Source organism: Oncorhynchus clarkii, chromosome 28, assembly GCF_045791955.1.
Source record: "Oncorhynchus clarkii lewisi isolate Uvic-CL-2024 chromosome 28, UVic_Ocla_1.0, whole genome shotgun sequence".
Classification (NCBI taxonomy): domain Eukaryota; kingdom Metazoa; phylum Chordata; class Actinopteri; order Salmoniformes; family Salmonidae; genus Oncorhynchus; species Oncorhynchus clarkii.
The window spans coordinates 17,130,667-17,202,755 of record NC_092174.1 but is presented as its reverse complement, the minus strand read 5'-3'; the positions used below and the strand labels follow the sequence as shown (position 1 = coordinate 17,202,755).

The window sequence follows — 72,089 nt, the reverse complement described above, 5'->3', positions numbered from 1 at the left end:
AGGTTCAGAATAATGCCTGTAGTAAAAAGAGTAATGGTGGACATGAGAAAGAGAAATCTAATGAAAAGGTTCTAAAAAATTAATTGGCACTCCCAGGTCTATTAAATACGTGGCAATAGCCGGGTGTAATTTCTCTCGATCGCAGCACTCAATGCATTGAGTTCAAAGTGATTGCAGAAGTTAATTATGTTCAAAAGAGCTGCGTTGTTTCATCACACTAGATTGCAGGCAGCCAGGATTAATGGCAGCAGGCGTGGAGGGAAAATCCAATAGAAGCATCATTAACATTCTCCTTTGAGATACTCGCATTCAGGTTCAGTGTATTGCTCAATAATCACAGCATATTACTCCTCCTCATCTCAATACAGAACATGTGATTCCCTCCTGAAGGATGACTATTTTGTGTCAGTGATATGAAGGACAAAATAATTTTGATGAAATCTTGTGAAACGGATCAACATTCTTCTTTTCCACCAAGGGGTTTATGTGACTTTATATGGCTCTCTCTCCACATGTAGTGTAACAAAAATTACACATCAATGTACAGCTATACATTTTGCAGCACCTGTTATTGTACATTGTAACAGTTAGGCGAGAGAGATTATGCGGCTGTGTTCCAGATCTTCATTTTCTGGGTGAACAGGCTTTGCAGCAAAGTCCATGCAGCCCCCATGCCTAGACTCATGTGACCACCACAGTGTCTGTGGATCTCTGGAGCCCTGTATCTTTCAGAGCAGCACCAGGCATTACTAAAGGTGTTCAGGCATTCACCCCACTCCTCACATGTGTTGTTTAAGCATTGACGCTCCTCCACCCATGTTCAGCTCTGGGCAAATTTTGTTTCTATTAATTAGCATAAATATATGTATGTGATTCCTCCTTCCCGTCTCCTCAACCAAACCCCAGTAATCCAATATGTAAATGTTATTGGAAATGTATGTATTTCAAAAAAGCTCTACTGTAATGACATTGCTGGGGTGCCTAATGATAATAAACCTGTAGACTAGTCTAGTAATCCTACTGAAGCTTCACTGCTGAAGAATATCTACTGGAATATCACTACTGGATCATCTCTACTGAAGAATCACTACTGGAGCATCTCTACTGGAGCACCACTACTGGAGCATCTCTACTGAAGCATCACTACTGGAGAATCACTACTGGAGCATCTCTACTGGAGCATCACTACCGGAGCATCACTACCGGAGCATCACTACAGGAGCATCTCTACTGGAGCATCTCTACTGGAGCATCACTACTGGAGCATCACTACAGGAGCATCTCTACTGAAGCATCACTACAGGAGCATCACTACTGGAGCATCACTACTGGAGCATCTCTGCTGGAGCATCTCTACTGGAGCATCACTACTGAAGCATCACTACAGGAGCATCACTACTGGAGCATCACTACTGGAGCATCACTACTGGAGCATCACTGCTGGAGCATCACTACAGGAGCATCTCTACTGAAGCATCACTACAGGAGCATAACTACTGGAGCATCACTACTGAAGCATCACTACTGGAGCATCTCTACTGAAGCATCACTACTGGAGCATCACTACTGGAGCAGCTCTACTGAAGCATCACTACTGGAGCATCACTACTGGAGCATCTCTACTGGAGCATCACTACTGGAGCATCACTACTGGAGCATCACTACGGGAGCATCTCTACTGAGGCATCACTACAGGTGCATCACTACTGGAGCATCTCTATTGAAGCATCACTACTGGAGCATCACTACTGGAGCATCACTACTGAAGCATCACTACTGGAGCATCACTACTGGAGTATCACTACTGGTGCATCTCTACTAGAGCATCACTACTGGAGCATCACTGCTGGAGCATCACTACAGGAGCATCTCTACTGAAGCATCACTACAGGAGCATAACTACTGGAGCATCACTACTGAAGCATCACTACTGGAGCATCTCTACTGAAGCATCACTACTGGAGCATCACTACTGGAGCAGCTCTACTGAAGCATCACTACTGGAGCATCACTACTGGAGCATCTCTACTGGAGCATCACTACTGGAGCATCACTACTGGAGCATCACTACGGGAGCATCTCTACTGAGGCATCACTACAGGTGCATCACTACTGGAGCATCTCTATTGAAGCATCACTACTGGAGCATCGCTACTGGAGCATCTCTACTGAAGCATCACTACTGGAGCATCTCTACTGGAGCATCTCTACTGGAGCATCACTACTGGTGCATCACTACTGGAGCATCTCTACTGGAGCATCACTACAGGAGCATCTCTAATAAGCATCTCTACTGAAGCATCACTACAGGAGCATCACTAATAAGCATCTCTACTGAATCATCACTACAGGAGCATCACTACTGGAGCATCTCCACTGAAGCATCACTACAGAAGCATCTCTAATAAGCATCTCCACTGAAGCATCTCTACTGAAGCCTCACTACTGAAGCACCACTACTGGAACATCACTGCTGGAGCATCTCTACTGAAGCATCTCTACTGGAGCATCACTACTGGAGCATCTCTACTGAAGCATCACTACAGGAGCATCACTACTGGAGCATCTCCACTGAAGCATCTCTTGAAGCATCACTACTGAAGCATCACTACTGGACATCTCTACTGGAGCATCACTACTGGAGCATCACTACTGGAGCATCACTGCTGAAGCATCTCTACTGGAGCATCACTGCTGAAGCATCACTGCTGAAGCATCTCTTGAAGCATCACTACTGAAGCATCACTACTGGACATCTCTACTGGAGCATCACCACTGGAGCATCACTGCTGAAGCATCACTGCTGAAGCATCACTGTAGGGCCTCTTGAACAATAATCCTAGGCAAGCACCCCTTGAAAGGAATGGATTTGGCCACACTCGTTGCTGACTGGTGTATAAAATCAAGCACACAGCCATGCAATCTCCATAGACAAACATTGGCAGTAGAATGGCCTTGCTGAAGTGCTCAGTGGCTTTCAATGTGGCACTGTCATAGGATGCCACCTTTCCAACAAGTCAGTTGGTCAAATTTCTGCCCTGCTAGAGCTGCCCCGGTCAACTGTAAGTGCTGTTATTGTGAAGTGGAAACGTCTTTGAGCAGCAACAGCTCAGCCGCGAAGTGGTAAGCCACACAAGCTCACAGAATGGAACTGCCGAGTGCTGCAGTGCGTAGCGCTTAAAAATTGTCTGTCCTCAGTTGCAACACTCACTACCGAGTTCCAAACTGCCTCTGGAAGTAATGTCAGCACAGGAACTGTTCGTTGCACCATGTGCAATGCCAAGCGTCGGCTGGAGTGGTGTTAAAAAGCTCGCCGCCATTGGACACTGGAGCAGTGGAAACGCGTTCTCTGCAGTGTTCAATCACGCTTCACAATCTGGCAGTCCGACGGACTGGTGGAATAATGTTCTGCGGCTGTTTTTCATGGCTCGGTCTAGGCCTCTTAGTTTTAGTGAAGGGAAATCTAGATGCTACAGAATACAATGACATTCTAGACGATTCTTTGCTTCCAACTTTGTGGCAACAGTTTGGGGAAGGCCCTTTCCTGTTTCAGCATGACAATGCCCCCGTGCACAAAGCGAGGTCCATACAGAAATGGTTTGTCGAGATCGGTGTGGAAGAACGACTGGTTTGCACAGGGCCCTGACAACTCCATCGAATGCTCTTGTGGCTGAATGGAAGCAATGTTCTAGTATCTAGTGCAAAGACTTCCCAGAAGAATGGAGTCTGTTATTGCAGCAAAGGGGGGACCAACTCCATTTTAATGCCCATGATTTTAGAATGAGATATTCGACGAGCAGGTGTCCACATACTTTTGGTCATGTGGTGTATATGGTGATTTACATTTTCGAGAACGGTTGTATTACTGTTGCAAGTTACATTGGGCAACGTTTTGACCAGAAGGTGTTCCTCAGGCTTTAATGATAAAGACATTAGTCATGTTTTCTTTTAATATAGACCTTGTGGTCAAAATGCTGCCTAGTAAATTCACATGGGAGCATAATTCAAGCTGCCATATTGACGCATTCATTAACAGTCTGTTGTGACAATGAAACGTCTGCTGTGAATGAGAACGTACACTGTTATGTGTCAAAAAAAGAGTGATTCTTGTTTACATTTTTGCATACTGGGTGTTGTGACGGCTTTCACCATCAAACTAATGCTTTGAATGTCACATGACAAATTTAATCTCTTGACAACGTTGTCCACTAAATGGAGTCTCTGGCCTCTGTAGCTGAAATAAATTAAATGATAGACATGGGGTGAAATCCTTTTGTATGTACAGCACTACCTGGTCAAGATAGGTTGACCTGACAGTAACAAGAACTAACAGGCTACATGCTTGACATCAACCTTCATTTTGTATGCATCCCAAATGGCACCCTTTTGAGCAGGACCCGTAGGCTATAGGGTGCCATTTGGGACACAACCATACTGTTCTTTTTTAAAACTTTCACCCAAATCCAGCCAATGAGGGAACTGTAGCCTAGCACTGTATCTAATCTACCCACAGAAAGACACCCATCTGGTAAACATTTCAACTGGAACCATGCAAATGAACTCTGGGTAATTATCAGTTTGATGGATGGGAAGGGGAGGTGAGGTGACAAAATTACAACTCACCTGTTGACGTAGTTGGGCTAAGTGATAAATATCAATATCGCCATGGAAACTGCGAGTTGCGTGCTTACTGATCTGGAACGTAAATGTTCGGGGCGGGGTGGACGTTTCAGAGAGAGGTGGCATAGCATCACAGAGGGTGTCAAGAATTTGTGTGTCCCAAATGGCACCCTATTCCCGACATAGTGCACTGCCCTTGTCAAAAGTAGTGCACTGCATAGGGAATAGGGTGCGATTTGGGAAGCAGTAGGGTGTCAAGGATTAGTGCTCCAACCTGCGGGTGATAAATAACATAGGCATGCTGATATTCCTCTGCTGGAAACCCCTCATACTTCTGAGTGGTTACCAAGGAAACCAGATAGAGAGAAAAGGCCCCCTAATTTAATGTTGGACTAGATGACCTCTTGAGTGCACAGGGTGGGTGGATAGGGGGGAGGGGTTTCTCTTGTGGACATTTCTAGTGTAGTTACAGTAAAATGTATACAAAAGCACTTCATATACAGACAATCAATATACACAGGGCACAGAATAGCAACATAAACATACTCTAACACTCCTGTATCATAGCTTCAACTACGGTAAATGGCGTACCTCCTAAAACTCTGCATGGTGGTCAAATTGAGTCTTTGAGATTGAGAATCAATCCATTTTTCACATTCAATTATTCATTTGCCATTAATGTTCATCAAGAAAAGACCTTGGGAAGTTTAGTTGTCCATTATTTAATTCTCAAAATATTGAACAACAGCTTACAGCTTTTGAAAATCACTCAGGGCTTGGATGCATTCCATAATGAGAAATAATCCCCCTGCTTCAGGTTCTCTGTATCTGTCATACAGCAGGCTATAAATCAATACTGTATCAGTGGGAGCGACATCTGTGGGAAAGCTGGGAAATCAGAACCTTTGGGCAGAGAGAGGGAGACGAGTTATCAAATGATCAAATAATGAGCAGCTCCAAGAAAATATTAGTGTGTGACAGAGGATTAAACTCAGTCAAAAGTGTTTGTGGTGTATTTTAGTGTGTGTGCAGGGCCGGCTCCAGGCATAAGCAATATAAGAGGTCGCTTAGGGCCCCAGGAACTCAGTCGGGGTCACAACTTACTGGTGAGAGTTAGAATAGTAGGTACAAGTTTGACATTTGGTTGTGCATCAGTAATGTTTCTCTTGTTATGTCATTCAATGACAATCACTCAATTAGCCATGTCAGCTAAAAAATGTATATTGGTAAGTTAGTCTATCTAAAATGCCCAGGGGCCCTGACCTACAGGTGGCCCCCATTGATTTTGTTAGTCACTCTCACTCAGATATCACTAACATTGCGTTAGTCATGAGCAATTGTATTATTACAGTATAAAATAACATAATTTAAAAATATATATATATGTATAGCTCAGTGTTTCTATTATTTATTTTATTTCGTCATTTTTGATAATCTTTATCAAGGGTACCGATAATTATGGACTTGACTGTAGGTCGAATTAAGATCCTACACCTGTATGTCTTGCAACATGTGAGTACGTGCACTTATGCAAGTGTGTTTGTCTTCGAATGTGTTTAAGTTTTGGCTGGATTTCCGAGTTCATTCATAATGTATCAAGGAGAGTGCTCATAAAGCATTACCACGCTGATCATCTCTCAGACAGTCGTCTGGCATTGATCCCAGTGCTGCCGTGGGCAACACAGGGCAGGACACACTGGGGAGGAAACGAAAGCCCTTCTGTTCAAATATTGATCCAACGCCAACGGCTCCCTCCCATTCACACTCACTCACACTTCTGAAATCCACATTCACATCTTACAGCACATCAAAGAGAAAAATAATGGCCATGAACTGAGCTGTTACAATGGCAAGGGCTAATGTCTATATCAACAGAGAATTAAAATGACAACAACATTCTACAGCCCTGAAGGTATAGGCTGCTATGTGTGGATTTGTTGTTGTGTTTTTCTACCCTGAACAAAATTCTGGATAATCAATGTTATGAACACTGACAATTCTCCAGCTCAAGGTTTTCTCCCTGCAGACATGCCCAGGGAGACAGTGACCAAAAATTTGCTCAGGCATTTCAAACATGGCTCATTGTTCTCATTGAGGCCCCCATTATTAGTCAAATAATGATAATTCTTCACACAAAAAAACGAACAATTTACACCAGCCCACTGCGCTAAAGCTGGACCAGCCCATCTGGCATTTCCCCGAACTGCCCAATGGCCAGTTCGTTCTGGACCTGCCCCCAGTGAGTCAAATAGTAACTAAATAAGGATCTGAACCTCCACCCGTTTAACCCTTCGTAGGTTGAAGAGAAGAAGACAGACGAGTGGCCTGAAAGAGTCTGGTCCTAATGGATTGTGTGGATACAGCGTAATGAGGTAATGTGTCTTGTATAGAGGAAGGAGTCTATGGCTGTTGTCTTCATTAACCTCCAACAATGGGCTTGTGTTACATCACTCAGTTACAAAGCAGTAGGGAGAAAGTAGTATTCCTAAAGGACAGGTGTTTACTGGTACATGTAATAAACCACAAGGGATTTTAACACTAAACTCCTGATGGACTACTATGGTCTGTAGTTTAAAAGAAAAGAACAGAATGGCAAAGCTGAGTAGTGTTTAATGCTTGAAAGTGGATGTTAAGGATAGGATATGACCTAGACTTCATACTGCTTTCAGGGCCTTAACTGAAGAGATGCATACATGTACAGTAGAGGTTTTTACAATACATTCTGCTCTCCCTGAAATTCACTCTCCCAGTATTACTGATTGAGGTGTAGACCCGGGCTGCATCCCAAGTAGCACTCTATTCCCTACATACTATAGTGCACTACTTTTGACCAAAGCCCATAGGACTCTGGTCAACAGTAGTGTACTACAGTATATAGGGAATAGGGTTCCATTTGGGCTGCAGTCAAGGTGAGCGAGCTCGCCATCTCATCACCCCCATAACATACCCTCGAGAACTGAGCTGAGCAGGGAACAAATGTGCTCCTTCCTAGCCCAGTAAACCACCAACTCAGTAACCACTGGAGCCAGTGGAGTAGGAAAGATGTATGGTCCTGTAAACCATTCCAGCCCTCCTTCCATGTGTTGAGGCAGTAACTTGACACCTTGACACTACACATCACATTCAGAATAAAAAATGAGGTGAGGCGGAGCAAAAATGTGAAATGTTGTCAGCTGGGAATGTCTGCTCTGGGTGATTTAGTAACTGGGCTGGAGTCAATTAATGCCATGTATTAGGCTAATGTAAATACTATGACAAGGTCGGTCAGGTGGTTGGCTAGAGCTACTTTTAGAACTATTGAGGGTACTCCAAAGAAGTGAATGGCAGATGTTACGGAAAATAAAGTGTTACTCCCATTTTCTGTTTTCTGAAACGTAGTACTAGATGTATAGTTTCAAGTTTTATTAGTCTTATGTACAGGATACACATAGTATCCACCATCCAACGAAATGCTTACTTGCAGGTTCCTTCTCAACAGTACAACAACAATAAGAAACAATAAAAGATAAGAACACGAACATGAAGTAAATGGCTCAATAGAATACTTTACTTATTGAGTTTATTTTTCCAGAGACAGTGCACATGAATCAACGTTTCAGTTAAAGTGACGGCTTTAGCCAGTCGGCTAAATATCAACCGCAGTCCCTGGACAAGTTATTAAAAAAGTAACAACACAGATGAACAATGAGCTTTGAGCACATGCAGAGCAACCAAGGACAAGCAACACACAGCACGCAGACAGAGCCACAAAGGACAAGCAACACACAGCACACAGACAGACAGAGCAATATACATAAAAGCAACTAACAGTGTTTACACACCTCAAAAGCTACAGGCAACAGATAACATGGAAAGTGGCAATACACAGCTAGGGATTATGTTCACAAGTGTGATTGAATAAACATTTTAGCATAAGTATAATACAGGAAGGCACAATTTCTAGTCCAATATTTGCAGAGTCTGGTAGCAGCAGTTGTGATGTGTGTGTAGCATTAATGTACAGGCGTAGGATCTTCATTTGATCACTATTTTTGGGCTGAGAATTTTCCTGCACGGCAGGAAATGCAAACTTGTATTGGACTTGAGTTTTAAATTGACTTTCCACTTTTAAATGTCAAACTTGGTTTGCCCTAATGAAAAATGTTTCAACCCCTACAAAAATGTCCCATAATTATTAGCTACATAATAATTCACATTTCCTGTTGCTGCAAGATTATTCCCTTCTATAGCAAACTGGCTCAAATTCAGATGCTACATCTGTATATGTGTGAGCGTATGTCTGTGTGGAAGCGTGCATGAGCGAGTGCATGTGTGCTAAGGTGCAGAGAATCAGGTGCTCAGTCGTCCAAGTGTTCAGCAGTCTGATGGCTTGTCTCTGAGCCTGTCAGTATCAGACCTCCTACTCTGATACCGTCTTCCCGATGGTAAGTGAGTGGACAGCTCGTGGCTGTGGTGTGTGGCGTCCTTGATGATGCTGCTGGGCTTCTTCAGGCACCGTTTCGAGTAGATGTCCTGGATGGCTGAGAGCATGGTCCCAGTGATATACTGGGCCGTCTTCACCATGCTGGAGGGCCTTGCGGTCGTTGACAAAGCAATGCTCATACCAGGCCGCTCTGAATGGTGCATGACACATTTATTCAGCCGCCTTAGGAAGTAAAGACGCTATTGTGCCCTCTTGACAAGAGTGGTGGTGTTGTTGGTCCATGATAAGTCCTCGGTGATGTGGACGCAGAGGAACATAAAACGGCTCACTTGCTCTACTGCAGTCCCATTGAAGTGGATTGGGGCATATTCGCTCCTCTGCTTCTTAAAGTCAACAATCAACTCCTTCGTTTTGCTGACATTGAGGGAGAGGTTGTTGTCCTGTCACCACAATGACAGTTCACTTCCCTCCTCCTTATAGGCTGACTCGTCGTTGTTGTTAATCAGTCCTACAACCGTGGTGTCATAAGCAAAATTGATGATAGAGTTGGTGTCATGCAAAGCCACACAGTCATGGGTGAACAGGGAGTACAGCAGAGGGCTGAGGACACACCTATGGGGGGCCCCTGTGTTAAGAGTCCGTGTGGAGAAGGTGTTACCAATCCTCACAGCATGTGGTCTGCCTGTCAGGAAGTCCAGGATCCAGTAGCAGAGGGTAGCGTCCAGACAAAGGGCTCTGAGCTTGTTGACGAGCTTGGAGGGAACAATAGTGTTGAATGCTGAACTGTAGTCAATGAACATCATTCTCACACACAGAAAATTCTCCAGTGTTAAATCAACGCTGAAATAGTGAGACAATATACACACTGGAACCAGTGTTAAATTAACACACTGCTTAGTGTAAAACCTTATTCAAATATTTCCCAGTGTGCCTTTCGAGTGAATTGTAAAGTTACCACCTATGACTGTATTTGTTTGTGACAAAGACATGGTTGTTGCATTCATCCGTTTTCGGTCCTATGGACTTCACCAAGGGAGATCCTAAGTGAATATGTTATCATAAACATATATTTGACACAATACCATACATATTTCATAATGTCTTATTTAGATGTCCTAATTTTACCCTACAGGGGCCTGAAACTCACTGTGAACCAAAACCACGCCCATCGTTATCATATTTTGCAGCGTGCTCTGTCGCAGGTAGATTTTTTGAATTGTTTGTTGCAATATCTATGATTGACTACACAACTATAAATTACATACATTTTCTAAACGATTTGGACATACTGCACCAATTACTGAAATGGTTGTTCCAGTTTAGATGCTTTAGGTCAGGGATGGGCAACTCCAGTCCTTGGGGGGCCGGAGAGGTGTCACACTCCCCCCCATCCCTAGCAATACAGCTGATTAAACTAATTGCATTCTAAACTGAAGATCATGATTAGTTAACTGTTGTAGTCAGGTGTGTTAGTTGGGGCTGGGGCGAAAATGTGACACCATTTCATGCCCCCGAGGACTGGAGTTGCCCATCCCTGCTTTACTGTAGGTAGTCTCATATAATAGTCTTCCCAACCCTGACAGAGGTTGTGGGTGCAAAAAAATCCAAATGTCAGATATCCTCACTCTGGCTTGATTCCAACAGGAATTACGCATCACGTTGGAAGTCAATACAATGTGACTTGCAAGCCTAATGTGGCCTGTAAACTGTGAGTTTCAAGCCAATATATTACACTATAACAAAATAAGGTTTAGATTTGTTCCTAAATGGGTACAAAAACAACTTAAACTGGTATACTCACGGGTGGCCAAAAATAACTAACTGAAAGCCATGCCACCATTAGGCCATGCCATCAATATAATTTCCCAGAGTGCCTTGCCTTTTCGAGTGAATTGTAGAGTTACCACCCATGACTGCATTTGTTAGTGACAGAAACATTGTTGTTGAATTCATTCACTTTCAATCCTGTGGTCTTCACCAAGTGAGTTGATAGGTAAATGTTATCATTAAAGTTGCACTTAAGGCACTAAATGACATATCTCACAAGGCATTATTTTAAGGCCTAGTATAACCCTAGTACAGTGGCCTGGCACTTGTGTTTTACAGGAAACATCAAGCCTGCAAGTATTTCCAGGAACATTTGCTAACCTTGGGAAAGGCAACGTGATGTATAATTCCTATTGGAATCCACCCAGAGTCAAAATATCCAGCAGATGGAATTTTGATTCACCTGGAACCTGAATTCAGAAGTACTGGCAAGGTCAGGAACATTGTGAGGAGACTACATAAGCCATTCAAGCTGGAACAACCATTCCATTAACAGGTGCAACAAATCAAACTAACTTGATTGGATTAGTTTAGAAAAATCTATGTTATTTATCTTTGTGTAGCATAAGATTAATCAATCAATGTACACCCAAAAACACACGTATAAAAATGTAAATCAACCTCACAAAATAAGGCCTTATAAAATACATACGTTATTGTGTTAAATATTTTCTTCATTTTTTATGATAACATATTCACTTAGGATCTCACTTGCTGAAGTCCATAGGACAAAAACTGGATGAATGCAACAACTATGTCTCTGTCACTAACAAGTACAGTCATGCGGTGGCATGTAGCCTAGTGGTTAGAGCGTTGGGCCAGTAACCAAAAGGTTGCTAGATCAAATCCCGACCTGTAGAGGTAAAAATGTGTTGTTCTGCCCCTGAACAACGCAGTTAACCCACTGTTCCTAGGCTGTTGTTGTAAATAAGAATTTGTTCTTAACTGACTTGCCTAGTTAAATAAAATGGGTGCTAACTTGGCAAGGCACTCTGGGAAATATTAAAAAATGTTTTTACACTAAGCAGTGTGTTAATATAAGACTCTTTCAGTGTTGATTTGACGCTGTGTCCTCTTGTCTAGAAGTTTTGGGGACGTGTGAATAACGATGGAAATGGCATCTTCTGTGGATCTGATGGAGCAGTAGGCAAATTGGAGTGGGTCCAGTGTTCCTGGCATGTTGACCTTGATGTGGGCCATGATGACCGGGGTGAGTTCGAAGGGGATGCCAAGTTCTTAGGCACTGGAGTTACGGTAGTCTCCCTGAAGCAAGTGGGGACCACAGCCATGGACAGGGACATTTTGAAGATGTCAGAGAAGTCGCCCGCCAGCTGATCAACACACGTACAGGGCCAGGGATGTCTTAGGGGCAAGAGTTAGTGGTGGCTGTTTAACAGTCTGATGGCTTTGAGATAGAGGCTGTTTTTCAGTCTCTCGGTCCCCGCTTTGATGCACCTGTACTGACCTCGCCTTCTGGATGATAGCGGGGTGAACAGGCAGTGGCTCGGGTGGTTGTTGTCCTTGATGATCTTTTTGGCCTTCCTGTGACATCGGGTGGTGGTGGTGTCCTGGAGGGCAGGTAGTTTGCCCCCGGTGATGCGTTGTGCAGACCTCACTACCCTCTGGAGAGCCTTGCGGTTGTGGGCAGAGCAGTTTCCATACCAAGCGGTGATACAGCCCGACAGGATGCTCTCGATTGTGCATCTGTAAAAGTTTGTGAGTGTTTTTGGTGACAAGCCAAATTTCTTCAGCCTCCTGAGGTTGAAGAGGCGCTGCTATGCCTTCTTCACCACGCTGTCTGTGTGGGTGGACCATTTCAGTTTGTCCAGTGATGTGTATGCCGAGGAACTTAAAACTTCCCTCCTTCTCCACTACTGTCCCGTCGATGTGGATAGGGGGCTGCTCCCTCTGCTGTTTCCTGAAGTCCACGATCATCTCCTTTGTTTTGTTGACATTGAGTGTGAGGTTAATTTCCTGACACCACACTCCAAGGGCCCTCACCTCCTCCCTGTTGGCCGTCTCGTCGTTTTTGGTAATCAAGCCTACCACTGTAGCGTCGTCTGCAAACTTGATGATTGAGTTGGAGGCGTGCATGGCCACGCAGTCATGGGTGAACAGGGAGTACGGGAGAGGGCTGAGAACGCACCCTTGTGAGGCCCCAGGGTTGAGGATCAGTGGGGTGGAGATGTTGTTACCTACCCTCGCCACCTGGGGGTGGCCCGTCAGGAAGTCCAGGACCCAGTTGCACAGAGCGGGGTCTAGATCCAGGGTCTCGAGCTTAATGACGAGTTTGGAGGGTACTATGGTGTTAAATGCTGAGCTGTAGTTGAGGAACAGCATTCTTATATAGGTATTCCTCTTGTCCAGATGGGTTAGGGCGGTGTGCAGTGTGATTGTGATTGCGTCGTCTGTGGACCTATTGGGGCGGTAAGCAAATAGGAGTGAGTCTAGTGTGTCAGGTAGGGTGGAGGTGATATGGTCCTTGACTAGTCTCTCAAAGCACTTCATGATGACGGAAGTGAGTGCAACGGGGCGGTAGTCATTTAGCTCAGTTACCTTAGCTTTTTTGGGAACAGGAACAATGGTGGCCCTCTTGAAGCATGTGGGAACAGCAGAGTGGGATAAGGTTTGATTTAATAAGTCCATTAACATACCAGCCAGCTGGTCTGCGCATGCTCTGAGGACGTGGCTGGGAATGCCGTCTGGGCCTGCAGCCTTGCGAGGGTTAACACGTTTAAATGTTTTACTCATGTTGGCTGCAGTGAAGGAGAGCCCGCAGGTTTTGGTAGCGGGCCGTGTCAGTGGCACTGTATTGTCCTCAAAGCGAGCAAAGAAGTTGTTTAGTTTGTCTGGGAGCAAGACATCGGCGTCCACAACGGGGATGGTATTCTTTTTGTAGTCCGTGATTGACTGTAGACCCTGCCACATACCTCTCGGGGAAATTATCTGAATGGTAGTGGATTGAAATCAAGCAGTGTAGAGTCTATCTCTATGTCAGTAGGCTTTGCAATGTAAAACATTTTTAAAAAAAGGTCAGTTTCCACATTGAATTTCGTGTTTGGTTTGGAGTCTTCCTACAACATGATCTGAGTTGCTTGGTGATAATGAACGCTCAAATATGGTAATTTGAGTGGGTGTATTTAGACAAAAGGTAATGTTGGCTATACACTGTTATACACAGACTAGCGTCCTGTCCAGGGGGTGTGCTTGTACATCAAGCTGCCTCACACTACAGAAACAGGAGGTTTCTGCCCCTATGGACCGTTCTGGCTCGGACAATGATTCCTTTTCTAAGGCTTACTTTACTTATGTACTTTGCAAATTTAACACGATTCTGCATTGCTCTACAGGACACCAAGAATTCATCAAGATCAGAGTGATATCCGTTGCGTATAATGAGTTGTACATATTTGCTCATAACTTAGGATCAGTACATACAGTGTCTACTCAGTCACTCAACGTGAGAGCATCCACAAGCTCCAATCAAGAGTGCCTGACCCCTTTGATAATAACTATTTCATCTGTATTGTTTGTCACATTTGATATCATCAGTTGTGTATCAATAACAACCACGAACTCAATGGACTCGACATTAAATCATGTTTCCTCATCCTATCTTGCTATATCATGCTGTAGAAAACAGAATTTAAAAAAAACTGGGTTACCTCCTGATGACAAACGGAACATTACAATCTCCTCCACCTCCACTTCTCTGTGTTCAGACTTGACACAAATGAAAACACATTTCTGTAGATGATCTTATCACTCTTCTGCAGATGAGCCAAATAAGAGCAGCTGCCAGATAGTCTTGATCTTTTTATATCACGCTGCTGTCTGGGTTTGATATGGAAAATAGATGAGAATCCACGGCTGTGATACTATGGGATTGGTGACTAATAACACTAATGGAACGACTTTTGATATATTCTGTGTATATTTTCAAATGCCTCCTAGTAAACTGAAGGCATTTGGTCTTTAGTAACTTCTGGATCGTTGGACGTTGACAATGGTGGCCTGCCGTTTTATCTCTGAGCTCTTTCGCCATAACACAGTAATTGGTGTGTTGAACCCTTGGTGCTTGTCGGAACATGTTTTGAGAGGACAGACAGAGATAGTGTGTCTGTGTCTTCACTGCCCTCCTGGCCTCCTGGCCCTTTCCCACAGACTCTTTGTCCCAAATGGCACCCAATTCCCTACATAGTAAGGCCACAGTATCTGACCAGCGTAAACACACTCAATCAGTGGCTCAGGCTGTCAGACGCCCAGGATGTCTCAGACCGCTGAGCTCTGCCTGACTGATTACACTGTCACTTACAAACTTTAACCTTTGAGCTAGAAGCTTCTGGTTGGTCTGGAGCCTTTCTCCCCGTATACCTGACAAGAGACTTTTCTATTAAAAACATTGTCGACACAACACAAAAAAAGTTTTGTCCCTAAATTCAGGCATGTCATATGCCAAGTTATTGTAGGCTTTGTCTTATCCTCCCTGATGTTTTCAAGCTAGTTAGTTGGAGGTAACATGATCAAGATGGATTGTATGTTTTGTACAGGCAGAGAATATATGCCCATACTGCCGTTATTTCCTCCAATACAGAGTTCCATTTTGGATAAGTAATATAGAACTTGTGAGAAACTTCACTTCGGGCCATAATATACGCTGAACTTTCAGAGACTTCAGACAGGAACCCCGAGGAACTCTAACTTTCTCAAAGCTTCAGCCCTCTTAAAAACACAGAGGTAATTGCAGACAGTTGATTTGCCAGCAACCCCTTTGGAACATGCACTAACACACACACGCCTACACACACACACACACACACACACACACACACACACACACACACACACACACACACACACACACACACACACACACACACACACACACACACACACACACACACACACACACACACACACACACACACACACTTAAGAAGTCCTGCCTCTGGAGATCCCCAGCACTGTTTAGGTTTGAACCAAACAAGACAGCTGGACTCAGTTCCCAACGTCACGATGTGTCCTCCCCATGTGGTTCAATGTAATCCACTACTTTGGTCTCTGGTCAAAAGACATCATCTCTTCTCTGAGCCTGTCCGTCTGTGGGTCTAGGACAGCAGGGCTATGTTCAGTAACCGCTCACCTTATTACCAGGGATCTGGGAAGGGAGACCAGCCCATCAGTTGAAACAACCAGGCTGCATCCCAAATTGCACCTATTTCCTATATAGTGCACTACTTTTGACCAGGGCCTATGGGACTCTAGTCAAAATCAATGCACTATATAGGAAATAGCGTGCCATGTGGGACTCAGGACCTGTGGTGGTGTGGTATAGCAGGCTACTGACAACATGCAAATGACTCAGATATAATTGGGCATGCTGTGTCAACCCTGATAGTTTTCTATGAAAACACATACTGTAGTTCTGGCGAGTGGGGGAATCAGAATCATGATGGTGTAATAAAACACCATCTAAAAGAACAATCAATATTTCCATAGCAATTTGAATGTGTTACACACATGTCTTGTCTGGAACAAGTTAATCGAAACCATCTAACATGAGTCATTGATCATGTCATAGTCACGGCTGTTAGAATGGACGGACCAAGGCGCAGCGTGATTAGAGTTCCACATCTTTTATTTAGTGAAACTAAATACAACGACCGTGAAGTAACGTAGTGCTACAAAACACTAACACAAAACAATATTCCACAAATGCAGGTTGGAACAGGGACACCTTAAGTATGATCCCCAATTAGAGACAACGATAATCAGCTGCCTCTAATTGGGAACCATACTCAATTCCAAACATAGAAATAAATCGACTAGAACACCCCCTAGTCACGCCCTGACCTACAACATCATAGAGAACCAAGGGCTCTCTATGGTCAGGGCATGACAGTCATATGGTTTAGGGGTGTTGGTGGGCAAGTACTGTAGTAGGAAATAGATATAGCTAGAGCACTTAAACATCTTCAAATACAAAAGCCATGTCATATAAGACCTTATGATAAATACACCATACCAATGTTGATAACAAAGGCTATGCGAATGAAAAGGAGAATTTATAACAGCTTTTGCTAAAAATTCATGAGATGACTTGAATCTCGCACAGGAATGTGTCACAGACATGAGAAGCATTAATATATCACCCTGTTAGACCTGTCATGTAAATGATGTGACGAGGTAAGAAATACATCTCAGTAGTGGTGATAGCTGAAATGACTGTATTTACAGGATATTTGGCACCGATTCACTCAGTGGTATTAAACTTTTGAAAAAGAGCTGAGGCCTGATGGTACTATTGTTCTCGACACAGCAGAGGAGACAAGAGACTCATACACCCACCTCACATTCAAATCAAACTGATGAGACAGCAAAAAGACAGCAGCCAAGAAAAGGCTGTCCCAAATGAACAGTAAAAGGGACCCTGCATGGGTCAACGATGACAACGTAATAGTGAGCTAAATCTGGATCCTGTGGCAAAAAGATATTTAGCCTTAACAGATGATTTCTCCACTATCTGATCCCCTCATTAGTCCCCGAGGACCTGGAGTGTGTCCCAAATGGAACCCTATTCCCTGTGTGGTGCACTTATTTTCAACAGAGCCCTCGTCAAAAGTAGTGCACTACACAGGGAATAGAGTGCCATTTGGGACGTAAGCACTCGTCTTGGCTGGGCGGTTCACGGAAAAACAGCACCACTGGCAGCTTGGCCTTTGTTTGAGCTGGGTGGGAAACGATGACAGTTCCATGGGTGCGATTCATCTCCAGCACCATGTTCTTATCATGGCTATATGACCTCATGATGTGTCCAACCATAGAAATATAATTAGTTATATTTCAATATGTCCAAATGTCTTCCACTGCTAGAAATTGTGTGATTTAACTAGGTTATGTATCTGAGATCAAACAAGAGGTCATTCTTGGCAGTGGCAAAAATGGCTTCTTCCAAGGTGGAATTTATGCGATTTGCTCCATGTGTGAAGGCTTGCGTGTGGATGTGTGTGTTTACAATACTATACACCAGTATGCACTGTACCTTCAAAATGGCGTTCCACCTCAAGTCTCACCATAACTGTGTGATGCATCACTGTCACTCAGTCTGTAATTACAGTGATATTACTGTGCAATTACAGAAACTGCTCCTCTCCTCCATCATTCCTGGCTTATTACCTGTCAGAGGAAAATGCACACATGCACGCACACGTAATAAGCCATTACATTTTTTTGGTAACCAGATTTGACACTCTCTCATTGACCTCCTACAAAAACTCCTTGTTTGGTGAGCAAAAATGTTTTTGTTTTTTTAAACGCCACCTGCTGGAGAAGACAGATTTTGGGCCAAGTTATCCGTCTCGCTTTACCTCTTAGATCTACTCTCCCCACAGAGAGGACCCTCTCTCTCACTCTCCTGTTATCTCTTCTCTCTCTCATCTCTCTCTCAGTGCTCTGATGCTGGCTGGGTGGTGGGGGGGGGGGGGGGGGGGGGGGGTAGCCATTTTAGAGCTACTCTAGCTACTGTAGCTAGCTACAATAGTGAGCTTCTTCTCACACATACACACCCCTTGTTATCTCTGTCTCTCTCTGTAAATATATCTCTCTCACTTGCTGTCTCTCTGTGTAACTCTCTTTCTCTCCCTCTGTGTTACTACTCTCAATCACACTCACATAAACACTCACACATGGTTATCTACAGCTACCATAAGTCTTGTGTGAAACAACAGCGGGTTCAAATTACAGCATAACCATATAATCCCCTCATGACTGCTGCTATTTTGGTTGTGTTTGGGATTATTTTGAGTAGTGTGTGATCCACTATGATGAATGTTACACGGTTGAAATCCCAACGTAAAATAATTTATTACCGTACACACACAAGCATGCACACACACACAAACACACTTATTGTTTTCCCTTGACTTGCGCATGATCCCCCATGATGCATAGGAATGGCATACAGTTGAAATCCCAACTTCAATGAGAAAAATATACTGTGACAAGTTCATCGAACACATGATAACATTTTACAGGAATTCAAGCCCTGTTCCTGTGAAGTGCCTCAATAGATACTAAGCAAATGTCTCAAACACCGACATCCTCCTCCCTCCTCTGACAGTAAGATCATTTATCACTGTACACAAACACTCACACCCACACATACACACCCATACCCACACACACCCACACATACACACCCACACATACCCACACATACACACCCGCACATACACACCCATACCCACACACACCCACACATACACACCCACACATACCCACACACACCCACATATACACACCCACACACCCATACCCACCCCCACCCACACCCACACCCACACCCACACATACACACCCATACCAACACGCACACATACACACCCATACCCATACATACATACCCATACCCACACCCACACATACACCCCCACACCCACACATACACACCCATACCCACACATACCCACACATACACACCCACACCCACACCCACACATACACATACACATACACACCCACACATACACACCCATACCCAAACATACACACCCACACCCATACATACACACCCATACCCTCACCCACTCATACACACACACACCCACACATACACACTCATACCCACACCCACACATACATACCCATACCCACATCCGCACATACACACTCATACCCACACCCACACACTCATACCCACACCCACACACTCATACCCACACCCACACACTCATACCCACACCCACACACTCATACCCACACCCACACACTCATACCCACACCCACACACTCATACCCACACCCACACACTCATACCCACACATACACACTCATACCCACACCCACACACTTATACCCACACCCACACACTCATACCCACACACTCATACGCACATCCACACACTCATACCCACACCCACACACTCATACCCACACATACACACTCATACCCACACACTCATACCCACACACTCATACCCCCACATACACACTCATACCCACACATACACACTCATACCCACACACTCATACCCACACATACACACTCCTACCCACACACTCATACCCACACCCACAAGGTCTCACAGTCTCACGTCAGAATTAGATGTTCATCCATGTTTCTCAAACGTCAAATTTTGAAATTGTTCCAAATTTCAAATTGCGAAGTGTTAAGTTTAGGCATTAACTCTGAATTGTTAAGGTAAGGGTTAATGTTTGGGGTAGGCTTAAAACCAAATAACTTTCTATCATTGTATTTGAACCTCCAACCTTTGGAATCAGAAGCAGATGCTGACATCCGTCCACTATTTACTACGCCTTAACAAAACCAAAACCTACTTGAAGGTAACAGCGCTCATTGTTGCCCCTAGTGGCCAGTTTCCACGGCATATCCCAACGTCCTCAGACATGGATGGAAGTCGAATACTGACTTGTATCACGGGTGACCTGGCTGCCCACACACACACACACACACACACACACACACACACACACACACACACACACACACACACACACACACACACACACACACACACACACACCACAGTGTAGTTCTGTCACATAAGACCTGTTACTATGACACAACTTAACTCAACACACTCAGTCCGGTGTGACTGGCAGTCAGTGGTAGAGCCCTTGACATCCTCTTCAGAAACTTACCAACCTCAACCCAGATGCACAGAGTCAATCGTTCCTACTTCCAAATGAGAGATTTGGGCTCCTATTCATAATGCATCTCAGAGTAGGAGTACTGATCTAGGATCCGTTTTCCCTTTTACATCATAATGAACAAGATTGTATGGACAGGTGGGACTTGAGCTTGAACAGTTGCACCAGGTGGTGATAGGGTTTAAGATGTATTCTTACAAAATGTGGATGTTACTTATCATACGGGAGCTAGCTATGGCGAGAGATTTTATGAAATGTGCTGCCTTTAGTCAAATCTTTTGTCATTGCAGAATATTTTTATTTTGTGTGTGTGTTTGTGGGGGGGGGGGGGGGTTTAAAAAAAACAGTGTGCTGATGATTGAGTTACTTTCTTTCTCACTCCCTTCAGCGATAGCAAGCCTGATCTTTTAACAGACTGTTAGAATGTTGTGTGATCATTAGATAAGAGTTGGCCGACACACTCTGCTTTAATAAGCAATAGGCTACAGAAAACTGTTAGGGACATGGCAGCATTCTTAATGCGTTCTTAATTGGAACAGAAGACAGCTTTCCATATATCAAAATATTCCTCTTAGAATTGAAGTGCCAGTAAAACAATATATAATACTGTAATTGCACAAGAATATAGTAGCCTACTGCAGAAGCAAGGATCTATCAGAAGCAAGGCATCAAGTGTAGTGCTTAAAGTGATTATTCCGCAAAACCCCTTATGCCATTGTTATAAGGGCCTATTGTTATACGTTCAACGCATGTTGTTTTTTGAATTTGCGACAGGTAGCGTAAGATTAGTATATTAAAATGAATGGTTCAACTTTGTTTGTGTATTATCTTCATTCCTTCCAATCCAGAACATCTCCCTCTGCTGTGCGCCAGCGGGAGGAGGGCGCACAGTGTCTTTCGCTCCTGCCCACTCTTCTCGTAGTCATCTGTCTGTGCGTGTTTGCGTCTTGGAGCTGGAATTTTGTGAGTGGAAATGCCACTGTTACTTTCACAGTTGGCGTCAAGTCGAATGAGAGTGACCCTCTGACATTCTACTGTGTCGGTCAGACAGCGCGCATCGGAAAAGGGCCGAACCGTTACCGAACGAATGCAGTCAAAAGGAATAGGAATTGGGGATTTTAGACGGGGTAGTAGTGAGTGGATGAGATATTATTGAATCTTTTAAGTTTATTATTCCACTTTTGATATACAATTATCAGTTATCGATTGATAGGCTAACTGTTGGGGCACTTTAGGCGTCTGGATTTTCAGAATCAACAATTGTTTTCTGCGTTTGGATTATTATTATTTTTATTTTCCTGGGAAATGGCAAGTTCTTATTCTGCGAGAGAAACACGACTTTCCGAGGAAAGAGGAAACAGCAGCTGAATAGGCTACTAAAGGATGCTGGCAACCTGAAGCTGTCAGACAAATTTCTCCTACATTTCTGAGACATTTGTTGTTTTGCTTTGAGGACTATAAAACCGTGGAAATATCAAAGTTAATTTTTTATCTTTTTTTTTTTTTTTTTTTACAGATTTGTGTATTTTACAGTCCAATGATGTATTGTGGATTTATACTGTTATTTTCAACCCAACTCATTGTTGTGGCTCCATTGATTCAAAGCGGTAAGTGTAGACTGTTGAAATCTCATATTTTCTAACATTGGCCTTATAAAAGCCTTAATTTGGACGATTTGAAATCACGACTCACCTGTTTTCGTCACGTCTACGGAGGTGCATCTAGGCTACAGTACAGGGGTTTGCAAGACGCATCTGAAGCCTAAGCTCTCTCGTCTAAATCAGTTGAAAGTCAACCTTTCCAAAGCGGTAGAGTTGCTTGGTTATGTATTTATCTAAAGGTATCGTTCCCTCAACAGTAGGGAGAGGGAATACATGATTTTTGTTCCAAGGTGTTCGTTCTCATGTATGGTGTCGGTAAATGGGCACTTGTGAGAGCATGTCTTTATATTTGCTATGTTATTTACTATTCATGTAGTAAATAACAACAAAAAAAGATACAAAAATGACACAAAGTTGCTTATTTCTGACTCATATCTCATGCTTCACTAGTTTTGAAAAAAGTACACTGGTAAAATGTGTGTTTTTACATCTTCTGTTAATAATTTCCACTGACGATTGGCAGAGCGTTATTACTCTTTTTTCTGAATTATAAAATATATATATTTTAAAGGGTCGCCTACAACATCATCTTGTTTTTTCCTGTTCATTCAAAAATCAGATGTAATTTCTCGCTCACGGAATTCGTTCTTAAATAATTATCTCTGTCTGTTTTAGTTGCAGATAAATGTGGAGATAACATTGAGATAACCAATGCAGATTATCTCACCTCGACTGGCTATCCGAACTCATACCCTCCATCACAGCAATGTATGTGGGTGATATCAGCCCCAGAACCGGGCCAGAAGATACTCATCAACTTTAACCCACATTTTGATCTGGAGGACCGAGAATGCAAGTACGTAAAGCGCTCTTTTTCTGGACGTAGTGTGTGACTCTGCCACCTATTGGTCAATATAAGAACTTTATATTCCAAGGACTCCTTCTGGGGCCGTAGGTATCAGAGTAAGAGTGCTGATCCCCCCTCCCCCCCCCCCCATGTTTTCTATTAATTTAGGTCTACATGGCAAAACTGATCATAAATAAACACTCCTACTGTGAGATGCTTGATGTGAACATGGAAGAGGACTAGACTGGAGCATCAACCATTACCTACTTAAGGGTGTTGTCATTTGAGAGGAAATATAATTGGATCAATGTGTTTTGGTTTTATTATTTGATTTGCTCTGTAGTGCTGTTTACAATATTGTTGGGTCAAAGATCACTTATTTTTTGCCTAGTCCCTGTCTTTAGCTGTGCTACCTAGTGCCGATCATTGATTATGATTTGGGTCACACATACAGTATCTGACAGACACACACACACACAACAACACACATGCATTCTGCACCTTAGGATAAGTGTGCATTCTCACTAACGCCCACATGTTCACAATCTACCATAAATAACCCCATTTGTACAATGATCCCTTTGTCTGTGTAAATCACAGGCTCACTGACTGTCTTGCACATGGGGTCCTTGACTACTATTAGATCACATTTCACCACCAAGGGACCTATAAAATGTGAGCACTCTTTAGGATTCTGGCAGATACTGGATAGTGTATAGCTTTCTATAAGGAGAGATGTTCTTTGGAACCATGCTTGGAATGCCTTCAGTTCCTTGCTACTGCATCCCTAGGTTTTTAGAGAGCAATCAAGTCTGTGTTTTTGAATCTGATGATAGATTTACTGTAATATTCATTCTGACATACATTACAATACGGTGCCTTTGGAAAGTATTCAGACCCCTTGACTTGTTCCACATTTTGTTGGGTTACAGCCTCATTCTAAAATTGATTGAATTGTTGTTACACCTCATCAACCTACACACAATACCCAATAATAACAAAGAAATAAAGTTATTTAGACATTTTTGCTAATTTATTAAAGAGAAAGAAATGTAAATGTCACATTTACATAAGTATTCATACCCTTTACTCAGTACTTTGTTAAAGCACCTTTGGCAGCAATTACAGCCTCAAATCTTCTTGGGTATGATGCTACAAGCTTGGCACACCTGTATTTGGGGAGTTTCTCCCATTCTTCTCTGCAGATCCTCTCAAGCTCTCTCAAGTTGGATGGGGAGCATTGCTGCACAGCTATTTTCAGGTCTCTCCAGAGATGTGCGATCGGGTTCAAGTCCGGGCTCTGGCTGGGCCACTCAATGACATTCAAAGAATTGTCCTGAAGCTAATCCTGCGCTGTCTTGGCTGTCTGCTTGGGGTTGTTGTCCTGTTGGAGGGTGAACCTTCAACCCAGTCTGAGGTCCTGAGCGCTCTTGAGCAGGTTTTCATCAAGGATCTCTGTACTTTGCTCCGTTCATCTTTGCCTCGATCCTGACTAGCGGAAAAACACCCTCACAGCATGATGCTGCCACAACCATGCTTCACCGTAGGGATGGTGCCAGGTTTCCTCCAGACGTGACGCCTGCCATTCAGGCCATAGAGTTCAATTTTGGTTTCATCACACCAGAGAATCTTGTTTTTCATGGTCTGAGAATCTTTAGGTGAGTTTTGGCAAACTCCAAGCAGGCTGTCATGTGCATTTTACTGAGGAGTGGCTTCCATCTACCAAAAGGGCCTGATTGGTAAAGTACTGCAGAGATGGTTGTCTTTCTGGAAGGTTCTCCCATCTCCACAGAGGAACTCAGAGCTCTGTCAGAGTGACCATCGGGTTCTTGGTCACCTCCCTGACCAAGGCCCTTCTCCCCCTTTTTCTCAGTTTGGCCAGGTGGCCAGCTCTAGGAAGAGTCTTGGTGGTTCCAAACTTCTTCCATTCAAGAATGATGGAGGCCACTGTGTTCTGGAGGACCTTCAATGCTGCAGAATGTTTTTTGGTACCCTTTCCCAGATCTGTGCCTCAACACAATCCTGTCTCAGAGCTCTACGGACAATACCTTCGACCTCATGGCTTGGTTTTTCCTCTGACATGCACTGTCAACTGTGGGACCTTATATAGACAGGTGTGTGCCTTTCCAAAGCATGACCAATCAATTGAATTCACCACAGGTGCTTTCCAATCAAGTTGTAGAAACATCTCAAGGATGATCAATAGAAACCGGATGAACCTGAGCTAAATTTTTCGCGTCTCAAAGCAAAGGGTATGAATACTTATTTAAATAAGATATTTCAGTTTTAATTTTTGCATAAATTTGCTCACATTTCTAAATACCTGTTTTCGCTTTGTCATTATGGGGTATTGTGTGTAGATTGATGAGGATTTTTATTTTATTTAATCCATTTTAGAATAAGCCTGTAACGTAACAAAATGTGGAAAAAGTCAAGGGTTCTGAATACTTTCCGAAGGCTCTGTATATAGTGTACAGGATCTATAAGGAGAGATGTAGTTCTTTGGAACCATTGGAACACCGCCAGATTCTCCAGTAAATTAATCACTGTTGACATTGCGTCTCCGAGTTGTAACGCCAACCGAGCCTGTGTTTTTTACTTTGATGATAGGTTTACTGTAATATTTGTTGTGAGGATTTATTTTATAGCTCATAGTCACGGTTTGGTAAATGTGAATGTTGTTTTTGGTTATTAAACAAAAAAAATATCAAATGAGGGGCCGTGGCAAAACCACAGATTCCTACGAGAAAACTTACCCCTTTTCCTTTCATCAACAACATCTGCAAACCAAACTCCAAAACGTGATATTTCAATGTCACCTATAAAACATATGACTGAAACGGTTAGGGTCGTTGTCTTACAGTGGTGGCACTGACCCCGGCACACATGTCGGCATGGGTTCAAATCCGGCCCACTGTTGACTCCACCTCCTCCTACCTTTCCTGTCTTCTCTCTACTGTCTTATCTGTTCAGTAAAAAACATAGAAAATACAAAAGGAGTGTGACTGCCTCACTGCCTCACTCCTTAATATATATATATATACAAAAGTATGCGGACACACCTTAAAATTTGTGGATTCACACCCTTTGCTGACAGGTGTATAAAATCGAGCACACAGCCATGCAATCTCCACAGACAAACATTGACAGTAGGTTGACCCATACTATGGACTTTCAACGTGGCACCATCGTAGGGTGCCACCTTTACAACAAGTCCTGTTGTGTGCTGCTATTGTGAAGTGCAACACTCACTACCAAGTTCCAAACTGCCTCTGGAAGCAACGTCAGCACAATAACTGTTCGTCGGGAGCTTCATGAAATGGGTTTCCATGGCCGAGCAGCTGCACACAAGCCTAAGATCCCCATGCGCAATGCCAAGCGTTGGCTGGAGTGGTGTAAAGCCTGCCAACATTGGACTCTGGACCAGGGGAAACGCATTCTATGGAGTGATGAATCACCATCTGGCAGTCTCACGGTCCATACAGAAATGGTTTGTTGAGATCGGTGTGGAAGAACTTGACTGGCATGGACAGAGCCCTGACCTAAACCCCATCAAACACCTTTGCGATGAATTGGAACGCCGACTGCGAGCCAGGCATATAATCGCCAATATCAGTGCCCAACCTCACTAATGCTCTTGTGGCTGAATGGAAGCAAGCCCCGCAGCAATGTTCCAACATCTACTGGAAAGCCTTCCCAGAAGAGGGGAGGCTGTTATAGCAGCAACGAGGGAATCAACTGCATATTAACGCCCATGACTTCGCAATGAAATGTGCGACGAGCAGATGTCCACATAATTTTGGTCATATATATATATATATATATATATATATATATACAGTGCCTTGCGAAAGTATTCGGCCCCCTTGAACTTTGCGACCTTTTGCCACATTTCAGACTTCAAACATAAAGATATAAAACTGTATTGTTTTGTGAAGAATCAACAACAAGTGGGACACAATCATGAAGTGGAACGACATTTATTGGATATTTCAAACTTTTTTAACAAATCAAAAACTGAAAAATTGGGCGTGCAAAATTATTCAGCCCCTTTACTTTCAGTGCAGCAAACTCTCTCCAGAAGTTCAGTGAGGATCTCTGAATGATCCAATGTTGACCTAAATGACTAATGATGATAAATACAATCCACCTGTGTGTAATCAAGTCTCCGTATAAATGCACCTGCACTGTGATAGTCTCAGAGGTCCGTTAAAAGCGCAGAGAGCATCATGAAGAACAAGGAACACACCAGGCAGGTCCGAGATACTGTTGTGAAGAAGTTTAAAGCCGGATTTGGATACAAAAAGATTTCCCAAGCTTTAAACATCCCAAGGAGCATTGTGCAAGCGATAATATTGAAATGGAAGGAGTATCAGACCACTGCAAATCTACCAAGACCTGGCCGTCCCTCTAAACTTTCAGCTCATACAAGGAGAAGACTGATCAGAGATGCAGCCAAGAGGCCCATGATCACTCTGGATGAACTGCAGAGATCTACAGCTGAGGTGGGAGACTCTGTCCATAGGACAACAATCAGTCGTATATTGCACAAATCTGGCCTTTATGGAAGAGTGGCAAGAAGAAAGCCATTTCTTAAAGATATCCATAAAAAGTGTCGTTTAAAGTTTGCCACAAGCCACCTGGGAGACACACCAAACATGTGGAAGAAGGTGCTCTGGTCAGATGAAACCAAAATTGAACTTTTTGGCAACAATGCAAAACGTTATGTTTGGCGTAAAAGCAACACCCACAGTTTGACTTTCTTATGGCTCATCCTAATAGAAATGTATTGTCTGAACTGAATTCCTCCCTTATCAGATAGAATGTCCGGGGAAGCTGCAGTGCCTGACTGCATCCCAAATGTCACCCTATTCCCTATTACACTACTTTGGACACCTCTGGTCAAAAGTATTACACAATATAGGGAATAGGGTGCCATTTGGGATGCAGACCACTAGGTGTCTGCCATCGCTCCCCTATATTTTAATTAAATTACAGAGCCAAATAGAACATACATGTTCCTGATGACTATCCAACCAAAGAATTTTAAACGTGATGGTTCTTTTTGCCTTCAAGCATTAGTCCAAAACATTCAGGGTTTTTCTTCGAACGAGAGGTCTATAATTATGTTTTCAGTGTGGTGCCCGAGCAACAACCTCTCCCTCAACATCAGAAAGACCAAGGAGCTGATCGTGGACTACAGGAAATGGAGGGCCGAGCACGCCCCATTCACATCGAAGAGGCTGTAGTGGAGGGGGTTGAGAGCTTCAAGTTCCTCTGTGTCCACATCACTAAGGACCTATCATGGTCCAAATACACCAACACAGTCGTGAAGAGGGTACGACAAAACCTCTTCCCCCTTTAGGAGGCTGAAAAGATTTGGCATGGGCCCTCATATCCTCAAAACGTTATACAGCTGCACCATTGAGAGCGTCTTGACTGGCTGCATCACCGCTTGGTAAGGCAACTGCTTGGCATCTGACCATAAGGCGCTACAGATTGTAGTGCATATGGGCCAGTGTATCACTGGCGCCGAGCTCAATGGCATGTCATCCAGGACCTCTATACCAGGTGGTGTCAGAGGGAGGTCATAAAAATTGTCAAAGACTCCAGACACCCAAGTCATAGACTGTTCTCTTTGCTACCGCACGGCAAGCAGTACCAGAGCGCCAAGTCTGGGAACAAAAGGCTCCTTTACAGCTTCTACCCCCCAAGCCATAAGACTGCTGAACAGTTCATCAAATATCTACCCTGTCTATTTGCATTGACCCCCTTTTTATTTTCACTGACCCTCTTGAACTGGCTCTCTTCACACTCACTGAACTCTACTCACAGACTCACACATACTACACACACACACACACACACACACACACACACACACACACACACACACACACACACACAATCACGCTCTTTCACGCTCTTTACATGCGCTGCTACTACTCTGTTAGTTATCTATCCTGATTGTCAAAATCAAATACAATTTCATTGGTCACAAATACACATGGTTAGCAGATGTTAATGTGAGTGTAGCGAAATGTTTGTGCTTCTAGTTCCGACCATGCAGTAATATCTATGTTTAGTCACATTTACCCCTACCTACATGCACATTTTACCTCAATTAGCTCAACTATCTCGTACCCCTGCACATTGACTCGGTACCTGTAGTGAGGTGTGTACTGGCGGCAGAGAAGTCAGGTGCAGGAGAGCGGAAACTGATTTACAACGGTTTCGTTTAATATCCATAAACCACCGTCAACAGAACAATACAATTAATGGGCCAAACAAAACCCTGTAAATAACAGCATACCGTTGTACTACAAGAAGCAATTACGGACAAGGACATGGGGGGGAACCCGAGGGTTAATTACACAACATGGAATTGATGGAATTGGAACCAGGTGTGATGGAAGACAAGACAAAACCAATGGAAAATGAAAAGTGGTTCAACGATGGCTGGAAGGTCGGTGACTTCGACCGCCGAACGCCGCCGGAACAAGGAGAGAGACCAACTTCGGCAAAAGTCGTGACAGTACCGGTATTCCTTGTGTATAGTCTCGTTATTGTTATTTTATTGTGTTACAGAGAGAGAGAGAGGGAGAGACAGAGACAGAGAGATAGAGAGAGATAGAGAGAGAGAGAGAGAGAGACAGGGAGAGAGAGAGAGAGAGAGAGATAGAGAGAGATGGAGAGAGAGAGAGAGAGAGAGAGAGAGAGAGACAGGGAGAGAGAGAGAGAGACAGACAGACACAGAGAGGGAGAGAGAGAGAGACAGAGAGAGAGAGAGAGAGAGAGAGAGAGAGAGAGAGAGAGACAGACACAGAGAGGGAGAGAGAGAGAGACAGAGAGAGAGAGAGAGACAGAGAGAGAGAGAGAGAGAGAGAGAGAGAGAGAGAGAGAGACAGAGACAGAGACAGAGACAGAGACAGAGACAGAGAGAGCGCTAAAATGGAAAGGTTAGAAAGGAGGTTTGCTGGAGAAATGCAGTTTTGAACTCTTCCCTTGAAATCACAGTCGGAACTGACACAATAACATTCATGGAGTGGTCAGATATCAAAATAACATCAATAAGGCTTTTGTGGAGATGCTCTGTGCCTTGAGTCGATATGCCAGCATGACTGTGGCCAATGTGGAGAAGCATCAAAGACAGAGTGTGTCCCGGTCAAAATGTTGCACTATGGAATAGGGTGCTATTTGGGATTTAATCCTAAATCTAACCAAAGACAGACTTATCTCACACTGACACTAAAATTGCATGACCGTTTTTTAAATTTGTTTGAACAGTTTCCTCGAGCGTGAGACCATGACACAGCGAGAGAGAGAGAGAGCAATAGAGCGAAAGGTTAGGAAGGAGGTTTGAATCATACTCATAATCACAGACAGCACTTTGAATCGTTCTGAATCATACTCATAATCACAGACAGCACTTTGATTCATTCTGAATCATACTCATAATCACAGACAGCACTTTGAATCTTTCTGAATCATACTCATAATCACAGACAGCACTTTGAATCTTTCTGAATCATACTCATAATCACAGACAGCACTTTGAATCGTTCTGAATCATACTCATAATCACAGACAGCACTTTGATTCATTCTGAATCATACTCATAATCACAGACAGCACTTTGAATCGTTCTGAATCATACTCATAATCACAGACAGCACTTTGATTCATTCTGAATCATACTCATAATCACAGACAGTACTTTGAATCGTTATGAATCATACCCATAATGATTCTAAGGAGAAATGCCACATCAGCATGGCCTACTGTTCAATCAGCCGTTTACATTTAGGTTTTACCTAGCGTGTCAACTTCCAGACACACCAATGTGTTTAGCCTCAATGTGTTTGTTTCAATGGAAGCAGAATGGCTCTTTCCAACTGCTTTCCTCAGCAGTGGAGGCAAAATCAGGAAAGGCCAGGTGTATTGTTGGATCCAACATGGGTTGTTTGTGGTTTTGCTTCTAAGGAACTAAATTGGGTCATGAACTTCTACAACAATCTGTTTGTTTGTTCTCGGTTCCATGGGCATGTTCCTCTTATTTCACCACTTTGAAGTTGACAGGAATCTTAACAGCTAAATGAACTGACAGACTGATTATATTAGAGCCTTGGAAGGTCAGTCTGCCCTCCCATCTTGCACGTAAATACCGTTGGTGGCTCCAAATGTACTCACAAGAGTATATCCTGTGTCATTTCGTGACATTGGCCTAGGATACAAGTTTTAAAAGCAACCATAACGCACAAATCCTAACTTAAGATCTTTGGCGCTTGAGATTAGAATTTTCACCCAAATCTCCCAATTACATCTATGGAAGATTAATGCGAACATCAGAGTTACGACTGATGTGCTTGTCTGAAGTTACTCTCTCGTGAACTTCAAGTCGTGTATCTGAATCAAATCTTAATGCCAGGATGTAGGGTGATTACAGGACTAAAGGCTGCATGAGGCACACTTCATGTTCCCTTGTTGTCTGTAGTTGACGTAACCTTTGTGGTATGACAAATATAAAACAAAACCACAACTGCAGACCTGCAGACTCCCAACCAGCAGTGGTGCTGCTGTTGACCTGGCCAAAGACATTGTCTGACTACCAAATGGCACCACTATGTAGGGACTATGTAGGGACTATGTAGGGACTATGTAGGGACTATGTAGAGACTATGTAGAGACTATGTAGGGACTATGTAGGGACTATGTAGGGACTATGTAGGGACTATGTAGAGACTATGTAGAGACTATGTAGGGACTATGTAGGGACTATGTAGGGACTATGTAGGGACTATGTAAGGACTATGTAGGGACTATGTAGGGACTATGTAGGGACTATGTAAGGACTATGTAAGGACTATGTAGGGACTACGTAAGGACTATGTAGGGACTATGTAGGGACTATGTAGGGACTATGTAAGGACTATGTAGGGACTATGTAGGGACTATGTAGGGACTATGTAAGGACTATGTAGGGACTATGTAAGGACTATGTAGGGACTATGTAAGGACTATGTAGGGACTATGTAAGGACTATGTAGGGACTATGTAAGGACTATGTAGGGACTATGTAGGGACTATGTAGGGACTATGTAAGGACTATGTAGGGACTATGTAAGGACTATGTAGGGACTATGTAAGGACTATGTAAGGACTATGTAGGGACTACGTAAGGACTATGTAGGGACTATGTAGGGACTATGTAAGGACTATGTAAGGACTATGTAGAGACTATGTAGGGACGAGGGTCTCCTGCTATGGAGAAATGGATACAACTCTAATTGAATGATCCCCTCAGTGTGGTCAATTCATTTCCACTGCGCCACTATGGCTCTGTGGTCATTGTGGTCATCCAGATGAAAGACTTGGGGTTAGTTAGATGGCTGGTGGTGGCTGTTATAGAGCCACAGGCCAGTTAGCGTGATGACCGGTTGCACTATGACCTCTTGGACAGACCTCTGGATTTCTTATTTTCTGCCCTGAGGCTCTTGCGTCCCTGCCTTTCCTTAACTTTCCTTTCATCTCCTTTCCTCTCCTCTCCTATCCTTCCCGTTCCTCTCCTTTCCTCTCCTTTCCTCTCCTCTTCTTTCCTCTCCTCTCCTTTCCTCTCCTTTCCTTTCATTTCCATTCCTTCCCTTCCCTTCCCTTTCCTCTCCTTTCCTCTTCTTTCCTTTCCTTTCCTCTCCTTTCCTTTCCTTTCCTTTCCTCTCTTCTACTTTCCTTTCATCTAATTTCCTCTCCTTTCCATTCCACTCCTTTCCTCTCCTTTCCTTTCCATTCCTTCCCTCTCCTTTCCTTTATTTTCCTTTCCTCCCCTTTCATTTCCTCTCCTCTCCTTTCATTTCCTCTCCTTTCCTCTTCTTTCTTTTCCTTTCCTGTTCTCCTCTTTTTTCTTCTTCTGACTTTTCTCACTCTACTGTATATGCTCACTGAACTCTGGACACTCATCGGTTTCTCATTTTTCTTCTCTACACACATTCCCTCTATCTCTCTCCCTCTCGCTCTCTCATTGTAGCTGAAGCTATAGAGTTGAAGTCGGATGTTTACATGCACTTAGGTTGGAGTCATTAAAACTCATTTTTCAACCACCACAAATGTATTGTTAACAAACTATAGTTTTGGCAAGTTGGTTAGGACATCTAATTTGTGCTTGACACAAATCATTATTATTATAATTGTTTACAGACAGATTATGTCACTTATAATTCACTGTATCACAATTCCAGTGGGTCAGAAGTTTAAATGCACTAAGTTGACTGTGCCTTTAAACAGCTTGGGAAATTCCAGAAAATGATGTCATGGCTTTAGGAGCTTCTATTAGGCTAATTGACATAATTTGAGTCAATTGGAGGTGTACCTGTGGATGTATTTCAAGGCCTACCTTCAAACTCAGTGTCTCTTTGCTTGACATCATGGGAAAATCAAAAGAAATCAGCCAAGACCTCAGAAAAAGTTGTAGACCTCCACAAGTCTGGTTCATCCTTGGGAGCAATTTCCAAACACCTGAAGGTACCACGTTCATCTGTACAAACAATAGTATGCAAGTATAAACACCATGGGACCATGCAACCGTCATACCGCTCAGGAAGGAGACGCATTCTGTCTCCTAGAGATGAACCTACTTTCCTGCGAAAAGTGCAAATCAATCCCAGAACAACAGCAAAGGACCTTGGGAAGATGCTGGAGGAAACAGGTACAAAAGTATCTATATCCACAGTAAAACGAGTCCTATATCGACATAACCTGAAAGGCCGCTCAGCAAGGAAGAAGCCACTGCTCCAAAACCGCCATAAATAAGCCAGACTACGGTTTGCAAATGCACATGGGGACAAAGATTGTACTTTTTGGAGAAATGTCCTCTGGTCTGATGAAACAAAAATATAACTATTTGGCCATAATGACCATCCTTATGTTTGGAGGAAAAAGGGGGAGGCTTGCTAGCCAAAGAACACCATCCCAACCGTGAAGCACGGGGGTGGCAGCATCATGCTGTGGGGGTGCTTTGAACTTCACAAAATAGATAGCATCATGAGGCTGAAAAATGATGTGGATATATTGAAGCAACATCTCAACCCATCAGTCAGGAAGTTAAAGCTTGGTCGCAAATGGTTCTTCCAAATGGACAGTAACTCCAAGCATACTTCCAATGTTGTGGCAAAATGGCTTAAGGACAACAAAGTCAAGGTATTGGAGTGGCCATCACAAAGCCCTGACCTCAATCCTATTGAAAATTTGTGGGCAGAACTGAAAAAGCGTGTGCGAGCAAGGAGGCCGACAAACCTGACTCAGTTACACCACCTCTGTCAGGAGGAATGGGCCAAAATTCACCCATCTTATTGTGAGAAGCTTGTGGAAGGCTACCCGAAACGTTTGACCCTAGTTAAACAATTTCAAGGCAATGCTAATTGAGTGTATGTAAACTTCTGACCCACTGGGAATGTGATGAAAGAAATAAAACCTGAAATAAATTATTCTCTCCACTATTATTCTGACATTTCACATTCTTAAAATGAAGTGGTGATCTTAACTGACCTAAGACAGGGATTTTTTACTCGCACACGCTTTTTCAGGATTAAATGTCAGGAATTGTGAAAAACTAAGTTTAAACGTTTTTGGCTAAGGTGTATGTAAACTCCCAACTTCAACTGTATGTTTAACTCTGTATAACCCATGTCCTTCCTCTACTAGGGCAAAGTGCACTCCAATAATGTTTACCCCCTGCACAGTGGCCCTGCCAGCCTGTTAACGTCTTGGGACAATGATCTTTGCTGTTGAACTATTTGTGAACTTCACGACTGGGTTTCACTGAATAGCCACATAATTTGGAGTCACTTACATAAACATGACAGGAGGCGTGAGTCCCAAATGGCACCCTATTCACTATATAGAAGCCCAATGGGCCCTGGTCAAAAGTAGTGCACTAAACAAGGAATAGGGTGCCATTTTTTTATGCAAAAATAATGAACCATCCTGTGTATAAGTAAAGACTTCCTCCAGAGGACTTCTGTTTTAAGCAGAAAACATTCACTTGATATATAAATAGGTATTAACTGTTCTATAATTCTGATTTTGAGCAATTGTGTTCCTTGTTATTTCTCAAGACTGTTGTCATGATTGTTTGGATGGGTTTTCCAAAGCAAATGTAGTCACTCACATTGGCTTAAACCAGACGAAACACTGTGCTGTGTCCCAAATGGCACCTTATTCCCTTTATAGTGCATTACATTTGTGTGCTCTGGTTAAAAGAAGTGCACTATATAGGGTGCCATTTGAGACGGAACACTGCGTGTGTTCTGTTTACCCACACACAGACAATGGATGTAAAATGTGCTCTTCAGTCATCTTCAGTCTAAAGTGCATTTTAGTAATCAGAGCATCAGAGGTCCTTTGCCTCCCTACTGATCAGCGGGCTGCAGTGCTGCACAGCCAAATGAAAACACATGTCAGATTAAGGCCTAACGAGCAGATTAACGAGGAGAGAGTTTAGACAAAACTCAGATTCAGAGCAGTGCTGCACTGCGATCTCACAGCTGCTTTCCCTCCCTGGATTTACAGAACAGAAAGCACCCACTTCCAGATGTCTTCAGGACTTAGTAAACGCCTCGAGTCTCAAGAACTGCGTACCAGACCTGGGTTGAAGTACTCTTTGAAATGATTTCAAATACTTAATCTGTGCTTGATTGACCTTGCCTGATTTAAATAGACCAATAGAATAGTAGCACACCAAGCTCATCTGTCACTCCAGGCAGGCTAGATCAAACATTCAAAATATTTGAAACGTTTCAAATAGTATTTGAACCCAGGACCTGCTGTCTACAGCATGTTTGTACAAAGCCTGTCCCCCTTGAGAGTGAAAGTTCACTGTGAATAGTCATATTGTCCTATTAATATGTCGACTTTTGAGATACCATGGTAACATGATGTGTATGCGTGTCTGTGCTAACAACAGTCATGAGACACTGAACATCAAACAGCCAAATATAGCAACCTGGTCTCGGAGCATTTCATTTTATAATTTTTTTGTAAATCCGAGACACTCCATTTATTATGATATGTTACGTTTTATATGTTTTGTATTAATTTGTGGATGTCCATCATCCATTTAGTATGATAAATAAAAAATTACAATTCGTATGATATGTTAAGAATTTGCTAAATTGACAATATTTTACGAATTTGCTAAAATTATAATATGCTACGATTTTGCAAAATATATGATATGTTACGAATTCTAATTTGTAGTGGATAACATTAGCTAGGCTAGGGGTTAGCATTAGGGGAATAGGGTTAAGGTTAGGAGTTAAGTTAAAGCGGAAGGGTTGGCTAAAAGTAGTTGAAAAGTTGCTAATTAAGCTAAAATGCTAAAGTTGTCCATTATGAGATTCAAACATGCAACCTTTGAGTTGCTAGATGTTCAGGTTATACACCCACCCATCCACCCTGACCAACCACCGACCATTCGTTTTTACCTTTAGTAACCTTCTGTCTTATGTAATCCTACCAAACATAATATATCATACTAATTTGAGTGTCCCAGATTTAGCTTTACTATGTTATGTCTAATCTATGAGACAAAGCTGAAAATGGTGCAATAGTGCTTTTGACTCTGTTTGGATCATGTGATTCTAGCTTTAGGCGATTTCAGAGTGGACAAAAGGTCCATAGGAATGCAGGGAGACGTCTTGCTGCTTAGGTCAGGATCTCTAAGGGGTCAAAGGTGAATCAGACGGTTGCCCAGTTAGTGTCCTCAGTTAAAGGGAGGATGGTCTATATCACTTCAGCATGGCAGAGGCTGCATCTCAAATGGCACTCTATTCCCTATACAGTGCACTACATTTGACCAGGGCCCATATAGGGAATAGTGTGACAGATAGGAAGACAGATAGGAAGTTAGGGTTAGCCGCCCACCAACAGCAGGGACCCTGGTGGAGAATAACTCTCTATCACGAGTGGCATGGAGGAATGCAGTCTAAGGCACGCCTGTATCAGGCGTCACTACTATGCCTTGTATCTGCTCCTCACGCAACACAAAGCCCTCAGGCTGACCCCCAAGTCTGTCTGAACTCATAAAGCAGCATTGTTTATTAGGCGGGACCGGAGAGGACCAATGATATGCACTGAGTGTACAAAACATTAAGAACACCTTCCTAATACCTTTCCAAGCCAACCCGTCATATTATAGCCGCTAACTACTACACACAGCTTACATTGTTAATGTCACCATATTAGGTAACCTTGTCACCATCATAGCTAGTCAACATAGCTACTAGAAGTAAACCCACTACAATCATGCAGCACAGTGTACAGTCAGCAAGCAGTTTAGCAGTTACACTGTCAGGCCCCGGTCGCAATAAATTAATATAACCAAAAGCTTACCTTGACTTAGAACAGTTCCAGTGGATAGCCATAGCCAGCAAGCTAACATTAGCACCCCTCTCTATTTCAGATCGGTGTTGGAGTAGGATAAACTAGCTAGGTGCATTCGCTAGCTAAGTGAAAGTGTTTTTATTTTATTTATTTTTTACAAAATATGAAATCTCTCTCTCACTCTTGCTTTTCCTTAATTTGTTAAGAAATACATTTGTTCAAAACTGTTCAACTATTGTCTTTCTCTCTCTTTGAGTCAACTACTCACCACATTTTGTGCACTACAGTGCTAGCTAGCTGGAGCTTATGCTTTCAGTACTGGATTGATTCTCTGATCCTTTGATTAGGCTGACAACATGCCAGTTCATGCTGCAAGAACTCTGATAGGTTGGAGGACATTCTCCAGAAGTTGTCATAATGAGTGTGTAAGTCTATGGAAGGGGTGAGAAACATGAGCCTCCTAGGTTTTGTAGTGAAGTCAATGTATCCAGAGGAGGACGGAAACCAGCTGTCCTCCGGCTACACCATGGTACAGAGTTACTGTAGACTTTCATTGTTTTAATCAATTATTTGATGATGTGAATATATTTAGTATAGTTTTATCTTTAAAGGATAATTTTTTTTATGTTTCTCTATTTTTATTTTTATGAAATTCACTGAGGAGGATGGTCCTCCCTTTCCACCTGAGGAGCCTCCACTGACTCCAACGTTTCCCACAGTTGTGTCAAGTTGGCTGGATGTCCTTTGTGTGCTGGACCATTCTTGATACACACAACAAACTGTTGAGCGTGACAAACCCAACAGTGTTGCAGTTCTTGACACAAACCGGTGTGCCTGGCACCTACTACCATACCCTGTTCAAACGCACTTAAATATTTTGTATTGCCCATTCGCCTTCTGAATGGCACACATACACAATCCATGTCTCAATTGTCTCAAGGCTTAAAATACTTATTTAACACGTCTCCTCCCCTTCATCTAGACTGATTGATGTGGATTTAACAAGTGACATCAATAAGGGACCATAGCTTTCACCTGGATTCACCTGGTCAGTCTATGTCATGGAAAGAGCAGGTGTTCATAATGTGCATAATATACAGCGAACACTGTTTTGAAGCCACCGTGTCTCCATGTTGGTTCTCCCTCTCCATTGTGAAAAAGATTTTGGAAGCTATGGATATGCATTTATTAATGTCTACATTTGTTTTTACCACGTTTATTCCACTAGACACCTTAATGCATACGTAAAAAAGTATATAATGTGAGCTAAACATTAAAAAAAAATCTTAAATACATTTTGTCCTTGAAACATTTAATTGAAATAATCTAGAGTTCTATTAATTCCTATGGAGGACTGCTCCTACTAAGGTGACAAGTGGCTTCGAAACGCATCTCATTGGCCAATACATAGCATCAGCAATCTAGTGTTTATATACATAATTGGAGAGGACAGCATACGTCTTGAATACTTGACTCATTCTCCACACGACTGTGGAGGAGTTGGAGATTAGACTTGTGTCCCAAATGGCACCCTATTCCCTGTATAGTGCACTACTTCTGACCAGAGCCCTATGGACCGTGGTGCACTAGAATCGTAAATAGGGTGCTGTTTGGGATGGAGATCAGATCTAGTACAGCTGTAGTCTAAAAATAAGAGTTACTGCTGTGTCCTCTGCCTGCCCATGTGGATAGAAAAGAGTGGACATGGTCTGGTCACTCTTGTGAATCAACTCAAAGGTGTTTGTGTTTTTCAGGTGTGCTGTGTAGAAATTGATTATTGACATCTTTCTAATGACCGCCAGGACAAACATTAATGTATTGATAAGTACGTTTTTGTGCTATAATATGGATGAAAAATAGCCTTGATCACCAATCATCATGAGGACTCCAGTCACCATGTCTGTGTTTCCATCTCGGGGTCAGTCAGACACTACAAGGCTGAAACAGAGGTGTTTGTGGCCAGCCGGCTGGAATCACACAGCCCAGTAAGCCCCATTAGGGAACACTGCTTTTCTTTCAGAGAGAAGGTGACAGTGTTTGTCTGCCTGCCTGTCTATCTGTCCGGACTGCGTCCCAAATGGCACCTATTCCCTACATGGGGTACTGGTCAAAAGTAGTACGCTATATAGGGAATAGGGTGCTATTTGGGATGCAGCCTTTGTCTGTCAAGCTGAGCGGAGAGGAGGCCATTACCAGGGGAGGTTGAGAGGAGGTTGAGGTGGTGAGTTTGAGTTAATTAACATCATATGTTTTGGGGGAGTGGGTTCCGTCTCTGGGAGGTATGTCCCCTCAGGCTCAGGCAGAAAGGGGTGATAAACTTGTCTTGGTGACAAATACTAAAACCATGTCAAAACGCGGCCAGACTGACAGTGTTTATTGCTTTCGCTTAACTCACTTAAATGTGTAGAAGGGTAGACGGTGTGTCATCTGACAAAGGGCTCTTTTCCCGTTAACTCTCAAAGGTATATACGTTAAATTTTCAGTATTTAGACTTGAGTACACACTTTAAATGTTTGTTTAACCTAAACGGTACACTGACTGAGGCATTTGGTATAGTGACACATTTAAGTGGTTGGCCCCCTAGGTTCAATTTGACTGTATTTGTTCAAGGCCTGAACAGACAGGTGTTTTGTAACGTTGTGCTCATTAACAGTGGCTTACGCTCTTTTCTAGACACCTTAGCTAGACCTGTAAAATGGCGCTCTGTTGTTGAAGACCCAGGTAATTATGGTACGTTGTTTGTCGACACCCAGCAGGTGAGGATCACCTTCGCGTGGCCGAAATTTGCAATGTCCTGTCTGGTCCTTAAGGGAATCTGTCTATTATCCTCTGCCTATGTACATTGTGTAGCTTATGATCACCTATAAAAACACGTCGTAGTTAATGCACCAGACAAGAGATCCTCATAATCAAACAATACCATCAATCAAACTCCAAACATAAAACATACATGAATTATGACGACAATCTTTGCACCTGACTAGTTTATTGGTCACAGACAGTCACAGCTTAGGGCATAAAATGTGTTTCCAATGTTTAAATGAACACTGCATTATAAAATCTATTCATTCTGTTCACGGCAGGCTTTATTTGACCTGTGGGAAGCGTTTTAAGTGGCCTCTTGTAAAGCACTAGTGCCTAGCACTTCAGTGATGTTGTGTATGTATGCCATTTTTATTCATTTGCATCATGCCCCACTCAGATGGACTCGTAAAAGCAGCACCATGGGGAGATAGAATGCAGATGGCTATACAGGCCTGACCTGGGGCTTTCATTGCTCACTGAGACAGCCCTATTAACCAACCAAAAATCTATCCTCACACCCTTGTTAAATAGACTACTTTCCCCCTTATTGTCCAGTAGAATCGCTGGTTAGGTTATTCATGCCCTCTTAGGAGAATGGTCTGGTAAGTGCTTTGCTTTGGTTCACTACAAATACACACACACACACACACACACACACAGACACACACACACACACACACACACACACACACACACACACACACACACACACACACACACACACACACACACACACACACACACACACACACACACACACACACACACACACACACTACAATAGCACGTCCATCTGGGGCTTAAAACAGTAGTAACCTTCTTGTCCTAAAGTAAGGACTTCCTTAACAACTGAATGTGATATTCTAACACAATAATTGTCCTCCTATATCATATATCTTATTACCATTTGGACTATGCTAGTTGTGTTACCTTACCCTCCCCACGGCTATATTCTCTCCATCATCTATCATCTGGAAGGCATCATGGGAACGTTTACAAGCCCGGCCAGCTTTTCTTTACTTGCACGCACACCACACACACACACACACACACACACACACACACACACACACACACACACACACACACACACACACACACACACACACACACACACACACAAAAACACACACGCACACACACACACACACACACACAAAATACACGCTGGGAATAAATCAGTGTGCCTGCAAGGCTAGCAGCCTCCCTCCATCCTCTCCTCCTCTCGCTAGAGAAGTCAAGTCATTAGTGATTCCACTGGCAAAGCCACGCTCAGGGTTAATTCAGCCTGCGGTGTCAAACAGGCTGGAAACTGGAAACTGTCGATGGACGGACACACTCTGTCTGAGTCTCAGCTGGGTCCTGCTCCAGGGCAGATGGAAAATGTCTCATCAGACACAGTCAGACATACCGTTAGCCAGACACAGCTGTAACACCATTGCCAGAGACAGAGACACACTTCCAGGACAAACTCACTCACTCCTAGTCACTCCCCTGGCCCTAAAATTAGATGCAACCCTACAGATGGTGTGTCTTAGAACAGAATGCAACACTGTGCCTCCCTGCTGGTGCAGACAGACACCAACCCCTCCCTCCCTTTCTCTCTTTCTCTCTTTTGTCTTTCTCTTTCGTCTCTCTCTCCTCGTCCTCCCAACCCCACTCCGTTTGCAGTTCTATTGGGCCAAGCAGCTGAGGAGGATGAGCAACCCCATCCTTCCCCCTCTATTTCCACACAGGCAGCAAAAAGAACCCACAGTGAATCCTACAGGGAAATTAAAAAGAGGAGAGGTGGAACCCTTCATTGGTGATCTCTAATCCACCCGAGGATGGGGAGTTTTTTGGCGGAGTGGGACAGAGACAGCCGTCGTCATCAAGCCTGCTTAGACAGCAGCCATGGGATTAGGAAGAGACAACTATACAGGATTCAGAAAATACTAATTCACCCTTGAGTACCATCCAGTACTTGCAGTGTTGCTGTTTTCATTTTACATATTGATCCCATTATGTGTGATCCGTGGGGTAAACAAAACAGTTAGTGTGTTCACATTGATTCATGTGGTTAGAGTAGATACTATTGGTTCACGTGTTGTCCATATGTTAGCAGGCTGGGTTACAAAGATATACTCTCTCACACACACACAAACACACACCCCAGAGAGGTGCCTGAGAGCCCAATGAGAGAACAAACCTGGCCTCTAGTAGTTGCCTTGAAAAGGGCATTGTCTAAAACCTCACGTCAACAGCTTTTTACAAGGGCTTGTGTTCTTAGCCATGAGAAAACAACTTGTCCACAGAGAGAAATTCCTCTGCCAATGTACCATGATGGGGCTGTCTACGTACAGAATCAAACTCCCGGGCAAACTTGCTGATGAAGTAGCTGTGTGTAAAGCCTAGGATACGTCCCCAATGGCATCCTATTCCCTATATAGTGCACTACTTTTGACCCGGGCCCTGGTCAAAAGTAGGGCACTACATAGGGAATAGGGTGCCATTTGGGGCGTAGCCCTAGACTTATTTTTGCAGGCCAGGCAGAGGCTGTTTCCACAGCTGGCTCAGAAAGGAAAAGGGTTGTTGGCTCGGCTGTGCCTGGAAAAAAAAGTAGTATGTTCTCCAACAGGCACCATGAGCTCATCATTTCATCTCCGCATTTCACACACATACACACGGTCACACATGAGAGAGAGAGTGCATTCACAGTTCACACCCAATCACGTTTAATGGAATTAGGTACAGTATAAAACAGAAGGGTTGGGGTTGGGTTCATCTTTTGTGGACAGATTCACGTTAAACGGGAGTGACAACTTTCGCGAGAACTTTACTTCTGGGTAACCGAGATTAGGGTTGGGTTATCCTCCGCTTGTTCTCAAACACTCACACACAGACGTTACAGTACACACACAAACATGTACGCACATTCTAGTACTGTAGAGATTAGAGAATTATCTTTGTTAGCTGACCCAGAGTGGTAGGGCACAGGGAATGGTCTATATAAGAATGAGCTGATAATATTTTAGGTGATAATGTATGAGGTTATAATGTATGAAGTGACCATGTATGAGGCGATAATGCATGAGCCGATAATTTATGGGACGATAATGTGTGAGGTGATATTGTCTGAGGTTCCCATGGAACACTGATAACAGAGGCAGATGAAGTCCCCCCTGGAGCATACTGCTCCGTGGGAGTACAAACGTTCTCATGTTTCCTCATCTTCGTTGTCTTGTTATTACAACCCTCCCAGTGGGTATAGACCCTCAGTAGTTACCTCAACTCCCATATCATCCATCCATAGCATTCTACAACGGGCTTTTCATCTCAGTAGATTGAGGGCGTGTGGTCAAATCTCTAAACCTAACAAAGGAGTTGGGTTTGAGGAGCAGAGCTATTGTATGATTAACCCAAACCGCTGTCTGAGTTGGTCTTGGAATGACGCTATGTGCAACATAGCCTGGAATCCAAACTGATTATTGTTTCCGTATTGTTTGATCAACTCTGGGGCCTTTTTCCTGAACCATCAGGTGTGTTTGACTCCCCCTCCCCTTTCTAGCTCTAACTTGGCTGACAGCTACTTTATTGAGGAAAAGTATACTTACTAGGCCTGTGACATGTGCTTGTCCCACCTAGCTATCTTAGGACGAATGCACTAACTGTAAGTCGCTTTGGATAAGACCGTCAGTTATATAACTAAAATGTAAATGTTAATGTCCAGTCTGAGATTCAAAGGTTGGGGGTTCAATTCCTCATTCACGCTATAGAAACAATAAATGGGCTCCAGCCCATTCTTTATTATTATTTTTGAATATATCTTTTTTTAAATCTCCCCAATTTGGTATCCAATTGGCAGTTACAGTCTTGTCTCATCGCTGCAACTCTCGTACGGGCTCGGGAGAGGCGAAGGTCGAGAGCCGTGCGTCCACCGAAACACAACCCAATCAAGCCGCACTGCTTCTTGGCACATTGCCAACTTATCCCAGAAGCCAGCCGCACCAATGTGTCGGAGGAAACACCGAACACCTGGCGACCGTGTCAGCGTGCACTGCACCCGGCCCGCCACAGGAGTCACTAGTGAGCGATGGGACAAGGACATCCCTGCCGGGCAAACCCTCCCCTAACCCAGACGATGCCGGGCCAATTGTGCACCGCACCATGAGTCTTCGGGCCGCGGCCAGCCATGACAGAGCCTGGACTCAAACCCGGAATCTCTAGTGGAACATCTAGCACTGCGATGCAGTGTCTTAGACCACTGCGCCACTCGGGAGGCCTTTCTACGGGTCGTTCTGGCTCTGACAAGGCTTTATACTACTACTACTACTACTACTACTACTACTACTACTACTACTGCCACACTATTGTTAGCTATAGCAGCAGCAGTTTTGTACAGTAAGTCTTATACTGATCCTCTCCTATGTCCTCTCCTCAGGTATGACTATGTGGAGGTGTTTAACGGTGGGGACGAGAAGGCTCCAACCCTGGGGAAGTTCTGTGGGAAGATCGCCCCCTCCCCTATCATCTCAAGTGGCAGCCAGCTTCTCATCAAGTTTGTGTCCGACTACGAAACCCACGGGGCTGGATTCTCCGTACGTTACGAGGTCTTCAAGACAGGTCAGCCTCTTTGGATATGGTGTTGAACCGTTTGTAAAGTATTTCTAACTATTGTGTGTTATTACTTGTGTCCCTCTGTTCAAATACAGACTTAACGTCTTAGGGGCAAATTCTAACTTCCACTTAAGTCACATGTTCACTTAGTGATTCATTGATAGCAACGGGAGACTAAGGGAAAATTCGACTTAAGTGGGAGTAAGGATTTGGCACTAAGAGGCTGAGTCTTCTGTTCAAGGTTTTACAGGCTCAAGTCTCACTGAGAGAAAGAGAGAGAGAGAGAGAGAGAGGGGGGGGGTTGAGGAGAGAGAGAGGGAGGAAAGGAGGCAGAGGGAATTGAGAAAGAGAGAGATAGAGGAGAGAGATGGAGAGAGTGAAAGAGAGAGATAAAAAGAGATAGAGGAGAGAGATGGAGAGGGTGAAAGAGAGAAATATAAAGAGATAGAGAGAGAGAGAAATATAGAGAGAGAGTAGGGAGGATGTACCAGACAGGTGCAGGAGACCCCAGGCTCATTTAGTTAATGGGCTGTTTGTCATTGGAGGATTGAGGGTGACCTACACATTAAATGGATGCTCTGGCAAGGATAGGCTGAATCTGAATCTAGAACAGCAGAGGGAGGTAGAGGCGGGGGGAGTTGGGTGGGGTGGGATGGGGGGGGGGGGGGGGGGGCAGCCAAATGTGGGTTGTTTTAACCAAGAGTGTGCCCCAAATGGCACCCTATTCCCTATATAGTGCACTGTATCTTCAAAAAGTTGTAGTCAGAAGTAGTGCACTATATAGGGTACAAGAGGGTATAATTTGGGACACAGCCAAGTGTATGAGTTAAAAATTGTCCCGCCTACATAATCCCATGACATGTTGGAGTCCCCTCTTGTCACATTTAAAAACCCATTACATTCGCAAAAGCATATTGCCCTGTTGTTCCCTCTATGGCTATGCTCCCATTTACCAATGTAATATACTGTGAAAAACCAAGCTACGGCGCTGACTACAAGTCTACCATTACAAAGAGAGAAACGCAACACTGGAAATGGTCGTAAACGGCTCTCGTGATGACGACAAGCACCATTTGTGTTAAAGATAGCATATCGTCAGGGTGACTAATGAATATGGCTTGCGTCCCAAATACCACCCTATTCCCTACATAGTGCACTACTTTCAGCCAGAGCCCTGGTCAAAAGCAGTGCACTCACTATATAGGGAATAGGGTGTCATTTGGGATACAACAAACAAATGGAGCACATCTGCCCGCCATTGCCAGAGCTCCTCCTCTCATTGACCACATAATATGCATCAATGGTCGTGTAAATGATACACACCGGGTCCTCCACAGAACCGTAAGGCTATATCTGTCTAGCTTTCTCCTCTCACTGTCGTTTCACTGCCATTCCTCGAACCAAAAACACGTCTTGTGGTTTTGAAAGACGGCCATTTTTACAGAACCACATCAAACTGTGGCTTAGATAGGGAAGGGTCTCCATCAAAGTGGGTGGAGTTTGGCAGGAGATTCGTTGATGGGCGTATGTGCAGGAAAGATGATCTCTCTCTCCCTCTCTCTCACACACACACACACCACCTGAGCCAGATCAAAATCTGCCTACTCCTCCTCCTTCGATGCCATTTATCATGTCACCCATGTAAATGACGCCACTTGTGTCAACATCAAGGGAGGTAGCGGGAGCGATGTTAACAAGTTGGCATGGTAGCGAGCGGCACAAATTACTCGTGCTCTCATGCAACAGAGGTCCACATCTTGCCCGGGCAACACGAGAGGCACGTCCCTTTATGACAGGGGGAAGAGGGTCGAGTGACTACCTGGCTTTTGGACTGAGGTGAACTGTGTCTGTCTTCATAGGCATGTGGGGGTCTACCAACAGGCTCATAGGTCCTGTACACTGTACTATGCATTTTGAGCAATGGTTTTGATACAATTGTGTAAAATAATTACACAAAGCATTGCAAGGATCAGCGCAAGCTCTCTGTTGTGTCACCAGAACCGTTGTATCGAACATGTTGTACATTAGTTGTAGAAGCTGAATGTGTACAGGGGCCAGATAGTTTCTTCAGGCCACTTCTTCAGCAGAGCAACCATGAAAAGAGCTCTTCAGTCTTCACAGTGGGGAGTGGTCTCTTCCTGACTGAGACTCATTGGGGGTGGGGTGGGGTGAAGTTGGGATGAGGGCGTTGTTGGGGTGGGGTGGAGTGGAGTGGAGTGAGGGTGAGGGGTTTGTTGGGGTGGGATGTAGTTGGGGCGAGGGATTTGTTGGGGTGGGGTGAAGTTGGGATGAGGGGTTTGTTGGGGTGGGGTGCAGTGGGGGTGAGGGGGTTGTTGGGGTGGGGTGTAGTTGGGGTGAGGGATTTGTTTTGGTGGGGTGCAGTGGGGGTGAGTTTTTTTTGGGGTTGGGGTGTAGTGGGGGTAAGGGGTGCAGTGGGGTGGGGTGCAGTGGGGGTGAGGGATTGGTTGGGGTGGGGTGCAGTGGGGGTGAGGGGTTTGTTGGGGTGAGATGCAGTGGGGGTGAGGGGTTTGTTGGGGTGGGGTGTAGTTGGGGTGAGGGTTTGTTGGGGTGGGGCGTAGTTGGGGTGAGGGATTTGTTGGGGTGGGGTGTAGTTGGGGTGAGGGGTTTGTTGGGGTGGCGTGCAGTTGGGGTGAGGGATTTGTTGGGGTGGGGTGTAGTTGGGGTGAGGGGTTTGTTGGGGTGGGGTGTAGTTGGGGTGAGGGGTTTCTTGGGGTGAGGTGTAGTTGGGGTGAGGGGTTTGTTGGGCGACGTCTCCAAAAACAACCCAGAGCGTTTGTGTCTGACTGCAGCAGTCAATAAATACCAGACGGTTCCCCCCAGTCAAAACACAGACATAGCCAGCTAGTGGCACCGAGGGTATGACCAATAGGAACAGGCTCAGTGGACACCTCAGTGATAATGGAGTAAATGGACTCAGGGCCCATGAACCACTTATGACGGTGGCCCATCAAATAATCCTAAATTACAACATTCTAGTTATGGCAACACCTTTCTTGTTAATCAACTATGATTATTGTTACAGGCATATAAGAATGGAGCTTATTAACCGCATTAATACATTTAATACAAGCTTAAAGACAAAAACCTACAGCCATTGATGCAAATATTATTCATCAAAACAGGATAATGACATGCAACGCTTAACATACAATACATATTCCTCTCTCAACTTCTCCACAGGGCCTGAGTGCTCCAGAAACTTCACCTCATCCAAGGGCGTAATAAAGACGCCAGGCTTCCCAGACAAGTACCCCAACAACCTGGACTGCACCTTCATGGTCATCGCCCCCAAGATGTCCGAGATCGTGGTGGACTTCGACGCGTTCGACATGGAGCCTGACACCACCCCTCCACCCGGGGCACTGTGTCGCTACGACTGGCTGGAGATCTGGGACGGGTTCCCTGCAGGTGAGGGAGGGAGAGAGGGAGGGAGGGAAATGTGAAGGGCTTGTGTTGAAAAAGAAAGAGATAGGGGGAGAGAATGAAAAAGATTGCCAAAGAGAGAGATGGAGGAAGAAAGAAAAACAGATTTGTCTCATCAGCCAGCAGTGCTGTTGTTTTCACCCACCAGGCCACACAGGTTGATTTAGCACTATTCATGGTCTACAGTGATGGTTTTTCACTGGAATGCCTTGCCCGGTCTCCATTGTTGTGTGATTGGTCTGAGGTCTGAAAAGAAGAGGAGGAAATGTACATTGAAAAGCATCAGAGTGGTGCCTGGCTAGGCACACTGTTTGTCTGTCTCCCTGAGACTCCCTCTATACTAGGGCCTTGCCAGGCTAGGGTCTTCGTCCCAAACTAGAACACTAGAAAGGGAATAATGTGCCATTCGAGACAGGACTGGCACAGCCCTTTAGAAACTATCACACAACTCATAGCTGGGCTCCTCATAGCTGGGCTCCTCATAGCTGGGCTCCTCATAGCTGGGCTCCTCATAGTTGGGCTCCTCATAGTTGGGCTCCTCATCGCTGGGCTCCTCATAGCTGGGCTCCTCATAGCTGGGCTCCTCATAGCTGGGCTCCCCATAGCTGGGCTCCCCATAGCTGGGCTCCTCATAGCTGGGCTCCTCATAGCTGGGCTCCTCATAGCTGGGCTCTCCATAGCTGGGCTCCCCATAGCTGGGCTCCCCATAGCTGGGCTCCTCATAGCTGGGCTCCTCATAGCTGGGCTCCTCATAGCTGGGATCCCCATAGCTGGGCTCCCCATAGCTGGGCTCCTCATAGCTGGGCTCCTCATAGCTGGGCTCTCCATAGCTGGGCTCCCCATAGCTGGGCTCCTCATAGCTGGGCTCTCCATAGCTGGGCTCCCCATAGCTGGGCTCCCCATAGCTGGGCTCCTCATAGCTGGACTCCTCATAGCTGGGCTCCCCATAGCTGGGCTCCCCATAGCTGGGCTCCTCATAGCTGGGCTAGTGCTGTATACATGCCTGCCAGGCCTCTCAATAAACATGTTGTCTGTCCCGGTGTCTGCTAAAGCTTTGTATTTGCAGTGTGTAGATGTGTAACAGTCCAGATAGCAGACCAAACACTGTAGCCTATATCCCAGAGAGTTATTTACTTTGTCACAATACATTTGACAAAAAAAGAGAGGGAAATGGAGACAAAATAAGGAAGTAACATTCAATATATTACTTTGACATATAATTGGAGATGAGGGACATTTTTTCTGTGCCATACACGTTATATATTGGCTGTCATTTTGGAGTCACTTTGACTGAAAATAAGAATAGAGTGTATTTCAAAACACTTCTACATTCATGTGGATACTACCATGATACCGGATAATCCTGAATGAATCGGGAAAAATGATGAGTGAGAAAGTTATCCCTCCCCCAAAAAAACATGCTAACCTCCCCTGTTATTGTAATGGGGGTATGATATTTGTGTGTCTGTAACTAACCACTCATCATTATTCATGATTCCTTCAGGACTATCCGTTATCATGGTAGTAGTAGAAAGTGACTCTAAAATGACACAATATATTACCAGAACTTTCCATTGGGCACAAGCTTATCTGAAACACAACCAAAACAAACAGGAAATGTTTCCAACAAGTTTGTGGAGTCACAAGCTTGATGTTTGTCATTGCGTGCTAGGAATATGAGACCAAATACTAAACTTTTGACTACTTGAATACACTTGAATGAGTTTGTCCTAATACTTTTGGCCCCCTAAAATAGGAGGACTACAGTATGTTCAAAAAGTGCTTTAATTTCTAAACGGTTCACCCGATACTGTATGGATGAAAATACCCTCAAATTACAGCAGAGAGTCTGCACTATAACCTCAAAGTAATTGTGTCATTTCAAATCCAAAGTGCTGGAGTATTGAGCTAAAACAACAACAAACAATTCACTGTCCCAATACTTTTGGAGCTCACTGTAGCTGAATCATGATGTTGTCTTGGCACCTACTGTCATAGAGTTGACATAACTCTTTGTTATTGTCTTTCTGTTCCTCTTTCTGTTCCTCTTTCTGTTCCTCTTTCTGTTCCTATTTCCTTAACTCTCTCTCTCTCCCCCTTCCTTCCTCCCTCCCAGTGGGTCCCCACATCGGGCGGTACTGTGGTAACAGCAGTCCTGGACGGGTCATCTCCTACACTGGGATCCTGTCTATGACCATCAACACTGACAACGCCATCGCCAGAGAGGGCTTCTCAGCCAATTACACTGTCAGAGAGAAGAGCCTGCCACAGGGACAGACACCAGAGGGTTAGTACAGCCTACTACCTCACGTTAAACCTTGTCCCAGCCAGAACTGCCATGCCACAGACTAGCATCCTGCACAGGGGGCGTACTTGTATATAACTACGGGGCCACAGTGTCCAACACTAAGTGCACTCACAGTAGGTGGGATGGGGGCAGGGAGGGGATTAGCTGGGATGGGGGCGGGGAGGGGGAGGTCAGGAAGGACAGTGTGTGGGGCTGACTGGTGACACAGGGTCTAAATGCCTCACAAACACTCAGAGCCAGGATGGACTTACGACACCCCATCCCAGAGAGTAAAAACAGTCTCTGTCCCTCCTTCCATCTCCTCTCAGCTTTCTGTTAATTCTACCATTTCTATTCATAAGTCTACTTCTGTTCCCTCCTCTCAGCAGGCAGCGGCAGAACCTCAAAATATCCACATAATCATTGCAATCTAAATGAAAGACCTTATCAGAGACTATTTCAACAGTTAATGTGATCAAAGCTGCAGTATGGAGTGTTCCAAGTGATAAGATTAAGTCATCAGGGGAACAGGAGGAATACTGATATCTGACAACATTACATTCCATCCGCCTTCCTCTCATGTAATGGGGAAAAAAAGTCTGTTTTAAGAACATTTCGACACACACATTTCTACTTCCAAACCGACTGATAGGGAAGTAATATTATTATGTGTGTGTGTGTGTGTGTGTGTGTGTGTGTGTGTGTGTTCGTATGGTGTTCTATGTTTGTTTTTTTCATCCTGCAACATTTAAAATAAGTAAAGAAAAACATGTATTAATTCAATAAAGACATGACATTGTTTGTGTCAAAGTGTGGGCCTACGCTTGCTTTTGGGAATCTCATAATAATATTTGACATGATTAACTTATTAATAGCATATCTTGAAAAAAAAGCTACTTTAAAAAAGGATGCTTCTAGTTTGTGTGTGTGTGATATTTTAGAGATGTCAAGAGTTAGTCAACCCAGTACCTCTGTGGTGTACTCAGTGTGGCTCGTTACGGAAGGTTCTAGATGTGTCATCTTTGAATGGCTCCAGCTGAGATACACAAGAACGTGCTGTTCTTTTCTTCTGACTCAGTTCAGAGAGGCTTGAGGAAGTTCGCGTTTAGTTCCAGTAAGACACAGTTCTTTCCCATTGCATTTCTCTTCCAAGTTGTCTTCGAGGCCAAGACCTCCCTGAGTCACACAACATCTCTTTAGAGACCGACAGGACAAGACAGAGGATGGAGGCTCATAGCCCTCACCCTAATTCTAACCCCAAAACCTAACTCTAACCATAACCACAAAAAGTTGCTGTTTAACAACAGAGTTGCCGTTGATAGTCTATTGATGATTTAATCTGTCAAACATTTATAGCAGTGTTTCTCAAATTCTTGTCCTGGGGACCCAAAGTGATGCACATTAAACATTTTCCCTAGCCCTCAGACACCTAATGATAAGTAGATTAGCTGAAACCACTGTGTTAGTACCAGGACAAAAACTAAAATCGGCAACCCCTTGGGTCCCCAGGACCAGGATTGAGGAACACTGATCAACAGAGGACTGTCCAAATAAAGTGTAACTCAGGTTCTATATCTCTGTTGACAGAATTTAAGTGTGTGGAGGGCCTGGGGATGGAGTCAGGGGCGATCACCTCGGATCAGATCACTGCCTCCTCTCAGTACAACTCTAACTGGTCTCCTGAGCGCTCCAGACTCAACTACAAAGAGAATGGCTGGACCCCCTCTGAAGACTCCAGCAGAGAGTGGATTCAGGTAAGAGACAGCCCTGGGGCAGCTGGGTTACATGTGTGGCATCTGCGTCCCAAACAGTTGGAAAGTAGTGCACTACATAGGTGAATAGAGTTACATACAGTGCCTTGCGAAAGTATTCGGCCCCCTTGAACTTTGCGACCTTTTGCCACATTTCAGGCTTCAAACATAAAGATATAAAACTGTATTTTTTTGTGAAGAATCAACAACAAGTGGGACACAATCATGAAGTGGAACGACATTTATTGGATATTTCAAACTTTTTTAACAAATCAAAAACTGAAAAATTGGGCGTGCAAAATTATTCAGCCCCTTTTAAGTTAATACTTTGTAGCGCCACCTTTTGCTGCGATTACAGCTGTAAGTCGCTTGGGGTATGTCTCTATCAGTTTTGCACATCGAGAGACTGACATTTTTTCCCATTCCTCCTTGCAAAACAGCTCGAGCTCAGTGAGGTTGGATGGAGAGCATTTGTGAACAGCAGTTTTCAATTCTTTCCACAGATTCTCGATTGGATTCAGGTCTGGACTTTGACTTGGCCATTCTAACACCTGGATATGTTTATTTTTTAACCATTCCATTGTAGATTTTGCTTTATGTTTTGGATCATTGTCTTGTTGGAAGACAAATCTCCGTCCCAGTCTCAGGTCTTTTACAGACTCCATCAGGTTTTCTTCCAGAATGGTCCTGTATTTGTCTCCATCCATCTTCCCATCAATTTTAACCATCTTCCCTGTCTCTGCTGAAGAAAAGCAGGCCCAAACCATGATGCTGCCACCACCATGTTTGACAGTGGGGATGGTGTGTTCAGGGTGATGAGCTGTGTTGCTTTTACGCCAAACATAACGTTTTGCATTGTTGCCAAAAAGTTCAATTTTGGTTTCATCTGACCAGAGCACCTTCTTCCACATGTTTGGTGTGTCTCCCAGGTGGCTTGTGGCAAACTTTAAACAACACTTTTTATGGATATCTTTAAGAAATGGCTTTCTTCTTGCCACTCTTCCATAAAGGCCAGATTTGTGCAATATACAACTGATTGTTGTCCTATGGACAGAGTCTCCCACCTCAGCTGTAGATCTCTGCAGTTCATCCACAGTGATCTTGGGCCTCTTGGCTGCATCTCTGATCAGTCTTCTCCTTGTATGAGCTGAAAGTTTAGAGGGACGGCCAGGTCTTGGTAGATTTGCAGTGGTCTGATACTCCTTCCATTTCAATATTATCGCTTGCACAGTGCTCCTTGGGATGTTTAAAGCTTGGGAAATCTTTTTGTATCCAAATCCGGCTTTAAACTTCTTCACAACAGTATCTCGGACCTGCCTGGTGTGTTCCTTGTTCTTCATGATGCTCTCTGCGCTTTTAACGGACCTCTGAGACTATCACAGTGCAGGTGCATTCATACGGAGACTTGATTACACACAGGTGGATTGTATTTATCATCATTAGTCATTTAGGTCAACATTGGATCATTCAGAGATCCTCACTGAACTTCTGGAGAGAGTTTGCTGCACTGAAAGTAAAGGGGCTGAATAATTTTGCACGCCCAATTTTTCAGTTTTTGATTTGTTAAAAAAGTTTGAAATATCCAATAAATGTCGTTCCACTTCATGATTGTGTCCCACTTGTTGTTGATTCTTCACAAAAAAATACAGTTTTATATCTTTATGTTTGAAGCCTGAAATGTGGCAAAAGGTCGCAAAGTTCAAGGGGGCCAAATACTTTCGCAAGGCACTGTATGTGTGTCAGTGACAGTACCAATGCTTTTGGTACGTGTAAAACATCATGGCTGCACATGAAGCCCTGGGTTGAGCAACAGTTGGTTATTCTAGACTCATCCCGGACTGTGTGTTTTGTCCTTCACCACTACCAGTTCGGGACAGCTACTGTCATAGTGAAAAGTTTTAAGAGTGCATCTCTCTATGTATCCACACAGTCCGGGGGTTGTAGGCAGACAGTGTGGGAAACTCAGGTCTGTCTCCACCAGTCTGAACCAATGTCACGGCTGTCTGCCAGCATCCCTAATGAGAAGTGTGTGTGTGTGTGTGTGTGTGTGTGTGTGTGTGTGTGTGTGTGTGTGTGTGTGTGTGTGTGTGTGTGTGTGTGTGTGTGTGTGTGTGTGTGTGATCCTTGCAGCACAGGTCATGAGGGTGTTCAAGAATGACATTCTTGGAAAAATAAACATCATAAAGTCACAAACAAGACAGATTGTGATCGAGAGGCCAGACTGACTAGACTAGTTGGCATTTGGGTTGATTAAGCTCCTTCCTACACACACTGTCTAACAGGGACATGACTTCTATAATCTAGTTTGGTAAAGGTAGCAACACCCTCAGGGGGATGCTTCTTGTTGTAAATGCAGATTGTTACATGAGGCTATTCTGTAACACTACTCTACACCAACACTCCAAACACGATGAACTGAACAGACCGTGTTTTTTCCCCCAAAACAGAACTCCAGCAGTAAAGTGGTTATATTGTCTTTCAATATAATCACACTCCAATAACTCTGAACAGAGCAGGAACATGTACTTCAAGATTGCATTACTAGAACAGAATAGAATAATAATAATAGAATAGAATATAATAATACGTCATGTATTTTAATACAACCAAATGCAATAACTGATATGAACTGATATGAAAAAAAACATATTTATCAAATGGACTTCCCCAATAGTTTGACCCCAAAGCATTTTGCAAATGTGTCGCGCTTCAAATCATGGGAAGTCTGTAAATCGGGGTATATAATTACATGACCACAGAATAATGCAGTAACATAGTCTAAAGGATGGGAAGGCACCACAGTGTCCTGTTTTTGGCCTCACTCCCGAACTCTCTGGGAGAGGAAGAAATAGCCTCCCCATGGGTTTGTGTGGGGGGTGTGTGTGTGGTGTGTGCATGGGTTTGTGTGGGCTGTGTGAGTGACAGAGGACCCCTGGGAACGTCAAGCCCCAGATGGACTTGCTACTGTAGTGTGTGGGTGTGTGTGACTCTGCATGGGTTTGTGTGGGCTATGTGAGTGACAGAGGACCCCTGGGAACTGGCACTCTATGGTGAAGCTGTAGTGTTACCATAGAGCTGTACATTCCTTATAGCCTATCCTGGTAAATCCCCTAGAGTTTCTATATATTCCCCTCCGCCTTCAACAAAGTCATGGCAACCCCTTTCTAGCACACAAGCCACGCTGTTAAGACTCCTTGAGCCACTTGAACATTTGATCCATGTACTCAATGGTATTCGTGATACAATTGAGAATCATGCACAGCAGTGTAATTAAAGAGCCCGACAACAAATCTGTATAAATTAAAAACTGCTGAGATTGTTTGCCAAAGGCAAAGTCCACTTGAGTACACATGGGCTTGAGTCCACTTGAGTACAGAGGAGTTGTGGACAGTGTCCTGGGTTGTCTTGGCACGAAAGACCTTGTTGCTCTGCTTCAGTCCCAGTCTCAAGTTGATCTCGCAACCAAACCAAAGCCCTTTATTATGATAGAAACCTCTGAGCTGAACACTCTGTCCGCCGTTTCCTATTCTATCTGACATGAACTCTGCAGCGGCCGGCCAAGCCTATTGGCCAGACTTCCTCTATGAAAGGACTGATGCTAATTACTCTCCCATATTCCTAATTACTCAACACTTGGCAGCGTTGACACTCTGTGGCTGAAAATAAAACCCTCTGCTCAGGCCTTTAATGGAGAAAACAATGGGATGCAGACACGGCTGCATTCATCAGCCGGACCGTGACTAAATGAGATTGAACAAAAACATTGGCACATCCTTCAAAACAGGATATTGGTGTTTTTCTGGCAAGGAGAGAAAGAGCTTGTAACCAGCGCTAGGCTGCTGTGACTGACTGCTGTGACCCACTTTGTCACGAAAGTGCTGTGTCATAACTGTGGGGTTAGACTGGACAAGATCAGGACAAGAAAAGGGTTCTGACCACATGCAGGGGAAATAAAGCTACGACGTTCACTGAACAAGGTTCTCTAAAGTGACAGAGGTACTCATGGTGAGGTCAGTTGAGGGTGTGGCTTGTCGCTTTTGATCATGTTAACATATTCTACATCAGAGATGGGCAACTTTGACTGGAGTGGAGGCCACAAAAAAAAACTGAACTCATTATGAGAGGCCGTGGTGCCCACATCCATACCAGAAGATTTTGCAATTTACAAGTAATTCCATCCAATTCTACTCATTTAGCCATGGGGCGGAGAGAAAAATGTGCAGTTTTATAACTAGTTAATGACTAAAGCATACCAGAATAATTGAATTCTTCTACAGTCTTCAACCATGATGCCCAACGTTCCTAAATAAAATGCCACGCTCAGTCTATAATAAATCTTCCAGTATGATTCTGATTTGTTTTTCCTGACAAGTGGCATTGGATCATATTATGGGACCTAAATATCGCATCCTTCGTGTTGTCTCTTAGGGTGATGGGAACTCCTCCAACAGTCTCTGAGGACTCCTTTGTTTTCATCTCTTTCCGCTAACAACATTCACTCGCAGAGCAGCCAGGCCCAAATGTGTTCTACAGATGTACGGCCCTTTCCTGGTTTCCAACGTCACAGACCCGAGACAAACGTTTCTCCTCAAGCAGTACGCCTCTATAAATACTTTGTCTTTGGAGAGGAAGGAAACCTTTCCTGCATAAGCTTACCTCACAGGTTTCAATAACATGTCAATCTCACTGTAATTCAAAAACGGCCAGGTTGGGGATAAATTACGCACAGTGATGGGTTGGCAGTTTCATCCATAGCTGTGGCATCCGGAGGAAACTTGCTATCGACATGGGGCCTAGATATATCGCTTTAATATAAAAGCCAAGATGATCCAATTAAATCAGCAGACTACCTATACAGCCAAAGATTCGTCATAAAGGAGCCTAAAGCTGTAACGCTCGCTGTTGCGAGAGAGAGAGGAGGACCAAGGTGCAGCGTGGTAAGTATTCATATTCTCTTTTAATGAAAACGAATACTCGAACAGGAAATAACAAAACACGAGAACGAAACGAAAACAGTCCTGAACGATGAAATACAAACACAGAACAGAAAAGAAACACCCACGAAACACAGGTGGAAAAGGGCTACCTAAGTATGATTCTCAATCAGAGACAACTAACGACACCTGCCTCTGATTGAGAACCATACCAGGCCAAACTCAAAACACAACATAGAAAACCGAACATAGACAACCCACCCAACTCACTCCCTGACCATACTAAAACAAAGACAAATCAAAGGAACTAAGGTCAGAACGTGACAAAAGCACACATTACTGCCAGGCGACATTAAAATAAAAAATTGTGTCCTGGAAATAGTATCAATAAAATGTTAACTGTTGACTCAATAATAGAATTGTATGTATTGATGGCACACACACATACTTGTCTGTGTCCCAGAAGGCACCCTGCTCCCTACAAAGTGCCCTACTTTTGACCGGATCTCTTGTCAAAAGTAGTGCACTGTAAGGAATAGGGTTCCATTTGTGACACAGCCTCTGGCTAGCTGCACCATGCTGCGGAGTGGGCCACGCACTATAGCATACTTCATCATAACAAAATTCATCAACCTCAAAATACCTCTACCTCAAAAACATAAATCATCATTTAAACCCCCTTAAAGTAGAAGGCACCGTTTTTTAGGCTATAAATCAATATTATCTCAAAGACTCTCTCTAACGGTTCTCTGAAAGAAAGATGCTCTACTTCGATGACGCAAAAAAAGCGACTCAAGACAAAAGCACAGACACAAACACACCCACACTAATATCATGAAGCAACCAACCGTACTAAGCCCCACCTAGTTTAAAGTACATAAATATTTAATACATGAAGCCCAGAGCAGAAGGGTGGCCAGCAGGCAGCCCTGCCTTCCATTTCCCTGTGCCCTTGAGAGACCAGGGTGTGTGTCCCAAATGACACCTTATTCTCAATATAGAGGGCCCTGGTCAAAAATAGTGCACTATATAGGAAATAGGTTGCATCCCATTTGGGACACAGCCCTAAAGAGACCAGCTGCTCCCTGCAGCTCAGGAATTCCCCAGACAGACAATGGAGTCTCTCTCTCTCTGCTCTGCTGGCCAGGCCAGGCGGTGGAGCTCACTTCCTGTGGACCTGCCCCTGCTCCCAGAGGAAGGGCCAACGCTCCTGTTTTCACCGTCAGAGGCATTATGGCCTTCCCACCGGTTCCGTCCTGTCCCCCACAATCGGCCTAACAGGCCTCGCCCTGCTCAGAAAGTAGGCAGAGGCTCTATGTTCATTCATACAGAGTGTTTTAACATGGTCAACACTGACAACCCACTTAACAGACCACATCATGAGTGGCTCTGTCAGTAGCTGTCCCCGACAGGTAGCTGGAAGTGGCTTCTGTCAGATCTTTTCTAACACGGTTAGCAGGTTAGTTGGCAACTTCCTGCCTTTAAGCCCACTGTATATGATGCTCATCCACATGCAGGACATTGAGAGTTATACTGCAACCAATTAACTAATTGGCTATTTTCTTCGTTTGCACCTGGCAAGACTTCTGTGAAGTCAAAGATTTTTGGTTGATTTGGATGCAGGAATAAAGCACTGGGTAGCAGCACTATTCCTTGTGCAGGTCTTTCAGTCCTTTATCTCTGTTTTGCCTAATGCATGAGCTAACAGGGTTCAAGCTAACTGGGTGTTTCTGGTTTGTGTTGCCAGGTGGACCTGGGATTTCTCCGCTTTGTCTCAGCCGTGGGAACACAGGGCGCCATCTCCAAGGAAACCAAGAAGGAGTACTTTGTCCGCTCCTACAAAGTGGATGTGAGCTCCAATGGAGAGGACTGGGTCACAATAAAGGAGGGATCCAAGCAGAAGGTAAGACTGACTCATAAGATCATTTTTAAACCTTTTGTTTAAATTATCATAAAGGTCTTTACTGTCACCCGGCCTAGAACCCAAAGAGCAGGTAAAGGAGAAGCAAGAGAACAGTGGCCAGGACAAATTCCCCAGAAGGAAGAAATCTAGAGAGGTTATATACATGAGTAATAAGACTGGGTTCAGTCTGATTTGGAAATCAAAACCACACATTTCACAATAGGGCAGATTTCCTGTACTCTGGACAACAAACACCAGGGGAATCTGTCCTATTTTACAGAACAGATTCAGACATTTCTATTTAACATATGTGACTGAGGTAAACGATTTTGTCTCTATTCTTCTGGAATAAAGCAGAATATGTGTTTCTGCTGGACATCATGATGATCTCCTTCCTCTTTTCTTCTTCATCTTCTTCATCTTCTTCTTCTTCATCTTCATCTTCTTCTTCATCATCTTCTTCATCTTCTTCTTCTTCATCTTCTTCATCTTCTTCTTCTTCTTCTTCTTCATCTTCTTCTTCTTCTTCTTCATCTTCTTCTTCTTTTTCATCTTCTTCATCTTCTACTTCTTCTTTATCTTCTTCTTCGATTGCATCATCTTCATCATCTTCTTCATCATCTTCTTCCTCTTATTCTTCATCTTCATCTTCTTCATCATCATCTTCTTCTTCATCTTCATCATCTTCGTCTTTTTCATAATCTTCTTCATCTTCATCTTCTTCTTCTTCAACATCTTCTTCCTCTTCATCATCTTCTTCTTCATCTTCTTCATCTTCTTCATCTTCTTCTTCATCATCTTCTTCATCTTCTTCTTTATCATCATCTTCTACTTCTTCTCCTCCAGATTTTCCAGGGGAACCACAACCCTACAGATGTGGCCAGGTCGTTCCTGCCCAAGCAGACTCTGGCGCGCTACGTCCGCATCAGACCCATGTCCTGGGAGATAGGCATATGCATGCGCTTTGAGGTTTACGGCTGCAAGACCTCAGGTACACACACACACTCACACAAATGTACTCGCAAACACACACTCACACATACACACACATTTTCATTCTAATCTAGACCCTATTTACCATGCTTTCCAGTGCTCTAAGAAATCTAATTAATCCTGTACTTGGCTGTGCAGAAGACAGCCTTGTGATTTAGAATAATCACTGCTTCCAAAGCCGGTCGAGGGTCATGCTAGGTAGTTATTCATTGTAAAAGTGCAATGGAAAACAGAAAAAAGGCAAGCTGAGTCATCGTACATCCAGTATTTACGATATTACTAAGCGCAGCACTTGGTTCTTCCCAGAAATCCATCCTCTCTTATTTCCCTCAGCAGGAGAACATTATAAATATGGTATTACTCTGTTCCTCAATGCAGGGCAGTGTGTGTGTGTGTGCGTGTGTGCGTGTGTGCGTGCGTGTGTGTGTGTGTGTGTGTGTGTGTGTGTGTGCACGTGTGTGTGCGTGCGTGCGTGTGTGCGTATGTGTGTGTGTGTGTATTGTACAAGATGATTAAGAGCTTGGAATGACACAGGGAGGATGTAGACCGTCTGTCTCTGTCCTCCAGTTATACTGCCTCTGTGAGTTCAGCCCAGCCACCTCGTATGATACACACACATGACCACACAAACGCGGGCGCACACACACACACACGCACACAAACACACACACACACACACACACCCACACACACACACACACAGGGTAGTTCCCACAAAGACAAATCACAAAATAACTCACAAAGATCTCAGGACTGAGTGTATGTGTCCCAAATGGCATCCTATTCCCTATCTGGTGCACTACTTTTGGCCAGAGCCCATGAGGACACAACCTCAATCTGATCCCTTCTCTACTTTCTCTCTCTCTCTCTCTCTCTCTCTCTCTCTCTTGCTCTCTCTCACACACACACACACACTCACAAACGCAGATTACCCCTGTTCAGGCATGCTGGGGATGGTCTCCGGACAGATCTCAGATGCCCAGGTCACTGCGTCGTCGCACGCGGAGCGTGGCTGGGTACCGGAGAACGCCAGGTTGCTAACAGGGAGGTCGGGATGGACCCAGCAACAGACCAGACAGCCCTTCAGGAACGAGTGGCTGCAGGTGGACCTGGGCCAGGACAAGCTGGTTAGCGGCCTGGTTATCCAGGGAGGACACCACAGGTAGGTAGCCTAGAGGACAGAGACGGGGGCCAGCAACCAGAGAGTTGGAACCTGTGTGTGTTTGTGTGTCTTTCTGGATCAATAAAGTTGTATTTTTATTCTATAGAGACAAGAATGTGTTCATGAAGAGGTTCAAGGTGGGTTACAGCAGCAACGGCTCTGACTGGACCATGGTGAATGAAGACAACGATGCCAAGCCTAAGGTAAGGGAAGCAGCCTGAGAATTAATGTTTGGAAGTCACCTCCTCCCACAGAGACCCACTGATCAATGGAAAATCATTCCGATCATATAGGATGTTGCCAAGATTGATGTTGACAAGAGCGCAACATATCCTGTTGGTCAAGTCAAGGATGACATGTCAGTGTGTGGAAGCCATCAGCACCTAGCTGGTCCAAATATCCAGCAGTACTCTTCTACTCCCTGTCACGGTCGCAAGACATTGAACATCCATCTATTCCAGATGGTGGGACTCCTGATTTATGGCAGACAGAGGAAGATCTTATTTGTGTCCCAAATGGCACCCTGTTCCCTATGTAGTGCACTACTTTGGACGAGGGCCCATAGGCCTCTTGTCCAAGGTAGTTTACAGCATAGAAAATGGGGTGCTATTTGGGATGCCGCCCTAGATATCCCCCTGCCCTGTTTCCTGTGTCTTTTTATAAAGCTCCTTTCCAGCCTCCAATCTTCAAAGACGAATAGAGAGGAAGTCTATTTCAGTGGCTTCAGCCATACATCCCGGCAGCATCTCAAATGGCACCCTATTCCCTATACAGTGTACTACTCTGGTCAAAAGTAGTGCACTTTATAGGGAATAGTGAGCCATTTGGGAGGCAGAGAGAATGTTTTTCAAGCTGCCACACCAGGCTTCACTTTGATTGAGGGTTTTAGAGGGAAACTTAAGAACCTAGGGCCTGGCACCATGGTGGTAGCAGGCCTTGTGTCCCGGACTCCCACTACCTGCTCACCGCACGGGCTAACCATTTTCACATGTCCTCTCGCTTTAAATAATATATTAAGGAGGAACTCATAGATCCTAGAGGTCTTCAAAGAAATGTGTTTTGTTTTGATAGAAAGTCGATTCTTTTTCAATAGACTGGAGCATCAAGGTGTGTGTGTGTGTGTGTGTGTGTGTGTATGTTTGCGTGCATGCAAGTGTCTATGTGAATCCTAACTAACAAACGTTTCTTTTCTCTCTTCCAGATCTTCATTGGGAACCAGAACCATGACACCCCAGAGCTGCGTACGCTGGGCCCTCTGCTTACTCGCTTCCTCAGGATTTACCCAGAGAGAGCCACCCCCGAGGGCCTGGGCCTCAGACTGGAGCTGCTGGGCTGTGAGATCCAGGGTGAGATAGTGCAAACATCTCACACACACACAGTTTTGGCTTAACAACGACAGCAACAGAGTGAACAAACAGATTTTGGACCAAACTAGTGTTATTTTAAAAAATAATAAAAAATAATAATACTAATTGAACATTTATTTAACTAGGCAAGTCAGTTAAGAACAAATTCTTATTTATAATGACGGCCTATCCCGGCCAAACCCGGACGACGCTGGGACAATTGTGCGCTGCCCTATGGGACTCCCAATCACGGCGGTTGTGATACAGCCTGAAATCGAACCAGGGTGTCTGTAGTGGCGCCTCTAGCACTGAGATGCAGTGCCTTAGACCGCTGCGCGACTTTGGAGCTGCCCAAGCAGGACAGTATTAGGATTAAAGAACCCCTCTCAGTCACAGTGGGACGGTGGGAGTGGGGCTGAGGTGGGGGTGAAGTGGGAGTGGGGGTGGGAGAGTGAGTGACTGAGGGTTGGGGATTTCTAGGTCTGGTATGGGGTGTCTGGTTACCCTAGTAGGGAGGAAGATGAGGATCAGTTAGTACAGGCCAGACGGTGGGGTAGTGGAGGGGAGAGGAGAGGAGGTGGAAAAAAGAGGAGAGGGAGTGTGGTGGCTCCCTTTATCTGTCTCAATCAATATGATCTCCACATCAAAGAAAGAGCACGAGAGCATCCGAACACACACTCACTTGGGAACAAGCACACACTCACACACACTCACAGGGCCACATTGGGAAATCCACTATGAGCAATCTACTCTAATTATTTCCCCAATTCTCCTTCACACCTTGATTCCAACCCCTCTGCAGCTACCAGACTCTCCACACTTGGCTCTCCACACTCCGACACTTTCTGTATCGATCTTGCTACCAGTAGCAACCAGCCTCACTCCACAGTCTCATGTTACCGGATCGTTTCCTATCTCCACCCAGACCATGTGCCCTGGAAGCCTGCTTGGTTTCACCATGTCAGTGTCATTAACATCTAAAATCAAACAAATGGCCATATCCCCTAATCCAATCACAAAGGTTGACCTGTAAACTGGCTGCTTACCACAACCAAACAGCAGAGGTATCATTTCCCTGAAGGATTCTTCTCTCTCTCTCTCTCTCTCTCTCTCTCTCTCTCTCTCTCTCTCTCTCTCGCTCTCTCTCTCTCTCCACCCCACTCACTCTCTCCTCTCTCCTTCCCTCTCCAGAGCCCACAACTGTCCCACCGACCACGCCTGTAGCGATCACGTTTGCTGTGACCACGTTCGCTGTCACCACGACCGCGTCTGTGACCACGCCCGCGCCGACGTCAGAAGAGTGTGACGACGAGCAGGCCAGCTGTCACAGTGGAACAGGAACAGGCGCAGGAGGGGAGGACTACGACCCAACAGGTGCCGACCACCAGCCTCCCTTGCTCTCTCTCTCGTCATCCCACTCTCCTTCTCACACCCACCCTTTCTCTATCTATCCATCCTCATCATGTCTCTCTCACTCTTCTCTACCCTACCCTAGAGGATTTATCGTTTGTATATTGTTGTATTTTACATTTGTGTTACTCTCCTTGTGTATTCATGTTTTGTCTTTTGTTGTGGTCCCTAGGAAGAATAGCTCCTGCCTCTGCAATTAATAATGGGGATCCAAATAAACAAATATCTATCTGTCTAATATATCTGATCTATCTATCCATCAATTGTGTTTGTATCCCTGACTGGGGGTTTGACCCACCCTCTGATCCATGAACCCCACTGACTGTGCCCATCTGTGTCTGACAGGTGACACCACAGTGGCAGACCCTATCATAGAGGGAGACCACATACCAGGTGAGAACGTCCATAAACTACCGGCTCATGTACTCCACCCATCCATTCATGCATCCATCCTTCTCTCCGCCTCTCTTTTGTTGTCTGTCTATAAAGCAAATGAGGCAGATCATCATGGTTGGATTTTGACATGAAATACAGAACAGGATGGTAGATTTGACCACATAATTGATGTCATCCAAACTACAGAGATGTTGCCAGATCTATGTGTGCTGTTGACCAGTGCTGGGTCCTGGTCTAATGTTGTGCGCTCTAAAATGAATAGGCTGCCATTTGGAACACAGCCGGTGTTTGGCCTTGAGATGGAAAAACATAACTGCAGAAACAGAAAAAAGAGCCTTGAGTCTCAATTAACTGAGCGAAAGAGTCATATGACAACAACCAGAGGGCACAACAACAGTTAGTTATTCTCTGAGTACTGCAACAGCGTCTGACAACAAAAGAAACATTCTTTGTAAAAAAAAGAAAAGGAAAAAAAAAAGATAGCTAATGTCAAACATGTGTCCATAAAATGTATATAGTATGTATAAGCTGGAAGTAGAAGCCTGGGTATTATTGTTTTATTAGTTTACTCCAATTAGGGGAGGGGTGGTAGGGTTAGGGGAAAATAAAAAAGAAGGAACATATATTTAAAATAATTTACCTCAAAATGTATATGGGGGATTGAAAATGATGGAGACAAAAGATTGATAGAAGCCACAATCTATCTATTTTTACTCATAGCTGTAGCGTTAATTTTGATGCTGTGAATAACCACTGCCGCCATGTTATGTTTTGTCCCAAATGGGCCCATTATTCCCTTTATAGTGCACTACTTTTCACCACGACCCATTGGGCTCTGCTAAAAAGTAGTGCACTATATAGGGAATAGGGGCCCATTTGTAGCTGGCATAGAGGGGATGAGAAACAAGTTTTTCGTAGTGTACATTCTGGAAATGGTTTAGTCTTCATTACTGTTCTGTTCGTGGCACTACTTCATTCTCTCTGGAAGGTCCCTTCAGTCTTCCTTCTCTCTGGAAGGTCCCTTCAGTCTTCCTTTTCCTGGTACTAAACACATGTTGGATCTGTGAATCTGTCTTTTGTTTAATATGAAATATCGTATCTAAGTTTGAGTGCCTTCAAGTTACTGTAAGAAATGGTCATTTTCCTGAATACAAATGGTGTGCTTGATCCTCAGCTGTTCAAAAGTATTTTCATATATTTTATTTGTTAGAGGGAAATTGGAAATGACACGTTGTTACTACCTTACCTCACTCTCTATTCACGTCGTGTAACATTAAGTTAATAATAGTTACACTTAGCCAGAGGAAACAAGCTAGGTTACTTACAAGGTTGACCTCTTTTCCAGAGTACCTGTGGTTCGCGTGTGACTTTGGCTGGGCGGACAACCCATCCTTCTGCGGCTGGACACTGGAGACGGATGCTGGTGCTGGGTGGATGATTCATACCAGCGGGGCCCCTACAGTCCACAGAGGACCCAACCTAGATCACACAGGTGAGAGGACAGAGAATGCATAAACACACACACACACACGACACAGAGTGCATGTGGACACACACACACACACACAATAATATTACTGTAGTAAATAAGCACGATCACAATGAACATGGACTCAGAAATAGCTACTTAGCTTGTCTCTTACTGCCCTCTAAAGGAGGTCCAGGAAATTTCATCTACATGCTGCTGGCTACTGAGACCGAAAGGAAGGAGGAGGAGTCAGAGGAGGAGAGGATGGAGGAGAGGGTGGCACGCCTAGCCAGCCTGCCCGTCACCGCCCCTGATGCAGACCTGTGTGTGTCCTTCTGGTACCACATGTTCGGGGAGCACGCCGGCACCCTGCACATCAAACAGAGCAAGGAGACAGAGGAGGGACGGACTGAGGCACTGCTCTGGACTGTCAGTGGACACCAGGGCAGCCGATGGAGGGAGGGACGAGTGCTGGTGCCCCACTCTAACAAACCCTATAAGGTAAAGCATTAGGCTATAGACCTTGGTCATGAGTCTGTTAGACCTCGGGTTAGGTTCCAAATGGCACCACATTCCCTTGTAATAAACCATATGGGCCCTAGTCTGAAGTAATGCACAATATGGACCCTAGTCATAAGTAATGCATTATATGGGCCCTATGGTCAGAAGTAATGCATTATATGGGCTCTATGGTCAGAAGTAATGCATTATATGGGCCCTATTCATAAGTAATGCATTATATGGGCCCTATGGTGAGAAGTAATGCACAATATGGGCCCTATGGTCAGAAGTAATGCATTATATGGGCCATAGTCAGAAGTAATGCACTATGTGGGCCCTATGGTCTGAAGTAATGCATTATATGGGCCCTAAGGTCTGAAGTAATGCATTATATGGGCCCTAAGGTCATAAGTAATGCACTATATGGGCCCTAAGGTCAGAAGGAATGCATTATATGGGCCCTATGGTCAGAAGTAATGCATTATATGTGCCCTATGGTCAGAAGTAATGCATTATATGGGCCATAGTCTGAAGTAATGCACCATATGGGCCCTATGGTCAGAAGTAATGCATTATATGGGCCCTTTGGTCAGAAGTAATGCATTATATGGGCCCTATGGTCAGAAGTAATGCAATATATGGGCCCTACGGTCAGACGTAATGCATTATATGGGCCCTACGGTCATAAGTAATGCAATATATGGGCCCTATGGTCAGACGTAATGCATTATATGGGCCCTAGTCAGAAGTAATGCACTATGTGGGCCCTATGGTCAGAAGTATTGCAGTATATGGGCCCTAGTCAGAAGTAATGCATTATATGGGCCCTATGGTCAGAAGTAATGCATTATATGACCCATAGTCAGAAGTAATGCACTATGTGGGCCCTATGGTCAGAAGTAATGCATTATATGGGCCCTAGTCAGAAGTAATGCACTATGTGGGCCCTATGGTCAGAAGTAATGCATTATATGGGCCATAGTCAGAAGTAATGCACTATGTGGGCCCTATGGTCTGAAGTAATGCATTATATGGGCCCTATGGTCAGACGTAATGCATTATATGGGCCATAGTCAGAAGTAATGCACTCTGTGGGCCCTATAGTCTGAAATAATGCACTATATTGTCACGATCGTTGTTGTAAGACTTGGACCAAAAGCAGCGTGATTTGGGTTCATCATCTTTATTACGTGAAACGGCAAAAAACAATAAAGAACAAAACAAACGTGAAGCTATGCAGTGCTCAAGGCAACTATACACAAACAAGATCCCACAACAAACAGGTGGGAAAAGGCTGCCTAAATATGATCCCCAATCAGAGGCAACGATAGACAGCTGCCTCTGATTGGGAACCATACCAAGCCAACCTAGAAATAAAGAAACTAGAATGCCCACCCTAGTCACACCCCGACCTAACCAAAATAGAGAATAAAGGATCTCTAAGGTCAGGGCGTGATATATGTGGGCCCTATGGTCTGAAGTAATGCATTATATGGGCCCTATGGTCAGAAGTAATGCATTATATGGGCCCTATGGTCAGAAGTAATGCATTATATAGCAGTATTTCACCTATATGTTTATGTTGTTGTTGCTAGGTGGTGATTGAGGGAGTGGGAGACAGGAGCACAGGACATATCGCGCTGGACAATATCAAAATCCTGGATGGACTCACAACAGAGGAGTGTAAGGGTAAGTGTCACTGCCCTGGTCTATAACTCTCTGCTAGGGCTGCAGCCTGGTTGGAATATTCCTGGAATAAGTAGGAAATACGCAGGAAATGCAGATTCCTCCAACCAGGATTTCTAGAAAGACTGAGACATTTGGGAAAGTTACCGGAATTTTGCAACCCTCTTTGCTCTCTGGTTTTGGTGCTTTATTACAACTTTATTACAACTCAAATAACGTGGCCATTTTGGATGGGTGTTGTTTTTCCCCCATTAGATCCAGATATACGCGAGGCTCCTACGTCCCAGCCAACAGAGATCTGCATATACCGTAAGTACACTACCTCAGTGCTCATTCATGGTTGTAATATTCTTTAGAGCTTGTGGGTGACGAGCCTCCTAACGTCTAACCTATGCTATGCCTATATGTATCCAGCTGTTCATAGTTTTTTAAGGCTCTTTCCATCCTTAAAAAATAAAGTGAAGCGAGACAGGAAAGGAAGGAAGAGAGATGGTGTGCTAGACGGGCCGTGGGCCAGATTCAATCCCACACCAGCACTGACATACATGTGTGTTCCGAAGGCAGCGGCAGGAACTGATAGACCACCCCAGGCCACTAAAGTAATTTTTTTCTGTCTCAATTTCAGCAATAGACCCGTACTACCCAGCGGTAGTGGAGAACAGCGAGCTGGGTGGCCCAGGCAACATGCTGAAAACCCTGGACCCCATCCTCATCACCATCATCGCTATGAGCGCTCTGGGGGTCTTGCTGGGGGCTATCTGTGGTGTCGTCCTCTACTGTGCCTGCTCACACGGCCACATGTCCGACAGCAGGAACTTGTCGGCTCTGGAGAACTATAACTTTGAGCTGGTGGACGGAGTCAAGCTAAAGAAGGACAGCAAGCTGAATGCACAGAACAGCTACTCAGAGGCGTAAGCTAAAGGCGTGAGCTTCCTCTGAGGGAAGGAAGCACAAGCAGCCTCATAGCTGGAGGAACTAGACCACCGAACGGAGGGTTGGGACCCAAATGGCACCGTATTCCATATATACTGCACTATGTAGGGGATAGGGTGCCCTGTAGTGCACTATGTAGGGGATAGGGTGCCATTTTAGACGCAGTCAGCCGTAGAGATGGTAGGAGGTTGTGACCGAGTCGTGATATTCTCAGGGGCTGCAGTGAAAGGAATTTACCAGTAGGGGGCACTGTGTATAAAGAAAATGTGTACAGCAAAAAGGATTATTTAGTTTTTTGGATGTTTTGTGACGTGCTTTGTTTTTATGTAATCAGATGCTGGTGTTGAGACCAATTAATATGAAAGTATTTATCATGTTTTTGTTATTTTTCTTCTGAAAATATATGATTTTTAATTTTTCTCTGAAGTCAATACTGTTTCACAGAAAGAAAGAGCATAAAAACTTTGATTCACTAACCTGACGTGCGGCTGGCTATTCAGCTGGCCATGTTATGTTTCTGTTGTATGTCGGCATCGATTTGTGCATTTTGTGCGTGTGTGTGTGTGTCTGTGTGTGTGTGTGTGTGTGTGTGTGTGTGTGTGTGTGTGTGTGTGTGTGTGTGTGTGTGTGTGTGTGTGTGTGTGTGTCCAGAGGGGTGCTTGCCCTGGCCCTAGACCTGTGTCTAGTTCCGACAGTGCCTTTTGAAAGTTTGTGTTGCCTTTTCTCTACTGATTCTGTTCATAGCAGTACATAGGCGTCCACTGGTAGTGTCTGATTCTGTTCTGATCACAGCAGTACATAGGCATCCACTGGTAGAGTCTGATTCTGTTCTGATCACAGCAGTACATAGGCATCCACTGGTAGAGTCTGATTCTGTTCTGATCAGAGCAGTACATAGGCATCCACTGGTAGAGTGATTCTGTTCTGATCAGAGCAGTACATAGGCATCCACTGGTAGAGTCTGATTCTGTTCTGATCACAGCAGTACATAGGCATCCACTGGTAGAGTCTGATTCTGTTCTGATCACAGCAGTACATAGGCATCCACTGGTAGAGTCTGATTCTGTTCTGATCAGAGCAGTACATAGGCATCCACTGGTAGAGTCTGATTCTGTTCTGTACATAATTATGTATAAGCATCGGCTGGTAGAGTCTGATTCTATTCCGATCATAGCAGTAAGTAGGCATCCACTGGTAGAGTCTGATTCTGTTCTGATCATCATAGCAGTACATAGGCATCGGCTGGTGGAGTCAGATTGGCAGGACTTCATGCCATCCCCATAGTACATGACACATCCAACTTATTGTACATAGGTTTTAATATATTTGAGCGGCCTTTTATATCAAAAAAAATACAAACTGCTGCAGTATCCTTTCTTTGTGCTCTCTGTATCATAGGTGATGTTGTCTGGATGTCCTCATGTATTTAATGGCTATTTTGTGTTGTTATGTTCCATTGGTGCTCTACAATGCTGCCTGGGAAAAGAGTGTGTTATTATGGCCAATGGTTATATTCGCTACAAAGGCCTAACAAGAAGAGAGTGAAGAGCCCATCGGCTGTGTCTGAAATGACACCCTATTCCCTAGAGTGCACTACGTGCCCTGATCAATAGTCGTGCACTATATGGGGAATAGTGTGGCATTTGGGACGCAACCATACAACAGACTGGAGGGGGTGAAGCATCTCTAGGAGAGAAAAAATGCTGCTATGACAATACTTGGGCCAGTTTCCCAGACACAGATTAAGAATCTCTTTGAGAATGCTTTTTAGTCCAGGACAAGGCTTAATCTGGGTTCTGGGGAACTGGCCCTACATGTCTATGGTGGAATGATGGACCTTGCTAGAATGAAAGATACTTTTCTGCCATGCTGTTTTCATGTACTGTAGCTCACATCCTATGTGCTCTCCTTTTGTCTGTATTGAACAATAACGTAAAGAGTTCATGCAAAACAAAGTACTATATAAAACGGCAAAAACATGGATCCAAGGTTCAATGAATGGATGTGATGTAGCTATACCGTTTATTCCTTCGGCCGGGGTCTATTTGAGCTTCTATGTTTCGCCTCTGTCATGTTTCCTTCATTCAGGGAACCTAGTTAGACAGATGCTTCATGGTTCTGCTTTGAGCTCTTAATGGTATTCCATATTCCACAGGATTAGAATCATTCGAATTAGAATGAGTCATTCCTGTTTCTATGGTTCCACCTCTCAAAAATGTAAGGGCCTCATGTTTTGGTGTGGTCCTCTTCAATAGGAAAGGATGCTGCAGCATTAGATGTGAAAACAATGTTGCACTGATATATTTAAAAGATCTTTGTGTTGTTTATGATATTGTTTTGTGAAAAAAAAATTGAGAGAGAGAAAGCGAGAGAAGGATAAGACAGTGTTACAGATAACTATTTTATATGGTTTCAGATGACATGATATAATTCTGAAATGTACAATTATGGAGATGTTTTTCATTATTGAAAAAGCTATACACGTCTCTTTACTTACGTAATGTTTATATTTAGTTGGTATGTTATATCACCTTGTGTTTTTGTACTGTCACAAATGTCTGTGCCATTTTTTTCTACAAAATGTTTTTTTTTCTTCAATACTGCTAAATGTAATTTGCCATCCCAGATATAAAAAAAAGGAAAGAAAAAATGATTAAGCAGTTAAGGCCTTATTGACTGATGTAATTATGTTTCTATACTTGGACCCAAATGTCCGCATTCCCTATACTGTGCAATACCTTTGTCCTGGGCCCATAGGGCTCTGGTCAAATGTAGTGCACTGTGTAGGGAATAGGGTGCTATTTGACTCCCTGGTCAGCTTCAAGACCTACGTAGTTTCTGACTGATCAATGACTACTACATTCCAAAGAATTGGATCAAATAAATGTTTCAATAAGATTCATTCTTTCAAGTGGGTTCAGTTCAAAGATAAGGGGCAAATCCTAACTTCCATTTATGTCTAATTTATATTTACAGTGGGTTCCATAGCAGACGACAAGGGACGTTGAAACATCGAAATCCTTTCATTTTCAATAGAGGGAAGCGAAGTGGGCTGGGGCGTGAACAGGGCCAAAATTGAGGATAGCTGAATTTTATGCAAGTACTCTGCCATTG

The 72,089-nt window shown here is 44.1% G+C and overlaps 1 protein-coding gene across 2 annotated transcripts; it reads left to right on the top strand.

Annotated features, from left to right (window-relative positions):
- The first annotated feature begins 21,425 nt into the window (after positions 1-21,425).
- On the top strand, positions 21,426-71,873 carry LOC139386648 (neuropilin-1a-like). 2 transcript variants are annotated; one of them, XM_071132405.1, is made up of 18 exons: positions 21,426-22,146; positions 22,816-22,996; positions 44,586-44,767; positions 47,963-48,190; positions 50,322-50,492; positions 52,080-52,246; positions 58,925-59,080; positions 59,927-60,071; positions 61,001-61,235; positions 61,342-61,438; positions 62,437-62,581; positions 63,773-63,955; positions 64,337-64,384; positions 65,733-65,879; positions 66,043-66,356; positions 67,952-68,045; positions 68,298-68,351; positions 68,668-71,873. In XM_071132405.1, exons 1-18 carry the CDS (start codon positions 22,077-22,079, stop codon positions 68,955-68,957), a joined length of 2,907 nt encoding a protein of 968 aa, XP_070988506.1. In that variant the 5' UTR covers positions 21,426-22,076; the 3' UTR covers positions 68,958-71,873. The 2 variants fall into 2 exon arrangements, with proteins under 2 accessions (XP_070988506.1, XP_070988507.1); XM_071132406.1 differs by having other exon boundaries at positions 21,948-22,146; positions 22,822-22,996; positions 68,668-71,625.
- The last annotated feature ends 216 nt before the right edge of the window (positions 71,874-72,089 follow it).

What these genes read in the sequence shown, in the direction of transcription:
- LOC139386648 (XM_071132405.1), top strand. Translation starts at nt 22,077, where the DNA reads ATGATGTATTGTGGATTTATACTGTTATTTTCAACCCAACTCATTGTT. An exon ending in ACAGGGACAGACACCAGAGG is followed by an intron (nt 50,493 to 52,079) that starts GTTAGTACAGCC and finishes CTCTGTTGACAG; the next exon opens with AATTTAAGTGTGTGGAGGGC. An exon ending in ATCCAGGGAGGACACCACAG is followed by an intron (nt 61,236 to 61,341) that starts GTAGGTAGCCTA and finishes TTTATTCTATAG; the next exon opens with AGACAAGAATGTGTTCATGA.